The 72,089-nt window shown below is 32.8% G+C and overlaps 4 protein-coding genes, 1 long non-coding RNA gene, 1 other non-coding gene and 1 pseudogene across 17 annotated transcripts; 3 read left to right on the top strand and 4 right to left on the bottom strand.

Annotated features, from left to right (window-relative positions):
• The first annotated feature begins 17,150 nt into the window (after positions 1-17,150).
• Positions 17,151-21,679, top strand: LOC139873356 (hexokinase-2-like). The gene is made up of 9 exons (XM_071861285.1): positions 17,151-17,653; positions 18,641-18,785; positions 18,903-19,085; positions 19,659-19,733; positions 20,014-20,169; positions 20,286-20,384; positions 20,479-20,609; positions 20,827-20,908; positions 21,003-21,679. The coding sequence occupies exons 1-9, from the start codon at positions 17,382-17,384 to the stop codon at positions 21,336-21,338; spliced, it is 1,479 nt and encodes a 492-aa protein (XP_071717386.1). The 5' UTR covers positions 17,151-17,381; the 3' UTR covers positions 21,339-21,679.
• Positions 21,680-22,554: 875 nt separating this feature from the next.
• LOC139871489 (peroxisomal fatty acid beta-oxidation multifunctional protein AIM1-like) lies at positions 22,555-27,528 on the bottom strand (annotated as a pseudogene).
• Positions 27,529-27,810: 282 nt separating this feature from the next.
• On the top strand, positions 27,811-31,680 carry LOC139871865 (uncharacterized). Of its 12 annotated transcripts, none has more exons than XR_011766795.1 (9): positions 27,811-27,852; positions 28,685-29,231; positions 29,364-29,463; positions 29,991-30,220; positions 30,335-30,452; positions 30,570-30,609; positions 30,731-31,357; positions 31,470-31,521; positions 31,637-31,680. It is a non-coding gene; the product is annotated as an uncharacterized lncRNA (long non-coding RNA). The 12 variants fall into 12 exon arrangements; XR_011766789.1 differs by having other exon boundaries at positions 28,685-28,830; positions 28,941-28,980; positions 29,159-29,231; positions 30,731-31,674; XR_011766791.1 differs by having other exon boundaries at positions 28,685-28,834; positions 28,941-28,980; positions 29,159-29,231; positions 30,731-31,674.
• Positions 31,681-41,764: 10,084 nt separating this feature from the next.
• Positions 41,765-42,268, bottom strand: LOC139871488 (uncharacterized). The gene has a single exon (XM_071859194.1). It carries the CDS (start codon positions 42,266-42,268, stop codon positions 41,765-41,767), a length of 504 nt encoding a protein of 167 aa, XP_071715295.1.
• A 78-nt stretch (positions 42,269-42,346) lies between these two features.
• LOC139871487 (uncharacterized) lies at positions 42,347-43,035 on the bottom strand. The gene is made up of 2 exons (XM_071859193.1): positions 42,864-43,035; positions 42,347-42,732 (listed from the first exon to the last, which is right to left on the bottom strand). The coding sequence occupies exons 1-2, from the start codon at positions 43,033-43,035 to the stop codon at positions 42,347-42,349; spliced, it is 558 nt and encodes a 185-aa protein (XP_071715294.1).
• Positions 43,036-43,885: 850 nt separating this feature from the next.
• LOC139871486 (hexokinase-1-like) lies at positions 43,886-44,756 on the top strand. Its single transcript, XM_071859192.1, has 3 exons — positions 43,886-43,998; positions 44,255-44,336; positions 44,421-44,756. Exons 1-3 carry the CDS (start codon positions 43,886-43,888, stop codon positions 44,754-44,756), a joined length of 531 nt encoding a protein of 176 aa, XP_071715293.1.
• Positions 44,757-46,670: 1,914 nt separating this feature from the next.
• On the bottom strand, positions 46,671-46,742 carry TRNAD-GUC (transfer RNA aspartic acid (anticodon GUC)). Its single transcript has one exon. It is a non-coding gene; the product is annotated as a tRNA-Asp (tRNA).
• Between the last annotated feature and the right edge of the window lie 25,347 nt (positions 46,743-72,089).

Below are 72,089 nucleotides of genomic sequence, written 5' to 3'. Positions count from 1 at the left end.
AAGAGAGTGTTTTAGCTCTGAATGGTTCATCATTGAATTATGAACCATTCAACATCATATGTAATTCAGATGCCGGAAATAAATACACCGAATGCTGAATACTTTAGCATTCAGCACTGAATCATTCCATTAAAAGGCAAACAAACGTACCCTTAGATACTTTGATTTATCTTAATTTGTTTTCTGTCTGTTTTAAAAAATTATTATTCTTTGTACTAAAAGTTAATATTATTATGAAAAATATGTGACATTGTAACTTGAAATTTCAATCTACCGACGTACTTACACTTTTAACAATATAAAAACTAAAATGATTAAGCTAAATATATAATTTCAATTGTATTAAATAAATCATTTGAGAAAACTTAGTTATATATTTACGTAGGTATATTGACTATATAAATCATCACAAGATATCTGAGTGGTTGGGGCTCTGAGTTCGTTGTAAGATGTTTGAGGTTCGAATCCCACTTAAGAAGAATATTTTGTGGCCCCAAGGGAATAGTTGAAAATAGCTAGAAAGTAATCATGTTAGGCTGCATACATAAAAGTATGTGGTCGGATTACTCGCACTCCCCGATAGTCCGAACAGAAAAAAAAGTCATTGAGTACTTTTTTTTTAAAAGCAAATGTTTTCATATAAACGAAAAAAGAACAGTGAAGTACAATATGAGACCTTGGAGAATAAGGCTATGACAACCAAAAACCGAACCGAAACAAATGAAAAGTTACATTAGGGACGGAAAAAAAACGACTTCCAACATCGAAACTAACATCTCCTGATTAACCGATACCCCTTGCAGAAGCTGGAGACGAGATCCATTGAAGCCATTTGATCGAAAGTTGTTTTATACGATTTGAGACCCATTCAAAGGTACGAGTTTGTACCTCTTGAAATGCAAACGAGCTTGACCAATCGACGTTGCAAAAAAGTTTATTATTCCTATTTGGCCATATTTTGTATGCGCATACCCATATACATGCAGTCCATACATCGACGTTTGTAATGTTACCTGAATGTGCTGGAATTCCAGAAGCTAGCTCATTGATTGTTTGAAATTGGATTGGGCCAACATTCCACCATCTGAAGAGACGTTGCCACATGTCTTTTGCGAAGGGGCAATGAATGAGTGTGTGATCAAGAGTTTCAACGTCGGTATTGCACACCGGACATCTGGTTGACTCAAGGTATGTACCTCTTTTATCTAACTCTGTTCTGACTGGAAGACGGTTTCTTTGAGCTCTCCAAATAAAAACCTCAATTTTTTGTGGTAAGAGACGATTTCTAATAGTTGATAAGTTCTAGAATGAAGTTTCAAGTAGTTTTTGGTTGATGATTGATGTTTGTATACTTGTGTGATAAACTCCACTGCCATGCTTTATCCATTTCCATGAGTCTATCTCTTGATTGCCAAACTCGAAAGTATTGATTTCAGTAACCAACGAGAGAAGTTCTGATGATGCTCTTCCTGACGGTTCCCGATCCCAATTCCAAATAAAATCCATATTTGATTCGTTTCTTGAGATTCTGTCACTAATTGAGGCATCCACATTTGATTCTAACCTGAAAATTCTGTTATATCGGACACAAAGTGGTTGGTCGACCAACCATTTGTCTTTCCAAAATAATGTTGATTCGCCACTATTTATTATTTTGCAAAAGGAGTTAGCGAATTCAAGATTAAGTTTGTATAATTCAGTGTTAACCGACTTGACACAGTTCCAAATAGCACCCGCATGACATGATGTGAAGATTGCATTATTACCCAACCCTCCATCCCTTCCATGTATGCTTTTAATTACCGAAGCCCAAAATGCATTTTTCAAAATACGAAATCGCCATCACCATTTCTCCAGTAAGGCCAAGTTTTTCGCCTTTAAGGCCCCGATATTTAACCCTCCCGGCCTCCCCGTTCGTAAGGATAAAGAATTGTATCCCATTTGACCCAAGACATTTTAGAAAAATCACCCGATCCGCTCCAGAAAAACTTACGTCTAATACCTTCGAACAGATTGATGATGTTTGAAGGAGCGCGGAATAAGGAGAATGTGTACAATGGAAGCCTACTGCGAACCGACTTAATGAGAGTGATTCTTATATTACAAATTTTATGAATAAGCTTAATTTCATTTTTATAAATTGTGTTGCGTATGTTTATGCCATATAAATTACATAATTATAAAAAATAAAAATAAAAACTAGGGTGAAATGATTGTCAATGTGAATAAAAAAATAACAACTAGCAATTTGTGACTATATAATATGAATTTGTTATTATAATGTGGGTGATAAATGTAAACATTTGATATCGATATCGCCGTTAAAAAAAATTTAGAATTTATTATTGAAATGTCCCGTTCTTATTGATTAAAAACGTTCCATATTAATTGATTTCGTTGCGAGGTTTTGACCTCTATATGAGACGTTTTTCAAAGACTGCATTCATTTTAAAACAAACCATAACCTTTATTTCATCGATAAAGGTTTAAAAAGTTTTACGTAGATTATCAAATAATGATAATCTAAAATATCCTGTTTACACACGACCATTACATAATGGTTTACAATACAAATATGTTACAACAAAATAAGTTTCTTGAATGCAGTTTTTACACAATATCATACAAGCATGGACTCCAAATCTCGTCCTTATTTAAGTATGCGACAGCGGAAGCTCTTAATAATCACCTGAGAATAAACATGCTTAAAACGTCAACAAAAATGTTGGTGAGTTATAGGTTTAACCTATATATATCAAATCATAATAATAGACCACAAGATTTCATATTTCGATATACATCCCATACATAGAGATAAAAATCATTCATATGGTAAACACCTGGTAACAGACATTAACAAGATGCATATATAAGAATATCCCCATCATTCCGGGACACCCTTCGGATATGATATAAATTTCGAAGTACTAAAGCATCCGGTACTTTGGATGGGGTTTGTTAGGCCCAATAGATCTATCTTTAGGATTCGCGTCAATTAGGGTGTCTGTTCCCTAATTCTTAGATTACCAGACTTAATAAAAAGGGGCATATTCGATTTCGATAATTCAACCAAAGAATGTAGTTTCACGTACTTGTGTCTATTTTGTAAATCATTTATAAAACCTGCATGTATTCTCATCCTAAAAATATTAGATTTTAAAAGTGGGACTATAACTCACTTTCACAGATTTTTTTACTTCGTCGGGAAGTAAGACTTGGCCACTGGTTGATTCACGAACCTATAACAATATATACATATATATCAAAGTATGTTCAAAATATATTTACAACACTTTTAATATATTTTGATGTTTTAAGTTTATTAAGTCAGCTGTCCTCGTTAGTAACCTACAACTAGTTGTCCACAGTTAGATGTACAGAAAATAAATTGATAAATATTATCTTGAATCAATCCACGACCCAGTGTATACGTATCTCAGTATTGATCACAACTCAAACTATATATATTTTGGAATCAACCTCAACCCTGTATAGCTAACTCCAACATTCACATATAGAGTGTCTATGGTTGTTCTGAAATATATATAGATGTGTCGACATGATAGGTCGAAACATTGTATACGTGTCTATGGTATCTCAAGATTACATAATATACAATACAAGTTGATTAAGTTATGGTTGGAATAGATTTGTTACCAATTTTCACGTAGCTAAAATGAGAAAAATTATCCAATCTTGTTTTACCCATAACTTCTTCATTTTAAAACCGTTTTGAGTGAATCAAATTGCTATGGTTTCATATTGAACTCTATTTTATGAATCTAAACAGAAAAAGTATAGGTTTATAGTGGAAAAAATAAGTTACAAGTCGTTTTTGTAAAGGTAGTCATTTCAGTCGAAAGAACGACGTCTAGATGACCATTTTAGAAAACATACTTCCACTTTGAGTTTAACCATAATTTTTGGATATAGTTTCATGTTCATAATAAAAATCATTTTCTTAGAATAACAACTTTTAAATCAAAGTTTATCATAGTTTTTAATTAACTAACCCAAAACAGCCCGCGGTGTTACTACGACGGCGTAAATCCGGTTTTACGGTGTTTTTCGTGTTTCCAGGTTTTAAATCATTAAGTTAGCATATCATACAGATATAGAACATGTGTTTAGTTGATTTTAAAAGTCAAGTTAGAAGGATTAACTTTTGTTTGCGAACAAGTTTAGAATTAACTAAACTATGTTCTAGTGATTACAAGTTTAAACCTTCGAATAAGATAGCTTTATATGTATGAATCGAATGATGTTATGAACATCATTACTACCTTAAGTTCCTTGGACAAACCTACTGGAAAAGAGAAAAATGGATCTAGCTTCAATGGATCCTTGGATGGCTCGAAGTTCTTGAAGCAGAATCATGACACGAAAACAAGTTCAAGTAAGATCATCACTTGAAATAAGATTGTTATAGTTATAGAAATTGAACCAAAGTTTGAATATGATTATTACCTTGTATTAGAATGATAACCTACTGTAAGAAACAAAGATTTCTTGAGGTTGAATGATCACCTTACAAGATTGGAAGTGAGCTAGCAAACTTGAAAGTATTCTTGATTTTATGTAACTAGAACTTGTAGAATATATGAAGAACACTTAGAACTTGAAGATAGAACTTGAGAGAGATCAATTAGATGAAGAAAATTGAAGAATGAAAGTGTTTGTAGGTGTTTTTGGTCGTTGGTGTATGGATTAGATATAAAGGATATGTAATTTTGTTTTCATGTAAATAAGTCATGAATGATTACTCATATTTTTGTAATTTTATGAGATATTTCATGCTAGTTGCCAAATGATGGTTCCCACATGTGTTAGGTGACTCACATGGGCTGCTAAGAGCTGATCATTGGAGTGTATATACCAATAGTACATACATCTAAAAGCTGTGTATTGTACGAGTACGAATACGGGTGCATACGAGTAGAATTGTTGATGAAACTGAACGAGGATGTAATTGTAAGAATTTTTGTTAAGTAGAAGTATTTTGATAAGTGTATTGAAGTCTTTCAAAAGTGTATAAATACATATTAAAACACTACATGTATATATATTTTAACTGAGTCGTTAAGTCATCGTTAGTCGTTACATGTAAGTGTTGTTTTGAAACCTTTAGGTTAACGATCTTGTTAAATGTTGTTAACCCAATGTTTATAATATCAAATGAGATTTTAAATTAATATATTATCATGATATTATCATGTATGAATATCTCTTAATATGATATATATACATTAAATGTCTTTACAACGATAATCCTTACATATATGTCTCGTTTAAAAATCATTAAGTTAGTAGTCTTGTTTTTACATATGTAGTTCATTGTTAATATACTTAATGATATGTTTACTTATCATAGTATCATGTTAACTATATATATATCCATATATATGTCATCATATAGTTTTTACAAGTTTTAACGTTCGTGAATCACCGGTCAACTTGGGTGGTCAATTGTCTATATGAAACATATTTCAATTAATCAAGTCTTAACAAGTTTGATTGCTTAACATGTTGGAAACATTTAATCATGTAAATATCAATCTAAATTAATATATATAAACATGGAAAAGTTCGGGTCACTACAGTACCTACCCGTTAAATAAATTTCGTCCCGAAATTTTAAGCTGTTGAAGGTGTTGACGAATCTTCTGGAAATAGATGCGGGTATTTCTTCTTCATCTGATCTTCACGCTCCCACGTGAACTCGGGTCCTCTACGAGCATTCCATCGAACCTTAACAATTGGTATCTTGTTTTGCTTAAGTCTTTTAACCTCACGATCCATTATTTCGACGGGTTCTTCGATGAATTGAAGTTTTTCGTTGATTTGGATTTCATCTAACGGAATAGTGAGATCTTCTTTAGCAAAACATTTCTTCAAATTCGAGACGTGGAAAGTGTTATGTACAGCCGCGAGTTGTTGAGGTAACTCAAGTCGGTAAGCTACTGGTCCGACACGATCAATAATCTTGAATGGTCCAATATACCTTGGATTTAATTTCCCTAATTTACCAAATCGAACAACGCCTTTCCAAGGTGCAACTTTAAGCATGACCATCTCTCCAATTTCAAATTCTGTATCTTTTCTTTTAATGTCAGCGTAGCTCTTTTGTCGACTTTGGGCGGTTTTCAACCGTTGTTGAATTTGGATGATCTTCTCGGTAGTTTCTTGTATAATCTCCGGACCCGTAATCTGTCTATCCCCCACATCACTCCAACAAATCGGAGACCGGCACTTTCTACCATAAAGTGCTTCAAACGGCGCCATCTCAATGCTTGAATGGTAGCTGTTGTTGTAGGAAAATTCTGCTAACGGTAGATATCGATCCCAACTGTTTCCGAAATCAATGACACATGCTCGTAGCATGTCTTCAAGCGTTTGTATCGTCCTTTCGCTCTGCCCATCAGTTTGTGGATGATAGGCAGTACTCATGTCTAGACGAGTTCCTAATGCTTGCTGTAATGTCTGCCAGAATCTTGAAATAAATCTGCCATCCCTATCAGAGATAATAGAGATTGGTATTCCATGTCTGGAGACGACTTCCTTCAAATACAGTCTTGCTAACTTCTCCATCTTGTCATCTTCTCTTATTGGCAGGAAGTGTGCTGATTTGGTGAGACGATCAACTATTACCCAAATAGTATCAAAACCACTTGCAGTCCTTGGCAATTTAGTGATGAAATCCATGGTAATGTTTTCCCATTTCCATTCCGGGATTTCGGGTTGTTGAAGTAGACCTGATGGTTTCTGATGCTCAGCTTTGACCTTAGAACACGTCAAACATTCTCCTACGTATTTAGCAACATCGGCTTTCATACCCGGCCACCAAAAATCTTTCTTGAGATCCTTGTACATCTTCCCCGTTCCAGGATGTATTGAGTATCTGGTTTTATGAGCTTCTCTAAGTACCATTTCTCTCATATCTCCAAATTTTGGTACCCAAATCTTTTCAGCCCTATACCGGGTTCCGTCTTCCCGAATATTAAGATGCTGCTCCGATCCTTTGGGTATTTCATCCTTTAAATTTCCTTCTTTTAAAACTCCTTGTTGCGCCTCCTTTATTTGAGTAGTAAGGTTATTATGAATCATTATATTCATAGATTTTACTCGAATGGGTTCTCTGTCCTTCCTGCTCAAGGCATCGGCTACCACATTTGCCTTCCCCGGGTGGTAACGAATCTCAAAGTCGTAATCATTCAACAATTCAATCCACCTACGCTGCCTCATATTCAGTTGTTTCTGATTAAATATGTGTTGAAGACTTTTGTGGTCGGTATATATAATACTTTTGACCCCATATAAGTAGTGCCTCCAAGTCTTTAATGCAAAAACAACCGCGCCTAATTCCAAATCATGCGTCGTATAATTTTGCTCGTGAATCTTCAATTGTCTAGAGGCATAAGCAATCACCTTCGTTCGTTGCATTAATACACAACCGAGACCTTGCTTTGATGCGTCACAATAAATCACAAAATCATCATTCCCTTCAGGCAATGACAATATAGGTGCCGTAGTTAGCTTTTTCTTCAATAACTGAAACGCTTTCTCTTGTTCATCCTTCCATTCAAATTTCTTCCCTTTATGCGTTAATGCAGTCAAGGGTTTTGCTATTCTGGAAAAGTCTTGGATGAACCTTCTGTAGCAACCAGCTAGTCCTAAAAACTGGCGTATGTGTTTCGGAGTTTTCGGGGTTTCTCACTTTTCAACAGTTTCTATCTTTGCCGGATCCACCTTAATACCTTCTTTGTTCACTATGTGACCGAGGAATTGAACTTCTTCCAACCAAAATGCACACTTTGAAAACTTAGCGTACAATTCTTCCTTCCTCAATACTTCTAACACTTTTCTCAAATGTTCACCGTGTTCTTGGTCATTCTTTGAGTAAATAAGTATGTCATCAATGAAAACAATGACAAACTTGTCAAGGTATGGTCCACACACTCGGTTCATAAGGTCCATGAACACAGCTGGTGCATTAGTTAAACCAAACGGCATGACCATAAACTCGTAATGACCGTAACGTGTTCTGAAAGCAGTCTTTGGAATATCATCTTCTTTCACCCGCATTTGATGATACCCGGAACGTAAGTCAATCTTTGAATAAACAGACGAGCCTTGTAGTTGATCAAATAAGTCGTCGATTCTCGGTAGTGGGTAGCGGTTCTTGATGGTAAGTTTGTTCAACTCTCGGTAGTCGATACACAACCTGAATGTACCATCTTTCTTCTTGACAAACAAAACAGGAGCTCCCCACGGTGATGTGCTTGGTCGAATGAAACCACGCTCTAAAAGTTCTTGTAATTGGCTTTGCAGTTCTTTCATCTCACTGGGTGCGAGTCTGTAAGGAGCACGAGCTATTGGTGCAGCTCCTGGTACAAGATCTATTTGAAATTCAACGGATCGATGTGGGGGTAATCCCGGTAATTCTTTCGGAAATACATCAGGAAATTCTTTTGCGACGGGAACATCATTGATGCTCTTTTCTTCAGTTTGTACTTTCTCGACGTGTGCTAGAACAGCATAGCAACCTTTTCTTATTAGTTTTTGTGCCTTCAAATTACTAATAAGATGTAGCTTCGTGTTGCCCTTTTCTCCGTACACCATTAAGGGTTTTCCTTTTTCTCGTATAATGCGAATTGCATTTTTGTAACAAACGATCTCTGCTTTCACTTCTTTCAACCAGTCCATACCGATTATCACATCAAAACTCCCTAACTCTACTGGTATCAAATCAATCTTAAATGTTTCGCTAACCAGTTTAATTTCTCGATTCCGACATATATTATCTGCTGAAATTAATTTACCATTTGCTAATTCGAGTAAAAATTTACTATCCAAAGGCGTCAATGGACAACTTAATTTAGCACAAAAATCTCTACTCATATAGCTTCTATCCGCACCTGAATCAAATAAAACGTAAGCAGATTTATTGTCAATAAGAAACGTACCCGTAACAAGCTCCGGGTCTTCCTGTGCCTCTGCCGCATTAATATTGAAAACTCTTCCACGGCCTTGTCCATTCGTGTTCTCCTGGTTCGGGCAATTTCTAATAATGTGGCCCGGTTTTCCACATTTATAACAAACTACATTGGCATAACTTGCTCCGACACTACTTGCTCCGCCATTACTCGTTCCGACACCATTTGTTCCTTTCGTTCTATTAACCCCTGGTCCGTAGACCTCACACTTCGCCGCGCTATGACCATTTCTTTTACACTTGTTGCAAAATTTGGTGCAGAACCCCGAGTGATACTTTTCACACCTTTGGCATAGCTGCTTCTGATTGTTGTTGTTGTTGTTGTTGTTGTTGGGCCGTTTGTTGTAGTTGCGATTGATGTTGCGATTGTTGGGATAATTGTTGCGATTATTATTGTAATTGCTGTTGTTGTTGTATTGGTGATTCTTATCACCGTTTTCCTCCCACTTTCTTTTGACTTGCTTCACATTGGCCTCTTCAGCAGTCTGTTCTTTAATTCTTTCTTCAATCTGGTTCACTAGTTTGTGAGCCATTCTACATGCCTGTTGTATGGAGGCGGGCTCGTGTGAACTTATATCTTCTTGGATTCTTTCCGGTAATCCTTTCACAAACGCGTCGATCTTCTCTTCCTCATCTTCGAATGCTCCCGGACACAATAGGCACAATTCTGTGAATCGTCTTTCGTACGTGGTAATATCAAATCCTTGGGTTCGTAACCCTCTAAGTTCTGTCTTGAGCTTATTGACCTCGGTTCTGGGACGGTACTTCTCGTTCATCAAGTGCTTGAATGCTGACCACGGTAGTGCGTACGCATCGTCTTGTCCCACTTGCTCTAGATAGGTATTCCACCATGTTAACGCAGAACCTGTGAAGGTATGCGTAGCGTACTTTACTTTGTCCTCTTCAGTACACTTACTTATGGCAAACACCGATTCGACCTTCTCGGTCCACCGTTTCAATCCGATCGGTCCTTCGGTTCCATCAAATTCCAAAGGTTTGCAGGCAGTGAATTCTTTGTAGGTGCATCCTACACGATTTCCTGTACTGCTAGATCCAAGGTTATTGTTGGTATGTAGCGCAGCCTGTACTGCGGCTATGTTTGAAGCTAGAAAAGTACGGAATTCCTCTTCATTCATATTCACGGTGTGTCGAGTAGTCGGTGCCATTTCCTTCAAAATAGTTAAATGGAACAAGTTAATCATACAGAATATTAAGAGTAGTTAATAGTATTTCGTAGCATAATATGAACTCATTTATAAAAGATTTTTCTTCATATTAGCGTTTTATAAGTTTAAATTCGGGTAGTACCCACCCGTTAAGTTCATACTTAGTAGCTAATATACAATTCAACTACTACAATTCTATATGAAAAACTGATTATAATAATATTTCGCGTTCAAACTTTTACACAATATTTTACAAACTTACAATACCGCTTATTTTACATATAGCATGAAATATAGCACACAATAAATTTGATACAAGATGGTTGTGAAGATAATTCTAGCTAGTACACAAGTCGTTCAGCAAAGGCAATAAAGACACGTAATTCATACGTCCAGAAACAAGTCATGCATTCTGGTTTTACTAGGATTACTTCCCATCCTTGGTCTTGTGGAACATAACCGTTATGGCCGTTGATAAGACAGCGTGTTGTAACGTCGTCAAAGGGACGAGGGTTACGTAATGTCTAACAGTCCCGTAACAATCTAAAAACCACATTTCTTACCCCAATTACCGACTCCGTCACTTGTGGGAACGTTTTGTTTAATAGTTGTAGCCCGATGTTCTTGTTCTCACTTTGGTGAGAAGCGAACATTACTAATCCGTAAGCATAACATGCTTCTTTATGTTGCATGTTAGCCGCTTTTTCTAAATCACGAAGTCCAATATTCGGATATATTGAGTCAAAATAATTTCTTAACCCATTGCGTAAAATAGCATTTGGGTTCCCCGCAATATATGCGTCAAAGTAAACACATCGTAACTTATGGATTTCCCAATGTGATATCCCCCATCTTTCGAACTAAAGCCTTTTACAAACCAAGGCATTCTTGGAACGTTCTTCGAATGTCTTACAAACTGATCTCGCCTTAAATAGTTGTGCCGAAGAATTCTGACCGACTCTAGACAAGATTTCATCAATCATGTCTCCGGGTAGGTCTCTTAAAATATTGGGTTGTCTATCCATTTTGTGTTTTTATACTGTAAAATAGACAAGAGTTAGATTCATAAAAAAAAAAAATACTTATTAATACAAGCAATTTTTACATATAACATAAAGCATAAGCACACTATATTACATATATTACACCACACGAATACAACTATCTTATTCCGACTCGCTTGTTTCTTCTTCTTCGGTTTTGGTTCGTTTTTCCAAGTTTCTAGGGATATATGATGTTCCCCTAATACGAGCCGTCGTTTTCCACATTGGTTTAGAAAAACCTGGTGGTTTAGAGGTTCTCGGGTCATTGTTACAACTTAAGGACTTCGGGGGTTGACGATACATATAAAGTTCATCGGGGTTGGAATTAGATTTCTCTATTTTTATGCCCTTTCCCTTATTATTTTCTTTTACCTTTTTAAATTCAGTTGGGGTAATTTCTATAACATCATCGGAATTCTCGTCGGAATCCGATTCATCGGAGAATTGGTAATCCTCCCAATATTTTGCTTCCTTGGCGGAAACACCATTGACCATAATTAACCTTGGTCGGTTGGTTGAGGATTTTCTCTTACTTAACCGTTTTATTATTTCCCCCACCGGTTCTATTTCTTCATCCGGTTCCGATTCTTCTTCCGGTTCCGATTCTTCTTCCGGTTCCGACTCTTCTTCCGGTTCCTCTTCGGGAACTTGTGAATCAGTCCACGAATCATTCCAATTTACATTTGACTCTTCATTATTATTAGGTGAGTCAATGGGACTTGTTCTAGAGGTAGACATCTATCACATAATATCAAACACGTTAAGAGATTAATATATCACATAATATTCACATGTTAAAAATATATAGTTTCCAACAAAATTTGTTAAGCAATCATTTTTCAAGTAAACACGGTCGAAGTCCAGACTCACTAATGCATCCTAACAAACTCGATAAGACACACTAATGCAAAATTCTGGTTCTCTAAGACCAACGCTCGGATACCAACTGAAATATCCCGTTCTTATTGATTAAAAACGTTCCATATTAATTGATTTCGTTGCGAGGTTTTGACCTCTATATGAGACGTTTTTCAAAGACTGCATTCATTTTAAAACAAACCATAACCTTTATTTCATCAATAAAGGTTTAAAAAGCTTTACGTAGATTATCAAATAATGATAATCTAAAATATCCTGTTTACACACGACCATTACATAATGGTTTACAATACAAATATGTTACAACAAAATAAGTTTCTTGAATGCAGTTTTTACACAATATCATACAAGCATGGACTCCAAATCTCGTCCTTATTTAAGTATGCGACAGCGGAAGCTCTTAATAATCACCTGAGAATAAACATGCTTAAAACGTCAACAAAAATGTTGGTGAGTTATAGGTTTAACCTATATATATCAAATCATAATAATAGACCACAAGATTTCATATTTCGATATACATCCCATACATAGAGATAAAAATCATTCATATGGTAAACACCTGGTAACCGACATTAACAAGATGCATATATAAGAATATCCCCATCATTCCGGGACACCCTTCGGATATGATATAAATTTCGAAGTACTAAAGCATCCGGTACTTTGGATGGGGTTTGTTAGGCCCAATAGATCTATCTTTAGGATTTGCGTCAATTAGGGTGTCTGTTCCCTAATTCTTAGATTACCAGACTTAATAAAAAGGGGCATATTCGATTTCGATAATTCAACCAAAGAATGTAGTTTCACGTACTTGTGTCTATTTTGTAAATCATTTATAAAACCTGCATGTATTCTCATCCTAAAAATATTAGATTTTAAAAGTGGGACTATAACTCACTTTCACAGATTTTTTTACTTCGTCGGGAAGTAAGACTTGGCCACTGGTTGATTCACGAACCTATAACAATATATACATATATATCAAAGTATGTTCAAAATATATTTACAACACTTTTAATATATTTTGATGTTTTAAGTTTATTAAGTCAGCTGTCCTCGTTAGTAACCTACAACTAGTTGTCCACAGTTAGATGTACAGAAAATAAATTGATAAATATTATCTTGAATCAATCCACGACCCAGTGTATACGTATCTCAGTATTGATCACAACTCAAACTATATATATTTTGGAATCAACCTCAACCCTGTATAGCTAACTCCAACATTCACATATAGAGTGTCTATGGTTGTTCCGAAATATATATAGATATGTCGACATGATAGGTCGAAACATTGTATACGTGTCTATGGTATCTCAAGATTACATAATATACAATACAAGTTGATTAAGTTATGGTTGGAATAGATTTGTTACCAATTTTCACGTAGCTAAAATGAGAAAAATTATCCAATCTTGTTTTACCCATAACTTCTTCATTTTAAATCCGTTTTGAGTGAATCAAATTGCTATGGTTTCATATTGAACTCTATTTTATGAATCTAAACAGAAAAAGTATAGGTTTATAGTCGGAAAAATAAGTTACAAGTCGTTTTTGTAAAGGTAGTCATTTCAGTCGAAAGAACGACGTCTAGATGACCATTTTAGAAAACATACTTCCACTTTGAGTTTAACCATAATTTTTGGATATAGTTTCATGTTCATAATAAAAATCATTTTCTCAGAATAACAACTTTTAAATCAAAGTTTATCATAGTTTTTAATTAACTAACCCAAAACAGCCCGCGGTGTTACTACGACGGCGTAAATCCGGTTTTACGGTGTTTTTCGTGTTTCCAGGTTTTAAATCATTAAGTTAGCATATCATACAGATATAGAACATGTGTTTAGTTGATTTTAAAAGTCAAGTTAGAAGGATTAACTTTTGTTTGCGAACAAGTTTAGAATTAACTAAACTATGTTCTAGTGATTACAAGTTTAAACCTTCGAATAAGATAGCTTTATATGTATGAATCGAATGATGTTATGAACATCATTACTACCTTAAGTTCCTTGGACAAACCTACTGGAAAAGAGAAAAATGGATCTAGCTTCAATGGATCCTTGGATGGCTCGAAGTTCTTGAAGCAGAATCATGACACGAAAACAAGTTCAAGTAAGATCATCACTTGAAATAAGATTGTTATAGTTATAGAAATTGAACCAAAGTTTGAATATGATTATTACCTTGTATTAGAATGATAACTTACTGTAAGAAACAAAGATTTCTTGAGGTTGAATGATCACCTTACAAGATTAGAAGTGAGCTAGCAAACTTGAAAGTATTCTTGATTTTATGTAACTAGAACTTGTAGAATATATGAAGAACACTTAGAACTTGAAGATAGAACTTGAGAGAGATCAATTAGATGAATAAAATTGAAGAATGAAAGTGTTTGTAGGTGTTTTTGGTCGTTGGTGTATGGATTAGATATAAAGGATATGTAATTTTGTTTTCATGTAAATAAGTCATGAATGATTACTCATATTTTTGTAATTTTATGAGATATTTCATGCTAGTTGCCAAATGATGGTTCCCACATGTGTTAGGTGACTCACATGGGCTGCTAAGAGCTGATCATTGGAGTGTATATACCAATAGTACATACATCTAAAAGCTGTGTATTGTACGAGTACGAATACGGGTGCATACGAGTAGAATTGTTGATGAAACTGAACGAGGATGTAATTGTAAGAATTTTTGTTAAGTAGAAGTATTTTGATAAGTGTATTGAAGTCTTTCAAAAGTGTATAAATACATATTAAAACACTACATGTATATATATTTTAACTGAGTCGTTAAGTCATCGTTAGTCGTTACATGTAAGTGTTGTTTTGAAACCTTTAGGTTAACGATCTTGTTAAATGTTGTTAACCCAATGTTTATAATATCAAATGAGATTTTAAATTATTATATTATCATGATATTATCATGTATGAATATCTCTTAATATGATATATATACATTAAATGTCTTTACAACGATAATCCTTACATATATGTCTCGTTTAAAAATCATTAAGTTAGTAGTCTTGTTTTTACATATGTAGTTCATTGTTAATATACTTAATGATATGTTTACTTATCATAGTATCATGTTAACTATATATATATCCATATATATGTCATCATATAGTTTTTACAAGTTTTAACGTTCGTGAATCACCGGTCAACTTGGGTGGTCAATTGTCTATATGAAACATATTTCAATTAATCAAGTCTTAACAAGTTTGATTGCTTAACATGTTGGAAACATTTAATCATGTAAATATCAATCTCAATTAATATATATAAACATGGAAAAGTTCGGGTCACTACAATTATCACTATCACGTAATAAATATTAAAAATGAATTAAACAAAAAAGAAATTTTCATTAAACAAATGAAGATAGTAGACTTTAAAATATAATGAAATGACTTGCATAAGGATTAAGATCATTTGATGATGTTTATGTAGCCAAGATAGCTACACTGACATGTTATTAAGCTTTTAAATTATTTGTATCTATTTAATTAAATTGACTAGTTTTTAATTATACATCATTATTATTTATTGATTTGATTTAAAATTAATTAATATAATTAATGATTTAGAACTATATTTATTACTCCTTTAACTTCATTAGATATATTGACTTATCATCTTTCAAGGGAACAAATTACCCCTATATACTAAATTACATGAAGATTTTGGTCCTTTCAGTTCAAACGCGTATACTAAATTACATGAAGATTTTGGTCCTTTCAGTTCAAACGCGACGTCGTTTTCATTTTGCGTTCACACTACAAATATCCCCCAACTTTCGCACAATTTACACAACGCCCCCTCAACTTCAAACTTTTGCATGGATAAAAAATGTAAATGTATAATTTTATTAAAATAAAAAAAACTTACTCCACCCAAATTTATAACGGGCCCCATCTTCTCACTCGGTGCGAGTTAAATTTTTCCAAGGCCACCGTTCAACTCGAAAAAATCTTACGAACTCAACGGGACTAACTATATGCGAAACGGACATCGTTAAAAAAACACTAAATAACGGGCCCTATATTCACGCTCAGTGCGAGTTAAATTTTTCCGAGATCACCTTTCAACTCGAATTAATTTTACGAACACAACGTGACTAACTATACGCGAAACGGATATCGTTAAAAAAATTAAATATTTCGGGCTAAATTACATACATATACGTACACGTCCAACAAACAACCCAACTTATTAGATATATTAGGTACCAAACAAGATATATCCAAATTCGACCGCGCGCCGAATACAACCGCTGCAACGCGCGGTCAAATTTTTTCTAGTTACATTACATAATTACATAATTCTAATTTAAAAAAACAGATAAAAGTCAACGTCGGATTAAATTGTTGCGAACGTAGAAGTTGCTACTTTCTTAATTTTATTTTATTTTTTTTATTTATTTATTTATTTTTTTTGAAAGACTACTTTCTTAAAAAGATAGATGTGTACGGAGTAGTATATTCTCTAAATATAACATTAATCATCATCATCATCATCATCATACGTTATATATATGTCAAAGATATACGGAGTATATGATATGACGAGACAACATATCAATAACAAGATATGGATAACCAACCTAATGATACATTTAATTTTAATGAACAGTACTTATAACTCACTTTTTTAATCCTTGATTTTTTTTTTTTTATTCACTCCATTTTGTTCCTTTGTTTCTTTTTTTTTTTCATCCATTTTACATATCAAATTAGTAAACGTACCCTCACTGTAACATGAAGATACCCTAACTCGTTATAGTTTATACGATCAACAAACAATTTTCTTTTCAAAAATTTAAAAAATTAAAGTCTACAAATCAAAAAAGAAAAAGAAAAAGAAAAAAAAAAGAAGATATACGTTTTATAATAGTCATTGAATTGATGATTGATTGATTGTCGAAATAAAATAAGAGATCCTCGAATTTTGGGAAGATAAGATTACGTATTACTCCGTTTGTATTTAGTAAAATTTATTGGCATATATAAACAAATCTTGTCTCTTTCCATCTGTTGCTTCACCGATGTTATTCTTTTTTAACCCTCATATCATTTAACAAACACAGTACTTCATTCATGCCCCCAAAATCCTATGTCCTTTTTAAGATTTCCCATTTTCTTATTACACCAGCAAATCAAATTCAATAAAGTTCAAATCTTTTCTATTTAAACGTTAATTTAATCAAAAGGGTATCTTAAATCTTCTATTTTTGCATCTGGGTTTCTCATATTTTTTCGATCTGTGCGTGTAAATTGTTCAATTTGATAATATGGGTAAAGTAACGGTGGCAGCGGCAGTGGTGTGCGCCGCTGCTATTTCTGCGGCGGCTATATTGGTGGTCCGTCACCGGATGAAGAATTCCGGCAAGTGGGCAAAGACTATGGAGATTTTGAAAGATTTTGAAGATAAGTGTGGAACTCCGATTGCAAAACTCCGGCAGGTGGCTGATGCCATGACGGTGGAGATGCATGCCGGACTTGCTTCCGACGGCGGTAGCAAACTCAAGATGTTAATCAGCTATGTTGACAATCTTCCCACTGGGTATATACCTCTTTTTAACTATATCTATATATCTGTACATTAATTACTGTTGGGGAATATTCATCACAACCTGAATTATTAAGATTTGATTTGAAATGGTGGTAGTGGTTTAAGTTGACCGTTTTTTATTATGACTATTTGGATATGGATTTAATCATTTCTTCAATAAAGTTTCAAAATTGGTGTGTGATTTAAGTTACTATTATTCAGGTAGTGCTTTTAGCCTTTTACCTTCAGATGGACAGATTTGTTCACATAAAGTTTATAACTTTAAAGTTGTCCCTAAAGTTCAGGTTAAACTTTGATTAAATTTCACACTTTTGGTGTAAGGTATCTGTGCTAATTGCTTAGGTTTTATGATGTATCAGTAAGTGGATAATGACATGTTTCTAATAATGTAATTAGTCAATTATAAATACTGATTGTTATGATTTAAAGCCATAGTTATCAGTTATATTTAGTGTCAAAATTATCAGATTTAGACAATTAGATAAGGCGTGGTTTGGAAAACTGACTATTCATTATACTCCATGTTAAAGTACCAAACTTTCATGCTTTAAGCAACTATCATCTGATTTTGATGTTTCATAGTCTAATAGTCATTTTGAAATTGAGTAAACGACATCCAAACACAAAGGTTTATATAAAGAAAATCTTTATTGGTGAAAATATAAAGTAATCTTTAAGCATTAATGAAGTACTTTAGGATCAAATCAACGACTTTGCGGTTACACTTTAAGCAATTTGAACCAAATCATGATTAAAATCTTACAAGTTAGTACGTTGGTATTTGTTAAATACCTTTGGAGTTGTATATGCATCTTGAAAGTGTCAGTAGTCCCTGTTTGAAGAGTTAGAATTAGAAAACCAAGTAGTTAGATTATTAGTAGTTGATTAAAGCTAATGAAAGGCATGTAATCTTACAATTTTAACTAATAAATTTCGTGTATCTAAGATATTTCGTGGCTCCATTTGTTCTATTTCTAGGGATGAAACGGGGATCTTTTATGCTCTGGATCTCGGTGGCACAAACTTCCGCGTGCTTCGTGTGAAGTTAGGTGGAGTACATAATGTGAAGAAAGAATTTGAAGAAGTTCAAATTCCTCCAAACCTCATGATCGGGAAATGTGAAGTGAGTTTTTTTTAACCTCCTTTTGCTATTTGCTATTGAATTCAAAGGAAAAGGAAATTTAATTACTCTTGTTTAAAAGATTTCATGTGATTATAGGGTAGTTTTTTCGTGCTTTAGGATTTATTTGATTTTATTGCTGGAGAACTTGCGAAATTTGTGGCAACGGAGGGCGAAGATATGCATATTCCACCTGGCACACAACGGGAACTAGGGTTTACTTTTTCATTTCCCGTCAAACAATCGTCCATTGCAGGAGGAACTCTTGTTAGATGGACAAAAGGCTTCAATATTGAAGATGCTGTGAGTATTATATACATATTCTTTTTACTCCTTAGTCTTTTGTATATTTGTAGTAGTAGATATCCACAAACGAATGATATACAAATAAAAGAATATTAAGATGATAAGTTGATAACCGAGGAAGATGAGTCTTTTTATTTCGGCTAGTTTCAAGTCGAATTGCAATTTTACCTGTTGTAATTGTTCGAGACATGTTATAGAATTTGTTACTCGGTAGTTCGTAAGCGTATATTATACATTTTACCATAGTCGAATATTGTTTTCTTCATCATTTTTAAGAAGGATGTCAAAGCCATTAATCCCGGACTAGTCTGGCGGGACATTTTAGGGACTAATCAGTCAAGTCGGATAATAGTTGGACATTACCAACTTTGATTGTAGATGACCTACATTGACCAGTTTTGGTTGAATAACTCGTCTTTGTACTAATTATACCGACTTTAACCGAGTAAATTGGACTTTTGACAACTTTGACCAAAAAATTGACCAAGTCGGAGACTAGTCAACTACTTTAAAATCCGACTAGTCAGGGACTTTTACAACCGTGGTCTTTAATTGTTAACTTTCTAACAGGTTGGGCAAGACATCGTTGAAGAGTTAACAAAAGCCATGGAAAGGGTTGGGCTTGATATGCGCGTTTCTGCATTGGTAATTTGATTTTTCACTTATTATCTATATTGTGGCTCTTTTCTTTTATAATTTATAGCACCTTGCACTATTTCAACTAGTCCCGTACAATGAAGAATGTTAAAGGATCAAATAGTAGACTTAGGCCCCGTTTAGCTCACGGATTCCAATGGAATTCCGGCGAAATTGGAATTGAATATAGACACGCGTCTAAATTCAATTTCGATTTTGACGGAATCCCATTAGATTCCGTGAGCCAAACGGGGCCTTAATGTTTATAATTTAATATTTGGAAATGCAGGTCAATGATACAGTTGGAACCTTAGCCGGAGGCAGATATAGTAGCAATGATGTAATTGCAGCTGTGATATTAGGTACCGGAACAAATGCAGCGTATGTCGAGCGTGCAAATGCAATCCCCAAATGGCAAGGTCTGCTTCCTCGATCTGGAGAGATGGTTAGTAACTTGTGTATGTTTCTTTGATAGCAGTGGCAAATTTTTGTTCGTTTACTTACAATTATTGTTGTGTTATAACATGGATTGGTTACGGTTATGGTTGTTTATGTGTGAAGGTTATAAACATGGAATGGGGCAACTTTCGGTCATCGCATCTCCCTTTGACAGAGTTCGATGAAAGTCTTGACACCGAAAGCTTAAATCCCGGAGAGCAGGTATACATTTTCATATAAAAAAGGCCTACGAACCATATGATTTTTTAAGTGGTTTTATTGATATCCAGCTTATATTTTAATTATTTTGAATCAGATATTTGAAAAGATAATATCTGGAATGTATTTGGGAGAAATTGTGAGACGAGTCTTGTTGAAGATGGCTGTAGAATCAGAGTTTTTTGGTGAAACTGTGCCATCCAAACTTGAAAAGCCCTTCATATTGAGGTACTTATTATCTTCAACATGTCAAATCAATTTGTTTAAACGGGTCAAAAACTACCCAAAAAGCCTTTAATGTGTTCGTCATTATAAATTATAATTTGGGTCAAAACTACCCAAATAGCCTTCACAATTATACTTAATATGATCAGATTGGTCATCAATATAGTATGTTTACAATGTTAAATGTTACATTTACATAACACTTTTGATATAAATGTAGGACCCCCGATATGTCTGCAATGCATCATGACTGTACTGCTGACCTCAGAGTGGTTGCAGTCAAGTTAAAAGACATACTTGAGGTGCTTATTTGTGCCTATCAGTTACTGATTGTGGTGGGCCTTATTTATATTTTAAAATGTAATAATTATTAATATTAATGTGGTTTGAGTGTAGATATCAAACACTTCTCTAAAGATGAGGAAAGTAATCGTGACACTTTGTGAAATTGTTGCGACACGTGGCGCTCGTCTCTCAGCTGCAGGAATTTTAGGAATCCTCAAAAAAATCGGAAGAGATACGATTAAAGGCGAAGAAAACCAAAAATCCATCATAGCGATGGATGGTGGTTTGTTCGAACACTACACTAAATTCAGGGAAGCAATGCAATGCGGTCTAAACGAGTTGTTAGGAGAAGCTTCTAGTAACATCGTTATCGAGCTATCAAATGATGGTTCGGGCCTTGGGGCTGCTCTTCTTGCAGCCTCTCATTCTCAGTATCGCGAATACTGAGCCCGCATAGACTTGTATCGTTTTTGTACAATGGTTTTTGGATTATGGATTTCGAGGACTTTTTGGTTTTTGATATTTTTGTTTGCAAGAGTCCCTTTAAGTTATGGGGTATGCAACATGCAATTGTGTCACATGGAATTGTATGTTGTTTTAAGATATATTAGCGAATAAAGTCGAGTATTAGAACTCTATATATACTGAAATGTTGAGAGTCCTAGAAACAGTCTGCGTTGCGTTTATGGGGAACTGAGGGAAATTTAACTACTTTGTAGGTGAACTGTATTCTGATGGTTGTTATATGTATTTATCCGTTACGCTCAAATATAACAGCTGATCAATTTGTACGATACATAAAATAGTTCAAATTGACCTTTTCCTGAGCCGCCCATAAAGATCTCATAATATCCTGTGAACATGATTTTGGAATTCCTCGTTTCTATTTGTTTCAAGAACCTGAAAAGAAGAAACAACCTTATCTTAATTAATCAAGTATTACAATAAAATAAACAAGACCAAGTATTAAAAGTTGGGTGTATGTAACAATAAAAGTTGTGTAGAGACATACCTCATTCAATTTGTAGTCCTCTTAGAGAATAATGGAGAGGTGTCAGAGTTTAGTGCGTCTCCAGGCACAAAATTAGTTTGGAGTGATGCTAATGTAATGTAAAATAAGTTGGAGTTGGCCTCTTTAGATAGCCAAGAAATCTCTTTCCAGTTTAAGTCATCAAGTTGTTTGAATTTAAGAGTAAACGAAAAATTTTAAAAAAGCAAGAAGATAGTCTCGTACCCGACGGTTTGTCCTTGGAATTTTTCAAGAAAAGATGGAGTGTCTTAAAGAAGATATGATGTCTATAATGCTACAATTTTATGCAAATACGTCTTGAAAAGATCTATTCTCGAATTCTCACATGATTGGTGTAATGGGTTGGGATTAAATGAGTCAAAGTTTTGGAGCAAATTTGGGCCGGCTTCCATATGGGCAATTTGGACCTCTCGGAATGAGTTGATTTTTATAGGTTTTTACATCTGTTGGGCTGCAAGCGTAGAGCGTATAAAGTTAAAGATGTTTCAATGGTTAGTTAATCTAGTGTGATATGTACTCCAAGGCTTTTGTTTCCTTTAGCAAGTGGGTAGTAATAATGTAAAGTGTAAACCCAGCTTGTATCGTCATGTACTCTACAGCTTTCACTATTTCGTGAAAAAGTTTATATTAATTTCATTCTCTGTTTTTTTGCCAAAAATAAAAATAAAAAATTAATGACTCCAAAAAAGGAACAGATCGATCTAATTGCAAGCCACGTCGAGCAGGCATTAGGCCAGGCAATTCATCCCCACCAATAAATTTAACACGAGCAACACTAAGTACGAGACCAAAAAGCATGAGCAGACTTAAGAGCATGAAACCAAATACCCATGGTCCAGCAAATGTGTAAATCAACTCCTCAAATGTTGTATAACAGTGTGACATGTGGTATCTTTTCTTTTTTCCACTCTCACACTTTAAACTCCCCAAACACAAATATATGTAAAAATTGTACCATTGGGTCCTCTCCAAACGTGTTTGGCTCCTTTTAATTTTAGTCTAAACCCGTTTGGATCCAACTTCTTTTAAAAAGCCCAATAACTCTATCTGCTAATGAAATCATCGTAAGTTTTTCAATATTCACTATTTTTTTTTATTTTTTTATTTTACATTTTTGCGATTTATGTTAGGTTTGAAGTACCAGAAGTTGGTGATTCATCTGTTACGCATGTTGGTCTCTATTACTTAAGAAATTAAAGTAGCTCGTCCAAGATTATTCGTTGCTAAATCTGAAACAAAAACTTTTTATCTTAGTAGACCAATTAACTATTTGGTGTATTATTTAAACAAAACCGATATCACTTGATGGTTTATTGAAGTGCTGATGGCATATATATAGATATAGGTGAATCCTGTTCAAATTCATAAATGTAGAGTTTTTTTATTTATGTTTGATGAAATGGTCAGTGTAGTAGTTGATGAATGATGATGTTGCTTGTTATATATCATGAGTGTAAAAGTATTTACTGTTTGCCTAGCCCATGTATCTTTATACAACTGTTACTATATGATTTTGTGTACATTTACTAGTTTTATCTAATTGCATTTACAAATTTTATTGACCTCTCCGTTTGAAATTCTCAGGACTAACCTTCCGCAGCAGATCGGTCAGCAGACCCAACAGCAGATCCCTCAGCATAATGTGATTAATGGGTCAGTGAATTTGAATTAGTTAAATAATTTTATTTAATGATAACCATAGCTTGATGTTTTTAGATCTCCCTCCCATGTTTAATGGGTCAGTGAACTTGAATTAGTTAAATAAAAAAGAAAGGGTCCGTACCCATTTGTTTTACTCTAGCTTTATCATTCTCTTTCAAAAAACTCTAACCCTCCCTTTTTTCTTTTATCGGTTGAATCTGTCTATTCTAATTGATAAGGTATGTTCTCGATTTAATGATTCTCGTAAATTTTATACTTACAGTTATTGTAAGATATTTGTGTATAAAAATACATGTGGCGTTGACATGGACAATAGTTTTAAATCTCTGCATACAGTAGGCTTTTTAATTTATTTTGATGAAAGTGTTAGTAATCTAAAACTAAAGATGGAAGCACTTACAATACTATATATATGTTGTAATTTTTTCACCTTAAAATATATATTCGTAGTCGCTTACATCTGTCAATTTCATTTTATGTGTGGTTTAATAGTTTAATAATGGAAATATTACTGATATGCTTTGTTTGCGCTAAAAATTTTACTTATTAAAGCTTAATTAATGTATTTTGAATTATATAATCCTACATAATACGAACATTGTATGCTAAATAATTGTTTGGTCAGAGGTCAAATCTTTTATAATGATTTTCGGCTTTAAACTAAACCGAACCGAATTTGAATTCGGTTTTCGGTTTTGCCTTAAAAAATTTCAAAACCGAATAAACCGAAAACCGAACCGATGAAGACCCCTACATTTATTGATCTTGTTAATCTGACCGTTCAAATTTTTATATAGGGTTCTTAGGTGTCAGGCCGCGATCGCTGTTGCCGTTGTTTTTCAGCAGAGCGCGGCGTTTACGCAGAAGCTCGAGAAGAACATAATGATGCATATTGCGATGGTTGTTTTCTTCATGTGTGTGTGTATTGGATTCTTGTTTTATTGGTTTGGGATTGTGGGCGTGGCACAACCCAGGCGCTTGATCCGCTGGCTCTTTATTGGAGCATATTATGTCGCCTCCTTCGCCACGCTCGCGGCTTTGATCAGTCAGTGGATCTTCTAGGGTGTTCTTTCGAAATAGTTTCCTTTAATGTGTTCTATGGATGGAATTTCTTAATAGTATAGATTACGAAAATGAAGTGGTAAATTAAAGCGTAGGTGGTCATAACTGGCAGAAACAGCAATATACACGTTTGATATTTCAATCTTGGATAGTTCAATCATGAACAGGCGAAAAACTCGATAGGTTTATAAAAACTTATTCTGATAACAAGAAAACGACTAGTCTTTTTTATTCGCATTGCTCAACACGATAGGTTTTTTATTCACGGTGTCATATCCATATTGTAATTTGATTGATTCCCCACCGTTTCTTACAGACGCGCCCTTGAACTTGCAGACGTCGAAATTGGGGCACTCTACAGAAACCATAAACATATTATAAATTGACTTAATTACACGAATGGTCACTGTGGTTTGTCAAATTTTGCAACTTTAGTCATTATGGTATTTTTTTTTTCAAGTTTAGTCACTGGGGTTTCAAAAAGTTACAATTTTAGTCACTGAAGCTCACAGACGTTCATTTGATCCGTTAAGTAGCAGTCACGTGCCAAGCATGTGAGGGTATATTTGTCATTTTACTTCTTATATCAGGTTTTCCCCCTTTTCCATCTGAAACCCTAATTTCATGAAAAGCCTAATATATACCACCTACCATCTAAAATTCAAAACTAAAAGAAAATTACTCCTATTTTCATTCTTCGTTATCTTTAATCTTCTCAAATCAGAATATAACCATTTGGTTGCTCGTTCAGAATATAACCATTTGGTGGCTTAGGTAGCTTTATATCTTCTTCCAATTTACTACCAATTTTTGTAAAACAAAGATCTTTGAAACAAAAATGGCTTCTTACAAATTATTACCATAATGGCTTCTTGTTGTTTGTAAACGAATCTGAGCAAAATCCGAAACAAGATCTTTGAATTTGATACCCATCGTTACATCGTTGGAACCTACAAACAAGTTTAGATCTGAATCAAAATAGGAGCAAGAGACCGGTGATGGTTGGTTGCGTCGTTGCCGCCATCTCTTCCTCACCATTTTCATTCAAATTGAAGCAAGATCGGAGTACGAACAAAGTATCGCCGCCACTTCGTTAAGATTTGGTTCGCGAACCACCGAAAGTACAACTGCCGTCTTCAGGTATACGAACTCCGGGACGGCCACCGGAAAAACGATTTGACTCCGGAACTGTGCTGTTGTTATGAAACGAATTGGTTCTTAGTAATTGTTATAGACTTGTTAATAATAATATGTATATTTCTTAATATGTATATTTAACACACGAATTGATTGATCAAAAACATTTAATTAATTTTTTTTTTTATTGCTGTGATTGTTGGTATATTGAAATTGAATGTGATTATAGGTGGTGTATATTAGGGTTGAGATGAAATTAGGGTTTCAGATGGAAAGGGAGAAAAAATCTGATATAAGGTTTAAGTAAAATGACAAATATACCCTCACATGCTCGGCACGTGACTGCTACTTAACGGATCAAATGAACGTCTGTGAGCTTTAGTGACTAAATTTGTAACTTTTTGAAACCCCAGTGACTAAACTTGCAAAAAAAATACTATAGTGACTAAAGTTGCAATATTTGACAAATCACAGTGACTATTCGTGTAATTAAGTCTTATAAATTTATAATCATGTGTCAACAAAACATGCCAAGAAACTCAATAGAGAATTGTAAGGTTTGTACTCACCAACGGGACACTGTTTTTGGCTCTTTCTTCAAGAAATTTTAATGGCTTATAGAAGTTGCCGTACTTTTCAGACCATTTTTTTGAGACTTGAGTTTATGTGTTTAGCCCCAATTAAGTCTCTCCAGAACACAATACCATCACTAGAATTAAACATAAAAACAAGTAAGACCTATTTCGTTTGTGGCATACATTAATTAGAAAAAAAATGTAAATTGTAACAATGAACTAACCGGTGAGAAGGAAAACTCATCCCAAGAACAGATGCAACATCAAGATCGGATGCCCGAACCACTACTCCTTCCTCCAGAACCCGACAAGCCTCATTCACCACGGGAAACAGTACCATTTCTACTATTTCTTGATCTGTAACAGTTATAGGCTGCCCAATATATTTCAAGAAGCAATTATTTACAGGTTTCCGCTTCCCACTTGACAGTCAATATGGGTAGGGCGAGTAACGGGTCAAACTGGGTCATCTTTAGTTTTCTACTTCACACTTGACAGTCAACATGGGTAGGATAAGTTACGGGTCAAATTGAGCTGTTTAAGATTGTGTTCACGTCTAAACGTATATTGGTCCATTTTTTTGAAGAGGATCAAACTTTGGGTGACGTTCAAACGCGCTTGGCCCTCTCAACTCAGTGCTATTTTAGGTATTTTTTACACATTTGAGATAACACATGACCCAAATCAGCCCACTTAAAACAATATTAACATTTATTGCCTCACGTTTTTTTTCTCTATCAAAACGCATGATGTATGTTTTTTTTTTTTTTAACAGAAACGAACAATGTGTGTACTGGTAGGAAATTAGAAGGTTAGTATTTTTTTTAATTTTTTTTTTATTTTTGTGGAACTAAAAAAAGGTTACCTTCCCATCGGGCATCATGTTGACTAGTTTTTTCGACTCTTCAATGATCGGCAACACATCGGGGTCGGGTTTTGGCTTGCTACCTTTTGTGTGGATATGATATCCTTTTCCGTTATTTTTACCTAACAGCAATCTGAGTGAGCAAATGAGTGTTGTTTACAACATCATAAAAGATAATATATAATCGTGAAAAGAAAATAAAAAAGAAATTACCATTTCGTCCACTTTGAATGAGGTCAACTATGGGATTCTTTAAACTTCAAAATCCATTGTACTACATCCTTTGATTTCATACAACAAAAACATCACTATATCACTATCACTATATATATTATATATTATTATTATTATTATTATATACATTAAAAGAGAGTCTCGATTAACTAATAAATGTTTTCAAAACCCTCTTAATTACCGTTAGATTAGAAAATTACGTTACAATACCCTTTAATCTAATGGTCCATGTTTATCCTCTTTCATTATTAAGTAATAAATAAATCAAAAACGTCTCATAATATACCTAAAATACCCTTAAAGAAATCTTTTAACAAAAGTAGGGGTTTCAACACATTAACCTAATCCCTTTTGGTTTTAGTCAGTATCCCGTTTCCACCTTTTCCTTCTTTGCTGGTATCTCGCATCCCTTTTAGTTTCTTTAGTCTCCTACCTGCAATTTGCTTCCTTCTTCTCTGCAATTAGCTTCATTCTTATCTGTAATTGACTTAATACATCTTCAAAATTGTTTAGCTACTTGTTTTCGAATTGCAAGGAAGACAAACCTCTTTTAATTAGATCTCTGGATAACGATTCAAAGAGATCTGATTCACTTCTTCCTTCTATTATCTTTATTTGTGTTTGATTAATTTCATTGCTTATGTCTAATAGATAAGTTGTTCGTTTTCATTAGTGCAAGTATTGTCTTAACCAATACTGTTCAAAATCCTACTTTTGAAGCTTGGTGTCAATGGGTGTGCAATGTGGCACATGTTATACGGTTAGGTTTGAAAGTGATTTATTTAGAGTTTGTGCTATAGACCTCAACTTTTTGATATAAATTAAATTAAATGGGTTGTAATTAACACATTATGTCTAAAATGGGTGACCATATTTTTTAGCATCTAAAAGAGTAATTGTTTTCTGTTAATTCGTCATTTGAGGCATGTTGGTAATCAATAGTGGGGTTTGTATGTAGATGTAGTATTTATGAACATATTAAGTTGTAAAAAGTGTCAAAAATTTAAAAAGTTTTAAAATTAGTCATCTATAAACATTACAGTTTGAAAACTAACGTGGAATTGATGTATTTTAACTTGAAGGAGCTGCAAATGGGTTAGATAGTCAAAATAACATATGTAAATATTTGGTTTGTTTTTGCACAGTGGATGAAAAATCGACTATTTTGAATAACATATTAGCTTATAATATGTTCAATCAAGTTAACGGGCCAAATTTACATATGTAGATTAGGTAACAGGACAAGATATTGCAAAGTAATTGTTGATAAGCTAATGGAATGCATCTTGACTGGAAAACGTGGCTGGCAAATCAAGGATTACGTTAAAATTCTCATTATAGGTGTCAATATGGGCGACTTTTATAATTAGTCAAGTGGGTAATATATTACGTTAAGATTCTTATTATATGTATCAATATGGGTCGTTTTTTATTTATATTTTAAACATTTGAAATGTTATATTATTGATGTATTATGAAAGCAGGTAATTTCGATTCCGATTCCTTTGAATAGGACGATTGCAGGTAATTTCGATCTTCGTTTAACTAATTTAGGGTTTTAATTGATGAAGGTTGATTCATCAATTGTTATATAATAATCAAGAACTCGAATTCCTAACCAAGAACAAGAAGCAATTACACGATCCTGATTAAACCCTACTTGAATCACTAGATTTTTAACATGAGTTTAACATGCTTTTAGAGAGGGATTGAACAATGAAGAATGAAGGTCTTTGCTTGGTCTTTCTCATTTCAGAAAATCATTGGATTCACAGGTAACGTTTATAACCTTTTTATGAATTTATAACTATTTTATGATTATAAACTGGTAGTATGGACCATTTGAAAGGGCCAAGGGCCATAACACAAGTAATTAACTATATGAGAAAATTCAACTATGGTTGCAGTTTGGATGTTGTCCAAAGGGAATGTTCCTTTGAGAAGATGTGTAGAAAAAATGTTTTAAGAGCGAGTTCGTTACGACAATGTGAGGCATGACACCATGAGGTTAGTTTAGCAGTTTACAATAATTTATTTGTGTTATGCAGCAGCAACAACAACAAAACCCAATACCACATAAGTGGTGTATGGAGGAGGTGAGATTTAGACAATCCTTCCCCCATCCGAGAATAAAGACAAGTCATTTCTCCACCCAGAGTGAAAACACCCTCAAAAGTAGAGAAAGTCATCTCTCTCTCTATTCGACGGATAGAGAGATTGCTTCCGAGTGGACCTCCGGCCAATAAGTAGGAAAAAGTTTTTAAAAATAAAATTAAAAATAAAATTGAGACACCATGAAAATGGTAAAATCAAATTTCCATGGGTTTTAAATCCTGCCTGAAATTTAATTTAGGCTCTAAGAGTCAGTCAAGTCGCCAATAAATCGACGCTTGCTGTCGACTCAATAACTAGACCCACTTGTGTTATGCAAGTGATTACTTATTAACCAACACTCCACTTTGTTACATAAAATGTGTTTTAGAATTTTTAGTTCTATTTGATTTTAAGGCTAAATGAATTATAATGGTTTTTAGGCTATGATGATATATTGTTTCTCAAAGGGTGCACTCAATGGGGTGTGTGTGTGAATATGTTGCATGCCTGCAAACCACAGTTTGCAAAGTACACAAAATATGTTTGATATAAGAAGGAATTCCCAACAAGCTTTCACATTGTTTACGAATTTGTTCGTGGAGATATGTTTAATGTTCTTTTAATCCAGCGGAAGTTTAGCATGAATGATTATGATTAAATGATCACTGAGGTACTACTATTTCGTTCAACTTTGTTGATGTGTGATCACTGAGGTAGCCAAATTTAAAAGAGAAACCTAGAAAGTTTAAAAACGCTAAAAACGGGTTTTAACCCCCAAATGCAGATTGAAGCCTCATTTCACTCAAGAACATTTTTAGATATGCTCTCATCTAGAGAGACACGGTTTGTGAGAAAAAAATGGAAGGAAATTGTGTTAAAGGAGCAATTTCAACCCAAAAGGAGTGAGTTCTTGTTCTTGCAAGCTAAGACTTCCATTCTATTTCATCCTATTTTCTTGATAATCCCGTTTACTGATACATTATAGTATAAAGCATAATCCCGCAACTTTTTTTTTTCAGGTAATGAAATCGAGGTTTAGTCAGGTTAAAAATCCTTTAGGTACTACTTTGATTCATTCAACAAATAATATATGCGTTTTAGAGTATCACTTAATTAGTCACTTATATGTTCATGTTGAACTTATATTTCATTAATATTGACTTCTATTCGTTTTATGCAGATGTATAGATGAAAGATGCTTGACGTTCCGAATCAATGTGTTACTTCAAATTCATGTTCCAAAAATAAGTTTGAATGTCAAGTGTTTTAGGATTGATATATGCCTTCCAAACATTCATAATGTACATTGGTAATTTGGGTTTCGTTGGTGAATTTTGACAATTATTTTTTGTAGGCTTTGTTCATTGTTGGTAGATATTTCTGGAATCTACTAATTTGGATCTATAAAGTAAAATTGATCTGCTTAATCAAATTCATAATGGCTTATGGACAAATGGTGTGTGTTGGAGTGGCCAATATCCAGCAGGTATTTTACTTAAACAAATTGTGTCATGGACTACATTGCAAAGATGGGTAAATTTGTGTCAAGGTGTTCCTAAAACTATATAGAAGATTTAAGGATTACTTGGTTGTATGATATAGTCGGGATATAACGCTACAAGTTATGTTCCAGTTTTATCTATTCTAATCACACTATCAAAGTGAAGGAAAAACATAGGTATGTTACTTATTTTAAACGTTAACTAAATTTAATGTACTGTTGTTAATCATGACATAAATTCAGTTGGCCTGCGAGATGAAAATTGCATATGATGCAACAAGAGGTCTAGAATACTTCCATGAAAAGGTTCAACCTTTAATGGTTCATCATGATGTTCGATCCATCAACGTTATTGTTCAATGATCTTCAAACTAAGATTGCTGATTTCAATTGAGCAATCATCCTTCTGACACTGCAGCTCAACTGCATTCTACTATGGTGTTGGGAACTTTTGGCTACCATGCTACTGAGTAAGTAAATGGGCGAAAGTTGTCATCAATAGTAGTAAACGGGTATTTATTTTTAATTTTCTTTTTAAAGCACTGTATCGAACACTATTTTACATCCTTATATTGATTGATCCAGATATGGAATGACGGGGCAGATCACACAGAAGAGTGATGTTTATAAAAGGTCAACAATGTCTTGTTACATGGGTATGTTTTACTACTCTTAAATTTTATTGCAAGCACTATCCCATATTGCGAAAAGTTCTTGACTTTAATAAAATACCTAATAATGATTTGGACAGTTCTTTTTCTATTCTATTTTCTTAATTCATATTAGATATTAGATTAGTCTTAGTTAGTGATCCCGGCTTAGTGAGTCCTTTCTTTCGTGATGAACTGTTGGCGCCAGTCCTACATTTTGTCTCTGTGGACCGAGGAGAAAGGGGGCTCGTCGGGAAGGGGATTGTACCGTGAGAGAAGCAAGGAGGTCAACTTAGATTGCACATTCTTGAAAGGTATTAGATTGCACGTTCTTAAGAAAGCACAAAGATGAATAGTATATTACATGTACTTTGTCAAAGTATGTATAACAATCAATAACATGTATTTACATGTATTTTACCTCTGTTCTTTTGGAATTAGTGAGAAGATTGTATATATATTTACTCTCAATAGCATCTGATATTACCACTAACGAATGGTTTCATGGATGTACCCATGTCAAACTGTCTGACCTCCATCCAGATAAGGTAATTAGAGATTTCTTGGTTTTATTATTGCAGTTTCGTTTCATATTTATAGTTAATAGTTAATAGTTAATAGTCAAAGACCCACGGTTTCGCTGAATTTTTGAAGGGTCTAATCATTTAAGCTATAAAATTTAATATATAAATTAAAAAACTATTATTGTGTTTGACAAAATGGGCAGGTCAAGCGGGCCAAAATTGGTTTGACCCAAATCAGTCTTATCTCAATATTATTCTTAAACCTCTCTATACAGAATTAGTTTGTCAATACTATTTTGATTATAACTATTATGTATTTCAATATGTGTTTGCATGAGTTAATAATAATATAAAGAGACCCTAATTTTTCATGTTTCTCTTCATACTCAGATGGCGGCCGTTGCAGCATTATGTGGTCAATACGAACCAGATTTTAGGCCAAACATGAAGATTGTTGCCAAGGCTTTGCATCCGATCTACCATCAAAAACCAGTAGGTAGAGTCTCATGCTTCTTCGTAAGCAAATTTCTAGAAATGGTGTTGAGTTTTATCTAGAATTCTAAATTCTAGAAAAGTTTAGTTTGAAATATAGTAAAATAAATAATGGAGCTGCGTTGTTGATATCCTAATCCCAGAATTAGGTGGTAATTAGTGCCCATTTACCAAAGAGCCAATGGCTTGGCGGTATCGAGGTCACTCTTACAACCTTGAGGTTGAGGGTTCGAGTCCTGCTTAGGACATTTCGTGGTGTATATATTCGTGTTAGTATTAGGTGGGTGTGTGAGTTTGCTTTTCAAAAAAAAAAAAAAAAAAAAAAAAAAAAAAAAAAAAAATTAGTGCCCATTTGTTTATTTTCCAAAGTTTTGTATGTGTTTAGTTATTACAATGATTGATTCGTGAGTGTTTATAGCACTTGTTCCTATATGAATGAAACCTTTTGATGTAATTGATTTTATAGTTATTTTAAGGGAAATTCATCAAATTACACTTATTTTGAAGTTTGATAAAAAAAACAATTGAAAAAATATGCTAAAACACATCATAGGCTCGAACAAGGTTTGCACAAGCTGCTGTTCAAACTGGCCATGGATGCATTTTCAGCTACAATGACCAATAAACTGACATGACGACCCCGTGAACTAAGTTCGAACGCGAACATGTTCTAACTCGAGTTCGAATAGTATACCTTTTGATAAATATCTTTTAGATTTGTCCTAAGTTCCACCTTAGTCTTTAGGCATCAGATTTCAATATGGTTTATGTATCAGAAAAATATGTTTGAGTGGATGAATATATGAGAATAAGAAAAATACACTCGAAGATATTATATAGACCCCAAATGTTTTTTAAATTATCTTTTTATAAATAGAAAGAGACGAAAGAAACGGATGTTGTTTAATGTAATCATAAAGGTCTTTAATTTCAAAGATGACTTTGTTTAATATGTTCTTTACCTATATTTTATTTTCGTTACATTTCTTTTATCTAACTGTTATATCATTTTAAATTTAGTAATACCAACTTTTGATATTTTGAACAAGATTATTTGATTTTAGGTGTTTACACATCTAAACTTTTGAAATGCTTTAATGTATTTTTTTTTTTTTTTTTTTTTTTTTTTATCATGGTTAAAGATTATCTTAAGTTAATGTATTTATCTTAGGGTTTAGTTTTTATAATTTATGGTATAGAGTTTATGGTTTATGTTTAGGATTTTATGGTTTATGGTCTATAGTTTAGTGTTTAGGGTTTAGATATAAGGCTTAGGGTTTAGTGTATAGGGTTTAGGTTTTAGAGCTTAGGGTTTAGGGTTTATATTTTAGAATTTATGGTATAGGATTTAGGGTTTGGGGTTTAGGGTTTAGAGTTTAGTGTGGAAGGTTAAGGGTTGGTGGTCTGTGGTTTAAGGTTTAGGGTTTACGGTTTACGGTTTAGATATAGGGTTTAAGGTTTAGTGTATAGGGTTTATGGTTTAGACTTTAAGGTTTAAGATTTAGATTTTAGAATTTATGGTTTAGGGTATAGGGCTTAAGGCTTAGGGTTTAACTTTTACAATTTATGATTTAGAGTATAGATATAGGGTTTAGGGTTTAGGATTTACTGTATAGGATTTAGGGTTTAGTGTATAGAGTTTAGGGTATATGGTTTAGGATTTAGATTTTAGAATTTAAGGTTTAGGGTTTAGGGTTTAGGGTTTATAGTTTAGAGTTTAATGTGTAAGGTAAAGGGTTGGTGGTTTAGGGTTTAAGGTTGATTTTGAAATGTCCGTTCTTATTGATTAAAAACGTTTCATATTAATTGATTTCGTTGCGAGGTTTTGACCTCTATATGAGACGTTTTTCAAAGACTGCATTCATTTTAAAACAAACCATAACCTTTATTTCATCAATAAAGGTTTAAAAAGCTTTACGTAGATTATCAAATAATGATAATCTAAAATATCCTGTTTACACGCGACCATTACATAATGGTTTACAATACAAATATGTTACAACGAAATAAGTTTCTTGAATGCAGTTTTTACACAATATCATACAAGCATGGACTCCAAATCTCGTCCTTATTTAAGTATGCGACAGTGGAAGCTCTTAATATTCACCTGAGAATAAACATGCTTTAAACGTCAACAAAAATGTTGGTGAGTTATAGGTTTAACCTATATATATCAAATCGTAACAATAGACCACAAGATTTCATATTTCAATATACATCCGATACATAGAGATAAAAATCATTCATATGGTGAACACCTGATAACCGACATTAACAAGATGCATATATAAGAATATCCCCATCATTCCGGGACACCCTTCGGATATGATATAAATTTCGAAGTACTAAAGCATCCGGTACTTTGGATGGGGTTTGTTAGGCCCAATAGATCTATCTTTAGGATTCGCGTCAATTAGGGTGTCTGTTCCCTAATTCTTAGATTACCAGACTTAATAAAAAGGGGCATATTCGATTTCGATAATTCAACCATAGAATGTAGTTTCACGTACTTGTGTCTATTTTGTAAATCATTTATAAAACCTGCATGTATTCTCATCTCAAAAATATTAGATTTTAAAAGTGGGACTATAACTCACTTTCACAGATTTTTACTTCGTCGGGAAGTAAGACTTGGCCACTGGTTGATTCACGAACCTATAACAATATATACATATATATCAAAGTATGTTCAAAATATATTTACAACACTTTTAATATATTTTGATGTTTTAAGTTTATTAAGTCAGCTGTCCTCGTTAGTAACCTACAACTAGTTGTCCACAGTTAGATGTACAGAAATAAATCGATAAATATTATCTTGAATCAATCCACGACCCAGTGTATACGTATCTCAGTATTGATCACAACTCAAACTATATATATTTTGGAATCAACCTCAACCCTGTATAGCTAACTCCAACATTCACATATAGAGTGTCTATGGTTGTTCCGAAATATATATAGATGTGTAGACATGATAGGTCGAAACATTGTATACGTGTCTATGGTATCTCAAGATTACATAATATACAATACAAGTTGATTAAGTTATGGTTGGAATAGATTTGTTACCAATTTTCACGTAGCTAAAATGGAAAAAATTATCCAATCTTGTTTTACCCATAACTTCTTCATTTTAAATCCGTTTTGAGTGAATCAAATTGCTATGGTTTCATATTGAACTCTATTTTATGAATCTAAACAGAAAAAGTATAGGTTTATAGTCGAAAAAATAAGTTACAAGTCGTTTTTGTAAAGGTAGTCATTTCAGTCGAAAGAACGACGTCTAGATGACCATTTTAGAAAACATACTTCCACTTTGAGTTTAACCATAATTTTTGGATATAGTTTCATGTTCATAATAAAAATCATTTTCTCAGAATAACAACTTTTAAATCAAAGTTTATCATAGTTTTTAATTAACTAACCCAAAACAGCCCGCGGTGTTACTACGACGGCGTAAATCCGGTTTTACGGTGTTTTTCGTGTTTCCAGGTTTTAAATCATTAAGTTAGCATATCATATAGATATAGAACATGTGTTTAGTTGATTTTAAAAGTCAAGTTAGAAGGATTAACTTTTATTTGCGAACAAGTTTAGAATTAACTAAACTATGTTCTAGTGATTACAAGTTTAAACCTTCGAATAAGATAGCTTTATATGTATGAATCGAATGATGTTATGAACATCATTACTACCTCAAGTTCCTTAGATAAACCTACTGGAAATGAGAAAAATAGATCTAGCTTCAAAGGATCCTTGGATGGCTTGAAAGTTCTTGAAGCAGAATCATGACACGAAAACAATTTCAAGTAAGATTTCCACTCGAAATAAGATTGTTATAGTTATAGAAATTGAATTAAAGTTTGAATATGATTATTACCTTGTATTAGAAAGATAACCTACTGTAAGTAACAAAGGTTTCTTGATTTTGGATGATTACTTGGAATGGATTTAGAAAACTTGAAAGTAAACTTGCAATCTTGGAAGTATTCTTGATTTTATGAAACTAGAACTTTTGGAATTTATGAAGAACACTTAGAACTTGAAGATAGAACTTGAGAGAGATCAATTAGATGAAGAAAATTGAAGAATGAAAGTGTTTGTAGGTGTTTTTGGTCGTTGGTGTATGGATTAGATATAAAGGATATGTAATTTTGTTTTCATGTAAATAAGTCATGAATGATTACTCATATTTTTGTAATTTTATGAGATATTTCATGCTAGTTGCCAAATGATGGTTCCCACATGTGTTAGGTGACTCACATGGGCTGCTAAGAGCTGATCATTGGAGTGTATATACCAATAGTACATACATCTAAAAGTTGTGTATTGTACGAGTACGAATACGGGTGCATACGAGTAGAATTGTTGATGAAACTGAACGAGGATGTAATTGTAAGCATTTTTGTTAAGTAGAAGTATTTTGATAAGTGTCTTGAAGTCTTTCAAAAGTGTATGAATACATATTAAAACACTACATGTATATACATTTTAACTGAGTCGTTAAGTCATCGTTAGTCGTTACATGTAAATGTTGTTTTGAAACCTTTAGGTTAACGATCTTGTTGAATGTTGTTAACCCATTGTTTATTATATCAAATGAGATGTTAAATTGTTATATTATCATGATATTATGATATATAATATATCTTAGTATGATGTATATACAGTTAAATGTCGTTACAACGATAATCGTTACATACATGTCTCGTTTCGAAATCATTAAGTTAGTAGTCTTATTTTTACATATGTATTTCATTGTTAATACACTTAATAATATATTTACTTATCATTTAACATAATTAACCAAGTGTATCAATATCTTAATATGATTCATATGTACCTAGTAAGACGTTGTTATAACGATAATCGTTATATATATCGTTTTCGAGTTTCTTAAATTAATAGTCTCATTTTTATGTATATAACTCATTGTTAAAATACCTAATGAGATACATACTTATAATAAAATCATGTTAACTATATATATAACCATATATATGTCATCGTATTGTTTTTACAAGTTTTAACGTTCGTGAATCACCGGTCAACTTGGGTGGTCAATTGTCTATATGAAACCTATTTCAATTAATCAAGTCTTAACAAGTTTGATTGCTTAACATGTTGGAAACACTTAATCATGTAAATAACAATTTCATTTAATATATATATAAACATGGAAAAGTTCGGGTCACTACAGGTTTAGGGTTCAGGGTTTAGATATAGGGTTTAGATTTAAGGGTTTAGTGTATAGGGTTTAGGGTTTAGTGTTTGGGGTTTATGGTTTACAGGTTAGGGTTTAGATTTTAGAATTTATGGTTTAAGGTATAGGGTTTAGGTTTTAGGGTTTATTGTTTTGGGTTTAGGGATTAGAGTTTTGAGTTTAGTATGTTTAAGGTTTAGATTTAGGGTTTAGGTTTAGGGTTTAGGGTATAGGGCTTAGGGTTTAGTTTTTACAATTTATGGTTTAGAGTATAGATTCAGGGTTTAGGGTTTAGTGTATAGGGGTTTAGGGTTTAGGGTTTAGAGTTTAGGGTATATGGTTTAGGGTTTACAGTTTAGGGTTTACAGTTTAGGGTTTAGGGTTTAGATTTTAGAATTTAAGGTTTAGGATTTATGGTATAGGGTTTAGTGTGTAAGGTAAAAGGTTAGTAGTTTAGGGTTTGGGGTTGGCTTAGGGTTAGGGTTCAGGGTTTAGATATAGGGTTTAAAGTTTAGTGTATAGGGTTTAGGGTTTAGTGTTTAGGGTTTATGTTTTACAGGTTGGGGTTTAGGGTTTAGATTTTAGAATTTATGGTTTAAGTTTTAGGGTATAGGGTTTAGGTTTTAGGATTTGGGGTTTATTGTTTAGGGTTTAGTGTTTAGAGTTTAGGGTTTAGTATGTTTAAGGTTTAGATTTAGGATTTTATTTAGGGTTTAGTGTTTAGGGAGCGAGATATGTTAATTGAACTGCCGATAGAAAATTAAGATCGGTAGGAGTATTAGTACATAATATGTAGGAGGCCACCGATATAAGCATTAATAATATGTTTTATTAACTTACTAGTGAAATGACCCGTGGAACTACGAGTTTGTTTAAACGAAACAGTTTAATGATATGTTTAGGTATTAAGTGAACGTAAATGTTAAAGTCATTTAGTTTAATGACCCGTGGAACTATAGAGTCCGACTAAGAAACTCGTCAGCTGAACATTTTATCAAGCACCTAAAATGCATATTGAACAATCCACATCCAATCATAAGAAATAATATTGGTTGTCATTTTATTTTAAAAGTGTAAATTAAAATATAAATTTAGAATTAGTTTTCTTCTACCTAGCTTTTATACCTTCTCGTACTCAATTCAAAATAATTAATTTTAATAATTCAAAATTATTTAATTTTAATAATTAAAATAATTATTAATAAGATTTAATAATAATAATTAATTAATAAGATTTATTTTTAATTCAAAATTATTTAGATTAATGACATCACCCACCATACTTAGATTTTTTTCTTTTGTTTTCTGATTTTTTTAACAAATTAATTAGCCTAATAATGATATCATCATTATAGAATTTTAATAGAAATTATAGATAAAGTATGAGGTTACAAAAATTGAAATTATTTATTCTAACTACATTTACATGAGTAAAATATAAGTAATATATTTTTTTTTTTAAATTTACAGAAAGAAAAGAAAAAAGCAAAGAATAGAGAAGCAGTTATGAAACACGGAAAAAAAAATAATAAAAAAAAGAGTTCCAATTGTTAGAATGACAATAGTAATTGTTAATTTCAAACTGTTATAATTAACGTACAATTATATTTTTATATTGTAGACATATTTCACTAAGATGGAAGAAAACGTTATACAACTGAACAAGGAAATACAACTAAATACAAAAGGTCATTTTTTTAATACAGTTTCACCAAAAAATAGAAAATATACGAATTTATGACTTTCAATTCTCAATCCATTTACAATTTACATTGCTAAAGTATTATATCACATTTACAGATTGCCAGGAGCCAAGACCTCAATCGTGGTACATCTTAATTTAATATAATTTATATACTTCGACCTTTTATAAAACAATACTATGTATACCTTATAAGTTTCTGTTTAAATACTTCCTAAATATCTGATTAACTTTAGCAAAAAATATAGTGATTGGTTTGCTGAACATCACAAACGTATATTACAACTACGTAGAAGATTAATTGGAGAATTCATTGAAGACGACATTATACCGATTATCGAAAACATATTATCACATTTCTATAGCTTATTTAATATGAAAAATGTTGCTACTAAATTTGATTTCTTTAGTGTTACATATGGTACTTGGATGTGTCCTACTCCGCGGTGTATAATGTGGATTGGTGGATTACGTCCAAATGATATGCTATAGGAAAGTACACGAAACTATTTCTTTACCTTATTTATTATTATTGGTTTTATATTAACTACTTTTTCATATTTCAATTTCGAGATTAACATACATTAACTTGATCTCGATTGTGACAGTAAATCAACAATCATATTGAAGTTTTTTGGACCTAAACTTGAAAAAAAAATGAAATCTTTAACATCTAAAATTACGAACGAAGAAATTGCACTTACTACAAGATTTAGAAATTTAGAAGCCACAATATCAAATACTTTAACAGGGAAAGATTTTGTGAATAAAAGAGATGAAGCGGCAATGTCAAGTTATCACAATTCTATGTCATTTTTAGTTGAAAAACTTACTATTATGCACAACTTGATGGATGAGGTATACTAAATCATAAACTTCATGCCAACGAAGCATTGATTCAATGGCATCCCCTTCACCTCGTGTGTTGGGGTTGAGATTAGGTCATGGGTTCGAGCCTCGCTCTGCCCATCCTATTAATTAATCTGCCTGAAATATGGATATCCAGATTGACCCAGGGGGTTTTCTTCTGGATTCATTCAGGATTCAAACCCGGTCCGCCTGCCCCTCGGGATGGTTAAAGGATCGGGTTCCTGTAGTGCGATTCGGGTTTCCTCCCGAACGCGTGTGTGTGTGCAAATGATGAGTGTCATTGAAATAAATGATACACTGATGCAAAGCTTGTCGTTAAAAAAAATCATAAACTTCATACATCTTCTAAATAATTAACAAAATATTACAATATTATGCATTTTATTACAAATATAATGTTTCAACTCATTATAGGCTGAAGGATTACGACAGAGACTTTCTCAAAGATGCACAAAGTACTAACAACAAGACAAAGAGTTATAGCACTATTCACAATTCATGATCATCTAAGAAGAACAACTATATTGTCGAATATGTGGAAAAATACAACGAAGATCTGAGATAACCATCCACAATTCTTAATTCAATCGCCTAAAACTACATCACGATATCGAAGATGATTTATTTAATTTTAATCAAAATTTTGTTTTCTTATTTATTCATTGGTACATTCTGAAACTTTAAAAATTTGAATCCCTTATAAACATTTGGTTTAATGTTTATCATAAACTTAATAATAGTTCGTTAGTATATTTTGAAACTTTAAAAATTTCAAGCCCCTAAAAAACATTTGGTTTAATGTTTATCTAGATATAATAATAGTTTTTTTTTTTTTTAATTTAATAGCTTAAATAATTAGACATTTCAAAATCCCGCGAAACCGCGGGTCTTTAACTAGTTGCCAAATTATTTGTCAGTTTTAGTACTGTCATTGATTGCTTTCAGTTCGCTAGACATTTTTGTTTGTCTTCAAATTTGTGTGTAATTGGTATTCACTGCTGCATCATGTAAGAGCACTAGGAGTCGTTCAGTGTTAAATTTAACACTGGATTTAACACCGATGTCGAAACAGGGGAAATCATTCAGTGTTAAATCTCAGTGTTAAATCATTATTTAATTATTTTTAACACTTTTAATAATATTTTTTAGTTTAATTATATATTAAAAATATAAAAACAAATGCAATACTAAATTTCATTAATAAAAAATTACATTAATTAAAAAAACAATACTTAAAAAAAATACATTACTTAATAAAAAATACAATACTTAATCCGTCCCCGACGTCTCACGATTAGCCCATACATGTTCAACCAAATCCGATTGTAGGCCCTCATGCACTTTCCTATCTTGCAATTCTTTAGTCCTCCTCCTGTAAGTTTCGCACCTCTCGATCCAAGTTGTTTGCATATTACGAACGGGTTCGTAAACCCAATCATTTTCGGTTGGAGCAAAACCAATATCTTCAACAATTATATTGTGTAAGATAACGCACGTATACATCATTTGTTTCATAACATTGATGCTATATACCCTTGCTGGTTGTTGTAGTATATGATAATGCCCTTGTAAAATACCAAAAGTCCTCTCAACATCCTTGCGTGTCGCTGCTTGTTTCTTCGAAAAGTACTTACGTTTTTCATCATTTGCACTTGAAAACGCCTTAACAAATGATGCCCACCCGGGATATATACCGTTGGCTAGATAATATCCTCTTTTGTACTCAACCCCATTTACATTAAAAGGAATGTATTCTATTTCTTCATTAAGCATTGAGTTGAAGAGATTACTAGCGTTCAAGACGTTTAAGTCGTTGTTTGAACCCGCAACCCCAAAGAAAGCATGCCAAATTCAGTTATCATATGAGGCTACGGCTTCTAGCATAATAGTTGAAACTTTGTGATCACCTCGAGTAAATTTACATTTCCATGCAACGGGACATTTTCCCCATGCCCAATGCATACAATCTATGCTTCCCATCATTCGAGGTAAACCGTGAATATCTTCGTGAGCTTCATACAATCGTTTGATATCATCTGTGGCAGGCGCTCGCATATATTCATCTTTATATAAATCAATAATACATTTACAAAAGTTCATTAGCGATTCATGACATGTTCGTTCCGACATTTGCAAGTACTTGTCAAAAAGATCGGGTGTATCACCATAAGCTAATTGTCGTAGAGCGGCATTTATTTTTAAGTATGTACTAATACTCAACTTGCCGCGTGCATCAACTTGTAAATGAAAATACTTAAAATATTCAGGTAGCATTTACGGTAGTTGAGAATATCTTCCACAATTCGGAGAAATAAGCGACGCCGCATCCGAAACCTTCTTTTAAAATTTTCGTCGGAGTATTTGCAACCTTCAACAAAATAGTCGGTAATAAGACGTACATGTGCGGCTTCATGTTCACGGTCTATGTAACGATGTGTGTTTGAACTTTCCTCCTCATTTTCACTTTCTAACGCCTCACTGTTTATTATATCGAACAATTGCATCAAATACTCTTCGTTAGACGATGATGTTGAAGACATCTTATGAATAAATAAGTTAATCTAGAGAAGGGAAGTTAATTTGGAGAATATGAAATAATATTATTGTTGTTGTAAAAATGACTATAAAATGTAGATGTATATATAGAAGGAAAAAAAAATTAGTATTTAATGAATATATCCATTGAATAACGGATATATTTTCAAACAAACACATCGTTACCAGAGCGACGGTGGTGCCCGACGGTAGGCTTTAACGCCGATTTAACGGTGGGAGGGAGTGAGATTTCCCACCGTCCCCACCTTTATGTGAAATTGGTGTTCGACTTCTGGTGGTGCTCTAAGCTTGGATATTTGTTGGTATCTTTCATCATTTACTCTTAATGTAGTAGTTAAATGTTTCTTATGACAGCCTTTTAATAAGTAGCTGATGATTCAAGTTTCATTACTTCATAATCACACTACCTTTATCATCTACAGTATTTCTAAGGTTACATTATTATTGTAAAGTTCGAATTAAACAAGGTTTGCTGAATCTGTGCAACTTGTGACCGCGAGTTTAGAGTTATGGTCGCAAGAATCACATCTGTGCTGAGAAAACAAAACTCGCGACCACCAGAATATCATTGCGGTCGCAAAAATGGTCGTTAAGTAGTTTCTCTTCAATTGGACCCACTTGTGATTCTATGGCAATGCAAGATGATTATGGGTCGCATATCTTGTTTTTTCGTACAAATGTACATCACATATGTATATAGATAAATATAATATTAGGGCTTCTTGCATATAAACAAGGACTACAAACCATATAATTTATGAAGTGATTCAATTGATATCAGAGCTTATTAATTTAATCCTTCTCAAACAGATATTTAAGAAGATAATAGCTGGAATGTATTTGGAAGAAATTCTGAAGCGAGTCTTGTTGAAGATGGTGGTAGAATCCGAGTTTTTTGGTGACACTGTGCCATCCAAACTTGAAAAGCCTTTCAATATCGAGGTACAGTACTCATCTTCAGCGTGTCAAATAAGTTCTGTACCTTAGCCGGGAACAAACCCATTTGACTAAACGAGTCAAAAACTACCAAAAAAGCCAAAAAAAAAAAAACTTGTAATGTGTCTGACCTTATGAAAAATATAACTTGGGTCAAAAACTACCCAAAAAGCCTTTTGAATTGTACTTGATATGGTCAGATTGTTCACAAATATAGTAGTATGTTTACAATTTTGCATTTACATAACATGTTTGATGTGGATGTAGGACCCCAGATATGTCTGCAGTGCATCACGACTCGACTGTTGACCTCAGAGTGGTGGCAACCAAGTTAAAAGACATACTTGAGGTACATATTTGTGCCTATCAGTTATGCTAATTGTGGGCCATATATAGATTTTTAAATGTAATCATTAATGTGGTTGGAGTGCAGATATTAAACACTTGTCTAAAGATGAGGAAAGTAATCGTGACGCTTTGTGAAATCGTCGCAACTCGTGGCGCTCGTATCTCAGCTGCAGGAATTTTAGGAATCCTCAAAAAAATCGGAAGAGATACAATTAAGGAAGGCGAAAAGAATCAGAAATTAATCATAGCGACGGATGGTGGATTGTTTGAACACTATACTAAATTCAGGGAAGCAATGCAATGTGGTTTGAACGAGTTGTTAGAAGCTTCTAGAAACATCATTATCGAGCTATCAAATGATGGTTCGGGCCTTGGGGCTGCTCTTCTTGCAGCCTCTCATTCCCAGTATCGCGAGTACTGAGTCCACATAGACTTGTATCGTTTTTTGTACCATTGTTTTTGGACTATGGTTTTCGAGGACTTGTTGGTTTTTGATATTTTTGTTTGCAAGAGTCCCCATAAGTTATGGGGAATGCAACATGCAAGGGTTTTGATGAGCTTTTATAGTTTCACATGGAATTGTATGTTGTTTTAAGATATATTAGTGAATTAAGTGAAGTGTTGGAACTTGATATTGCTCAATAACATCATATATATCTATCGCAATATCATGTAAAATGCTCTAGAATCGAGGATAATGAAGGCGTTTCTACAAGTGATAATCCAAGATGCGCAAATTTGTATCGGAAGAGTGATTTACAAAGAGTTTTGATGATTTATGACATTGGTTGATCCCGATACGACTTAAGGTCTATTTAGTGCTCTAAAATGGTAAAACAAAGCTTCCAAGGTGTTAGGCTTCGTCCAAATAAAAGAGGATTGAAAAGAAAGCGAAACAGTGGATTTCAGCATATCTGGACGCCGTCCGGGGTTATAGGACGCCGTCCAGCATCTTGAAACAGGACGCCGTCCTGGATTTGAAGACGCCGTCTAGCTCTTAAGGACGGGACGCCGTCCAGCCTTTTTGGACGCCGTCCCGTAGTAGGTTTCAGCCGACTTTTGTGCTTTTTACCTACTTTCTCCACTTTAAAACTACTGTTTTGAGGGACTGTTTCATAACTTACGAACCAGAGAGTACAGAGACGATTTTTAGGAGCAAAATTGGAGAACTCCAAGCTCTTGGAAGAGGCTCAACATCAAGACATCAAAGATCAAAACCTTCATCATCCAAGAACTCCTTGTTCTTGTAGGTTATTCCTTGTTCTAAAACAATGATTTCAGTTGTTAATCTGATTGTTATGTTGTCTGTTACCATGATTGTTGGCTAGTTTCTATAATGTTTGTCTAGATTAATAACCAAGGTATTGGATGTAATCTTATTGATTGAATGTATTATGTGTGATAGATTAAAGCTTGAATTAAGGACCATGCTTATTGCTGTTAAAATCATTTGTATCTAGTTAATTGATATGTTGTTGATAAAGAGAACTCTTGTTGATGTATCATATTGATTTACAATCAACTTGTCTTAGATTGATTGTTTACTAAACCGGACCAAGGGGGTAAACTAGATTAAAATGGTTAAACAAAATAGGAATGAATTGTGTAGAGCGAACGCAAAGACAATTGTTATTCAAGTCTTTGATCTAGCTAATCAACTAGTCACAAACGAAAAGGTCTAAGTAATAGGGAACCCTCACTTAGTAATTCTAGTTTGAGTACTCGCTAAAGAGAACTCTTGGCGGGTCGATTTAGGTGATTAGCATGCTTATAATAGTTATTTGATTACAAATACAAGAACCATAGTGAAAAGGGAACCCTTGATCTTGTGATTGTGTTTGCGTGTTTATTCAAGAGAACTCTTAGTGAACCTATTAGATAACTTACACACATAATTATTCAATCAGGCCTTAATATCAGAACTTACATCCAATACCGAGGGTAAAATATCTAGATGAACATTTCATCTCTTTGATTTAAATCAAAACTATCTTACTTGCTTTCTTTGCATTTATTTTCATCTTATAAATTTAAAAGACCAAAAATATTGTTTTTACATTTAACCTTCTCTGATTTGGCTAAATCGTTAAATGGCCACCAAAACATAAAACTTGTACCTTTAAGTTTTATTTACTTAGTTAATCATAATATAGTTTCTAATTCTAGTTTGGCTAATACAACTGTCCTTGGAACGATACACGGAACTAAACCAGTTACTATACTACTACACGATCGGGTACACTGCCCGTCAGTGTGTAGAAATCTTTAATTGGTATTTTTCCATATTATTTTATACGACAATTTATACGACACTTCTCGCACATCAAGTTTTTGGCGCCGCTGCCGGGGATCGAACCCGGGTCACCCGCGTGACAGGCGGGAATACTTACCACTATACTACAACGACGATTAAAGATTTCTACACACTAACGGGCAGTGTACCCGATCGTGTAGTAGTATAGTAACTGGTTTAGTTCCGTGTATCGTTCCAAGGACAGTTGTATTAGCCAAACTAGAATTAGAAACTATATTATGATTAACTAAGTAAATGAAACTTAAGAGTACACGTTTTATGTTTTGGTGGCCATTTAACGATTTAGCCAAATCAGAGAAGGTTAAATGTAAAAACAATATTTTTGGTCTTTTAAATTTATAAGATGAAAATAAATGCAAAGAAAGCAAGTAAGATAGTTTTGATTTAAATCAAAGAGATGACATGTTCATCTAGATATTTTACCCTCGGTATTGGATGTAAGTTTTGATATTAAGGCCTGATTGAATAATTATGTGTGTAAGTTATCTAATAGGTTCACTAAGAGTTCTCTTGAATAAACACGCAAACACAATCACAAGATCAAGGGTTCCCTTTTCACTATGGTTCTTGTATTTGTAATCAAATAACTATTATAAGCATGCTAATCACCTAAATCGACCCGCCAAGAGTTCTCTTTAGCGAGTACTCAAACTAGAATTACTAAGTGAGGGTTCCCTATTACTTAGACCTTTTCGTTTGTGACTAGTTGATTAGCTAGATCAAAGACTTGAATAACAATTGTCTTTGCGTTCGCTCTACACAATTCATTCCTATTTTGTTTAACCATTTTAATCTAGTTTACCCCCTTGGTCCGGTTTAGTAAACAATCAATCTAAGACAAGTTGATTGTAAATCAATATGATACATCAACAAGAGTTCTCTTTATCAACAACATATCAATTAACTAGATACAAATGATTTTAACAGCAATAAGCATGGTCCTTAATTCAAGCTTTAATCTATCACACATAATACATTCAATCAATAAGATTACATCCAATACCTTGGTAATTAATCTAGACAAACATTATAGAAACTAGCCAACAATCATGGTAACAGACAACATAACAATCAGATTAACAACTGAAATCATTGTTTTAGAACAAGGAATAACCTACAAGAACAAGGAGTTCTTGGATAATGAAGGTTTTGATCTTTGATGTCTTGATGTTGAGCCTCTTCCAAGAGCTTGGAGTTCTCCAATTTTGCTCCTAAAAATCGTCTCTGTACTCTCTGGTTCGTAAGTTATGAAACAGTCCCTCAAAACAGTAGTTTTAAAGTGGAGAAAGTAGGTAAAAAGCACAAAAGTCGGCTGAAACCTACTACGGGACGGCGTCCAAAAAGGCTGGACGGCGTCCCGTCCTTAAGAGCTAGACGGCGTCTTCAAATCCAGGATGGCGTCCTGTTTCAAGATGCTGGACGGCGTCCTATAACCCCGGACGGCGTCCAGATATGCTGAAATCCACTGTTTCGCTTTCTTTTCAATCCTCTTTTATTTGGACGAAGCCTAACACCTTGGAAGCTTTGTTTTACCATTTTAGAGCACTAAATAGACCTTAAGTCGTATCGGGATCAACCAATGTCATAAATCATCAAAACTCTTTGTAAATCACTCTTCCGATACAAATTTGCGCATCTTGGATTATCACTTGTAGAAACGCCTTCATTATCCTCGATTCTAGAGCATTTTACACGATATTGCGATAGATATATATGATGTTATTGAGCAATATCAAAACACCCCACACTTAAACCTTGCTTGTCCTCAAGCAATTCTTTCTTTACAAAGTAGAACAATATCAAACATAATCACACAATATAGATTACAAACATTACATGAATCACTCGAAGCACACGGAACACACACGTTGATATGAAACACAACTCACGCTATATACACAATGGAAACACACGCTTTAAGTATAGCACACTTTTATTGAAATCACACGCACGCTATATACACAATGGAAACACACACACACATTTTTGGGAGATTAAAGCCAAGTATCCGAAAAATTTGACCCTAGGGAAATCAGGATCTTATGAAAACGTTTTATGATTTTGAAAATATCATGCTAGTTTTTAATACCAAGCAAGTTTTCCGATTTTGATCGGATTTTCTGAATTTTTAAAAATGAGTGCGGGTTTCCCGCTATTGGTCAAGCCAATCCCTCCCACGGTACCTAACATTACGAGATGTCGGTAGAAAATAATGTGCTTTAAGAGGATACACATTACGTCCGGACATCATTGACAATTATTAGGTAATCATCTAATCCGTTAAATCAATCATGAAGATTGAGGTTTATCAGTCTTAAAAGCTGATATTTTACCTTTCTGGAGGTTATCCTTCCGGGGATCTGATAAATCACTAACATTTTGTGTATACATGGTGCCCCCCGTTTTACTAGTTAATCTCCCTCATTGAGATAAACTTTGACTACCAGTTTCCCTGTTTGACGTTGAGGCCTGGTAGATTTCCAGTCGATGTCAGTAATGACTTTTCAAGAGTTTTTGTCACCCTACACCTGGTCTGGACTACATCTTCTGAATTGAATCAGTAAGTGTGTCATTCGGAAGACTTTACTTCCTTGAGGATGGAAAAGATACATCCTATTGGTCATATCAAGTGGTCGGACGCAACATTGTCCTTGTTAGGAGAAACAATGAGGACCGTCCTTAGGGTTTTCGATCTGGCGCGAGATCCGGTTTCCGACCACGCTATACAATTGTGACAACCCGGAAATTTCCAACCAAATTTAAACTTTAATCTTTATATGTTTCCGACACGATAAGCAATATTTGTTAAGTTAAATTTCAAGAATTTTAAACTATGTTCATACATTCATTCAACCTCGACCAAGTTCCAACGATTCACGAACCATTAAACGAATATGATTATATATGAATATGTGTATATATATTATAACTTGAAACGTAAATAAAATATTAGATTAAATACTTTATATGATTGTATCTGTTTCAAAATGTTTATCAATGGAATTAGAAGATAAGATCAAATGATTGAATTAGCATATATATTGAATTATGATTACAAGTCTCTGTTGAAAGGTCCACGTTGATTTGAGAAATCTTTCTATTTTAACAATATTCGGAAAATGGTAAAGTGATTTATAAATAAGAACAAATTGTTAATCATTGAGAACTAGACAAAGGATAGTGGAAGATTGAATCTCATAAAGACTCGATTGATCTATTTAGTTTCAAACGTACAAAAACGTTTTCAGTTTAAAAAGAACTTTATTATTAAAACGTATATAACTTTTATAAATATCTAGAACCACTTTTGACAACTCATTACTTAACTAGTATGATAAAGATAACGATATTTATATTTTATTTTATTAAATATATATAATGATTTAAATTAATATTATATATATTTATACGCGTATTATACGTATTATGTAGTTTTATACTTTTACTATACTTAAACTTTACCTTTACTTTATTTTTACTTTACTTTAACTTTAATAATTCACTTTAATAATTCATACTTTAATAATTCACTTTAATAATTCACTTTAATAATTCATACTTTAATAATTCACTTTAATAATTCAAAAATCTATTATAAATAGAATTCAATAGGTTTCATTATTTGATAGAAACTTGAAAATATTTTTCTCTAAACTCTCTCAATCGATTTACATATATATATTTACTCCGTATTATTTCAAGATATTATTAGTATACATAAAATATTACGACGGAGTGCTGTCCGAGTGATTTCGAAATTGTTTTTCGAGTGGGATAGGATTAAGGAAATTATGGGTTATAGCTGTGGAGGTGGTTGAGTATGGTTCATGGGTATGCTCGTGATGTCAATATAGTGTTTATCATTTCCGTTGCGTCTACGTACCTTTCCTGCAATATTGAATCTCAATATTGATACGTGAGTACTCATAATTTAACTTTTACATACTAATAGTGTATCCCTGACTAGTGCTCGAGTATTTAGGATTATGCATGCTTGTACTTTTGATATTGCCCTTAGACAGGTTAGGTTGAATCTTGAATTAGTTACACTTGCGGTTGAGATAAGGTATAAGATATGCATGTCCTTAGAAAGCTAGCGAAAAATTAATAACTTTTCCTTTAGATATCGAATGGTTTCGATGAACGGATTAGAAGTTATAATCAATTGAATTTTCGATATTTTTATTAAAAATGATTATTATTATCGTCGTTTTTATCGTCGTTCTAGTTTTATCCTATTATTATCATTATTATTATCTTTATCAATAAAAGGGATTTATCATTAAAAATTATTTTTTTTTATTACTATCGTTAAAGTTATAATTAGTATTATTATTATTATTATCCAATTATTATTATTATTATTATTATTATTGGTATTATTATTATTATCATTATTAATATATATATCATTATTTAAAAATAGTTATTGTTATTGTTATTATTATTATTACTATATTATCATTAAGATAATTATTAGTATTATCGTTAATAATGTTATAGTAACTATTATTATTAATATTAGTGTAATTAAAACAAATATTTGTAACACCTAATTATTATTTTGATTACTATTATTATCATTATTATGAACACGATATAAAAGACGATTAAAAGCTATTAAACGAAACGATTAGGAAATAATTGGTAAGAGTTTCATGATGAAATTAAAATATTATAAGATATTGATTTAGATAAAATTATCGTTCTTATTATTTTTATCATTACTATTATTATTAAAAGTATCGTTAGTATTAAAACTATCATTTTAACAAAAATTATCATTTTAATAGAAATGTCATTGTTACTATAAAATATCATTATTATTATTATTTTAAATAGAATTATTATTTTAAAGATAATATTAAAAATTATCGTAAATCGTAAATATTAAAGTTATCATAATTAGAATTATCGTTTTAAAATAATATCATCCTAGTAATTATAAATATTGATATTTTTATAATAATAATTATTATTACAAAATAATACAACTTTTACTTACTATCATTATAGATATTATTTTATCTAATAAATATGTGATACAAACATATTTTACTACGTGTAATAACTTACTTTAATAATACCTATCATATTATCTTTATGATATTAAATGAACCCTATAAATTTTATTACTTAAATATATATAAAAAGTATATTTTATTATATAAATTTAATATAAAATTTTATTTATTAATAAATAAATTATATTATTTACTCTAATAAATCTTTTAAAAATATTTAAAAATATAAAATGACGATATTTAAACTATATATTAATCATGTATAGATTTTTGGAAATTATTTTGAGTCAAATTTACTTTTGTTGACTTTTGCATATTAGTCTCGAGCATTAGGATTGTGGTACACTATGACTTGACCTAATTTGTTAGACAAATATTGACCAACACATAAATATATATAATTAATTTAGGTTCGTGAATCCGAGGCCAACCTTGCACTTGTTCAATGACGTTATATGTATTTTTACTACGAAATACAGTATGGTGAGTTTCATTTGCCTTTTTACCCTTTATATTTTTGGGACTGAGAATACATGCGCTTTTATAAATGTTTAACGAAATAGACACAAGTAATTGAAACTACATTCTATGGTTGAATTATCGAAATCGAATATGCCCCTTTTTATTAAAGTCTGGTAATCTAAGAATTAGGGAACAGACACCCTAATTGACGCGAATCCTAAAGATAGATCTATTGGGCCTAACAAACCCCATCCAAAGTACCGGATGCTTTAGTACTTCGAAATTTATATCATGTCCGAAGGAGGATCCCGGAATGATAGGGGATATTCTTAAATGTATCTAGTTAATGTCGGTTACCAGGTGTTCACCATATGAATGATTATTTTTGTCTCTATGCATGGGACGTATATTTATGAGAACTGGAAATGAAATTCTTGTGGTCTATTAAAATGATGGAAATAAATGATTATGATAAACTAATGAACTCACCAACCTTTTGGTTGACACTTTAAAGCATGTTTATTCTCAGGTGTTAAAGAAATCTTCCGCTGTGCATTTGCTCATTTTAAAGATATTACTTGGAGTCTTTCATAGCATATTTCGAAGAACGTTGCATTCGAGTCATTGAGTTCATCAAAGATTATTATTAAATCAATTTATAGTTGTATAGTGGATATTATGAAATGGTATGCATGCCTGTCAATTTTCGATGTAAAGAAAGATTGTCTTTTAAAAACGAATGCAATGTTTGTAAAATGTATCATATAGAGGTCAAATACCTCGCAATGTAATCAACTATTGTGAATCGTTTATAATGTATATGAACGGGTCCTTTCAGTTGGTATCAGAGCGGTGGTCTTAGCGAACCAGGTCTGCATTAGTGTGTCTAACTGATAAGTCGATAGGATGCATTAGTGAGTCTGGACTTCGACCGTGTCTGCATGTCAAATGTTTTGCTTATCGTTTTGTGTCGAAAATTAACTACTTATCATCCTCAGGAAATTACCTGCTTATCATTTTTAGTCTAAGACACGTCTTGCTGCATTGATTGCATGAATAGTGTATAGACAAAAATTCATATCTTAGCATATCTGCTAAATCATATCTTATCGTATCTGTTACTTTAAACTTTGCCTGACATATCCCGCAAAGTCCTCCGTAATCTACGAAATCTTTTGATCTATATATATATATATATATATATATATATATATATATATATATATATATATATATATATATATATATATATATATATATATATATATATATATATATTCTATGTAATTAGAATACCATTCGATAGCCGGAAAATCATTTCATATCGAAAAACCCTTTATTCAATCGTACGAAATGGAATTCGTCATTAGTTCAAGTTCCTCAGATTATGAAATGGAATCCCACTCAAGCTCCGAAAGCAGTGTGACCGGAATGGATCAATCAATCAGTCATCACCTATTCTGGATGAATTGGGGATGGGTTCGTAGCCTCCTCAATCATTGAAGACAAGAAGAAGGTGATCCCTTCCATTCACCACATTGTCCTCTTGACGAAGAACCTGAAGCACTTACCGACGAACCTGTCCGAAACACTATTTTCTCTCTTATTTCCAGAGTATCTCGTCACGATTATATACTACATCAAATTCTAGATTTTATTTATCCGCTTGTCCGAACCGACAATCATCCCGGTGTAATAGAAGAAGTCAACGAGCTTCGCGCTCGGGTAGTGGCTTTGGAGAATATGGTGCAAAGGTTACAAACACCAGCAGCAGCACCAGCAGCATAATCAGTACCACCAACATCAACGTCAACAGTACCATTACTACCCCCAACCACAACCGTGTCGTAAACCTCAACTCCACAATCTGTCCCACGAGTATCAAGGTCATACGTCCTATAAATAACATGGAAGACCAACAACAACAAACGATGAAGTATTAATTCATGACTTCATCGGAGAAATATTTTACGGTGATTATGTAATCTCTAAAATTTTAGAGATTACTTATTCTAGATCTAACCATAAATCAGATGAGTGGACCGAAATGATAAAAGAAATCCTGACCAGAATGGTGCACGATTTACAAACTAGACTTGTTTTACCAACAGTATCAACAGTACCGCCAGCATCACCAGCATCGTCAGTGTTGTCAGCATCAGCATTAGCAGCGCCTATAACCTCACAAGCTCCGTCAGTTCAAGAATCACCGCGGACATCATTATGAATCAACAACGAGTATATTGTATCAACGAGTTATGAAGAATTAACTCATTTCCACTGAAGGATTTATATGTATATCTTATATATAAATCTTTAAACCATAATAAATTTTTCCGTACTAAGCTATTATGTGTGAATCTTAACTACTCGGTTAATTCATATTACTAATATGCAATAATGCACGTCCTTCGTCCGCAACTTAACTATCGTTAACTACAACCTCTGTCTCAATTTAATAAATTCCAATTCATAATAAATCAAGTGTATTATTCAAATATATGTTGATTTTACACTTTCGTCATCAATGTACTCGAAACTTTTCAGATAACATCATTCGTACTTTGCGAAGTTCACAAGAATTTAATGAAAACCAACATCATGCCCCAACAAATAACGAAGTATTGATTCATAATTTCAATATTATTGAAGTAATACTTATGTAATCTCTAAAGCCTTTAAGGGATTATTCAATTCTAGTTTCAACCGTAAATTAAATGAGTTTAATTTAATATTAACTCATTAAATCGATATTACATCTGAAGAAAATATGCATATATATATATATATATATATATATGCATATATATATATATATATATATATATATATATATATATATATATATATATATATATATTTTCAAAAAGACTGTAATAAAAATTCTTTTGTACAAAATATTAATTGTGAAATATTTTTTTAACGGGTAGGTAATACCCGAGAGATATATAAATTCACAATTAATATGTTACATTCTTCGAATCTGATTCAACAATCATCAACTATACTCACTATTTTCTCAAACAATATATATTCTTTTATAGAAATCAAAACAACCATACTCATTCAAAATTTAATTGCATATTCTGATTTTGAAATCTCATAATTCAACTCGAGATATGACCGAAATCATCACTCTTAGATCCTTACATCTTTCACAAGCTATACTTTGACTTCAAAACTGTGTTAGAACATCATATGTATATTAACGATTACAATCTGTGTTCAAAACCCTTCAAAATTTCTGAAGACACTTCAAATAATAAACAATCGAGATGATGATCCAACCACATATTAACTACAGTCTTGCATCTGAAAAGCTCTCGAAACCAGAGTCATAATTTAACACGTATCCGTGTCAGACCCTTTGGAATTTATTAGCAAAAATAACTTTGCGATTCCTTTTCAAATTAGTCAGTTTTGTCACAGCTTTAGCAAGTCAACTTCGACTTTTCAGTTGAAACAGTCTTATTATAACCTTGATATAGACGTTGCCCTTTCGTCATCGTTACCGGAGAACCTTTTATGTCTCACCACATTAAAAATAAACTTACCAAAAACTTCACTGATCTTTGACTTTCCGAAAAGTCATTATATTTATCGAAACCCCATCATTTACTCATCCGCATCTTGTAGCAAGAATTGTCATGCCAATTACTGGGAATCAGCAATTAGTATTTTGAAATCTTGCAGCATGTCTCTGCCAACAGTTATAGGTGTATATATAACGTCTATCTCCTAGACTTATATACTTTGAATGTGAAGTTTCTGAAAAACACCCTAAACTGCGAACTAGTTCTCCGAAGTTTGGAAAATGCTGATGAAGCAGCAAAAAAACTGTAAACGACCTTAACAGTCAAAAGTTTGATAATAAAGGATAGTGTGTTGGAAAAGCTTAGAAAAAGAGAAGGTTTGGAACTGGAAAACGGATTAAGCAAACCATGAAGGAGGCTATGGACAAATCACAAAGACTAAACCTGCCTTCAAAGAATCCAAATGATTCAGTGTCTGCTGAAATTATTATCAAATACCTTACTCCTGACTCTAAACCCTTGTGAATAATATTCTTCATCATCCTTTGATCTTAGATATTCTAAAATATCATCATATCTTTCATTATAAATATCCTCCATATTTCTGAAGATATTTTCTTAATTTTTCTTATTTGAAATCATTTACCTCTTCGCGCTATCTGTATTACATCATAAAAGAAACTATTTTAGTTTCTAAATTCTGAAACATTCAAGTTTAAAATAGAAATATTTTGAAGTAGTGTTGGGAACTGAAGCATGAATTAGTATAATATAATGACACTTGATCAACGTGATTATATTACAGTAAGTCATGCTGAGTTTCTAAATGGAACGTGATGATTCACAGATCATAACATCATCATGTGCCATGTTATACGACTCTTGTATTCTATTGAACCTCTAAAATATCAAGAAAATATTTCTTGATGATTCGGCCTTTTCCAAGGTATTCTAGTAATTTGACAAGTCAAGATCGTGCCATCACAATTTCCTTCCTAGAACATTAAAAATGTTCATTTCGAAATTCATATCTGTGAATTCTGGACCATTACAAGCGGTGCTTAATCGCAAGAAGAAGAAACGAAAGGACAAAACTCCGAAATAGAAATTGGGGTATAAATTGCAGCAAATAAAAGAGAGCATTAATTGTGAATGATAATGATTATAGAAGACAGAAGCAGAGACTTTGAAATATAAGGGAACATATAAAGCCCAACGATAAAACATAAATTATAAACCATATATATCGATGCATATAGCAATATAAAGACACGGGAGAACTAGAAACACTATAAACCCAAGAGTATAGTAGAAGTAAATAGATTCTTCCGGCGGTAGATGAAAAAGAAGAATGACCGATATGAAAGTTAGAAGTATATCGAGAATCAGAACTGGATGGAGCATATTGATGAATACTTTAAAATATGAGTTGAGGGGAAAAGAATAGAAGGTGATGAAACATGACTAGGAACTTAGAAATCAACAGATTTAACTCACACAATGGCGGAATAAGTGAATCAAATCCTCTAGTGAATAGGTTAAGTTTTTTTTGATTAATTTAGTCAAATCACAGCTAAATCAAGTGTGATTAGATCAACACCTAGAGCTATTATTCACCACCTGGGTGATTTGGACTGAGAGAGAATCGGAGGAGCTCACTAGATCTGAGTGTGTGTAACAAATGAGAGGCTTAACCTAAAATGAAGAACATAAGACTTTATATACCCCTGCTGTTGACTCACCCATACGATTCATTCATCACACGTACGAGTTGGCTTCATCAGTCGTACGGGTGATCACTCACTCGTGTCTTCTTATTTAGGTCGTAATTGTGACTTAGCTCAGCATCAACCATGCGTATGAGCCTGTCAGCTGTACTAGTGAGGCTTCACTCGTATGTCTGACTAAGTCTAACATAGTCAAACATCTAAATCTCGTTCCTGCAGTTCCTGTAACCACATACAAACACGGATAGTATAATAACGAACAATCATGGTGGCCTGTAAACTGTTGTACCTGCAATGGACGTGGGTAGATGTCTAGGGACTTGCATAAAATGCATCAACAGAAGGTGTGAGTTGTAAGGAAACGAAGGAGGTGAATTTATAAGAAAATCTCAGACAGAACAATTAAAATAGACGATCGCATTTAAAGCGGATCCTAATTCCCTTGATTACCGGAGAGTCAAATCTTATTAAGAAGATTTTCTTCAAATCCCTTGAAATCTGGGAATCAATCATATCTACGTCAAATGATAAGATGAATCTACACTTACTCATTTCACTCTTCTATGTTAGCTTCATTCGTACTCTTCATATAAATGGATTGTTTATCCAAATTATTCGCTGATAATAAAACTCTAATTTTCAGCCCGTATGCATCATGAAAACATACTTATTATCATTCACGACCTTTCCACTCAAATTTCGGGACGAAATTTCTTTAACGGGTAGGTACTGTGACAACCCGGAAATTTCCAACCAAATTTAAACTTTAATCTTTATATGTTTCCGACACGATAAGCAATATTTGTTAAGTTAAATTTCAAGAATTTTAAACTATGTTCATACATTCATTCAACCTCGACCAAGTTCCAACGATTCACGAACCATTAAACGAATATGATTATATATGAATATGTGTATATATATTATAACTTGAAACGTAAATAAAATATTAGATTAAATACTTTATATGATTGTATCCGTTTCAAAATGTTTATCAATGGAATTAGAAGATAAGATCAAATGATTGAATTATCATATATATTGAATTATGATTACAAGTCTCTGTTGAAAGGCCCACGTTGATTTGAGAAATCTTTCTATTTTAACAATATTCGGAAAATGGTAAAGTGATTTATAAATAAGAACAAATTGTTAATCATTGAGAACTAGACAAAGGATAGTGGAAGATTGAATCTCATAAAGACTCGATTGATCTATTTAGTTTCAAACGTACAAAAACGTTTTCAGTTTAAAAAGAACTTTATTATTAAAACGTATATAACTTTTATAAATATCTAGAACCACTTTTGACAACTCATTACTTAACTAGTATGATAAAGATAACGATATTTATATTTTATTTTATTAAATATATATAATGATTTAAATTAATATTATATATATTTATACGCGTATTATACGTATTATGTAGTTTTATACTTTTACTATACTTAAACTTTACCTTTACTTTATTTTTACTTTACTTTAACTTTAATAATTCACTTTAATAATTCATACTTTAATAATTCACTTTAATAATTCACTTTAATAATTCATACTTTAATAATTCACTTTAATAATTCAAAAATCTATTATAAATAGAATTCAATAGGTTTCATTATTTGATAGAAACTTGAAAATATTTTTCTCTAAACTCTCTCAATCGATTTACATATATGTATTTACTCCGTATTATTTCAAGATATTATTAGTATACATAAAATATTACGACGGAGTGCTGTCCGAGTGATTTCGAAATTGTTTTTCGAGTGAGATAGGATTAAGGAAATTATGGGTTATAGCTGTGGAGGTGGTTGAGTATGGTTCATGGGTATGCTCGTGAGGTCAATATAGTGTTTATCATTTCCGTTGCGTCTACGTACCTTTCCTGCAATATTGAATCTCAATATTGATACGTGAGTACTCATAATTTAACTTTTACATACTAATAGTGTATCCCTGACTAGTGCTCGAGTATTTAGGATTATGCATGCTTGTACTTTTGATATTGCCCTTAGACAGGTTAGGTTGAATCTTGAATTAGTTACACTTGCGGTTGAGATAAGGTATAAGATATGCATGTCCTTAGAAAGCTAGCGAAAAATTAATAACTTTTCCTTTAGATATCGAATGGTTTCGATGAACGGATTAGAAGTTATAATCAATTGAATTTTCGATATTTTTATTAAAAATGATTATTATTATCGTCGTTTTTATCGTCGTTCTAGTTTTATCTTATTATTATCATTATTATTATCTTTATCAATAAAAGGGATTTATCATTAAAAATTATTTTTTTTTATTACTATCGTTATTATCGTTAAAGTTATAATTAGTATTATTATTATTATTATCCAATTATTATTATTATTATTGGTATTATTATTATTATCATTATTAATATATATATCATTATTTAAAAATAGTTATTGTTATTGTTATTATTATTATTACTATATTATCATTAAGATAATTATTAGTATTATCGTTAATAATGTTATAGTAACTATTATTATTAATATTAGTGTAATTAAAACAAATATTTGTAACACCTAATTATTATTTTGATTACTATTATTATCATTATTATGAACACGATATAAAAGACGATTAAAAGCTATTAAACGAAACGATTAGGAAATAATTGGTAAGAGTTTCATGATGAAATTAAAATATTATAAGATATTGATTTAGATAAAATTATCGTTCTTATTATTTTTATCATTACTATTATTATTAAAAGTATCGTTAGTATTAAAACTATCATTTTAACAAAAATTATCATTTTAATAGAAATGTCATTGTTACTATAAAATATCATTATTATTATTATTTTAAATAGAATTATTATTTTAAAGATAATATTAAAAATTATCGTAAATATTAAAGTTATCATAATTAGAATTATCGTTTTAAAATAATATCATCCTAGTAATTATAAATATTGATATTTTTATAATAATAATTATTATTACAAAATAATACAACTTTTACTTACTATCATTATAGATATTATTTTATCTAATAAATATGTGATACAAACATATTTTACTACGTGTAATAACTTACTTTAATAATACCTATCATATTATCTTTATGATATTAAATGAACCCTATAAATTTTATTACTTAAATATATATAAAAAGTATATTTTATTATATAAATTTAATATAAAATTTTATTTATTAATAAATAAATTATATTATTTACTCTAATAAATCTTTTAAAAATATTTAAAAATATAAAATGACGATATTTAAACTATATATTAATCATGTATAGATTTTTGGAAATTATTTTGAGTCAAATTTACTTTTGTTGACTTTTGCATATTAGTCTCGAGCATTAGGATTGTGGTACACTGTGACTTGACCTAATTTGTTAGACAAATATTGACCAACACATAAATATATATAATTAATTTAGGTTCGTGAATCCGAGGCCAACCTTGCACTTGTTCAATGACGTTATATGTATTTTTACTACGAAATACAGTATGGTGAGTTTCATTTGCCTTTTTACCCTTTATATTTTTGGGACTGAGAATACATGCGCTTTTATAAATGTTTAACGAAATAGACACAAGTAATTGAAACTACATTCTATGGTTGAATTATCGAAATCGAATATGCCCCTTTTTATTAAAGTCTGGTAATCTAAGAATTAGGGAACAGACACCCTAATTGACGCGAATCCTAAAGATAGATCTATTGGGCCTAACAAACCCCATCCAAAGTACCGGATGCTTTAGTACTTCGAAATTTATATCATGTCCGAAGGAGGATCCCGGAATGATAGGGGATATTCTTAAATGTATCTAGTTAATGTCGGTTACCAGGTGTTCACCATATGAATGATTATTTTTGTCTCTATGCATGGGACGTATATTTATGAGAACTGGAAATGAAATTCTTGTGGTCTATTAAAATGATGGAAATAAATGATTATGATAAACTAATGAACTCACCAACCTTTTGGTTGACACTTTAAAGCATGTTTATTCTCAGGTGTTAAAGAAATCTTCCGCTGTGCATTTGCTCATTTTAAAGATATTACTTGGAGTCTTTCATAGCATATTTCGAAGAACGTTGCATTCGAGTCATTGAGTTCATCAAAGATTATTATTAAATCAATTTATAGTTGTATAGTGGATATTATGAAATGGTATGCATGCCTGTCAATTTTCGATGTAAAGAAAGATTGTCTTTTAAAAACGAATGCAATGTTTGTAAAATGTATCATATAGAGGTCAAATACCTCGCAATGTAATCAACTATTGTGAATCGTTTATAATGTATATGAACGGGTCCTTTCAACAATCACCGCTCTCTCACGGTTTACACTCGTTTTGGTACAAGTGACCTACAAGTTAGCTTACTAAACTAGTAGGATTTTCATTCAAATAATTGAATGATAGTGCAACTTCAAAGACTATTAATAATTTAAAATGTAAACCAACATTTATTTTCTAGATTTTAAGATCATAATGCGTATAACATGGTTTTTGGACTTTTAATCGTTTAAGGCTACTTGAAAATTTTAAAATTTTTATAATAAACGCCTTAATTTTAGTGAAACGAGTTCCCGATAAATTTCTATTCCCCACCCCACACTTGAGATCATGCAAGGCCCTCATTGAATGAAATCAGAAAAAGGATTAAATTTAGAGGGTAAAGCGATAGGGTGATTGTAGAAATTTTCAATTTTTAACCTGCAAATCGTGGAACATGTAGACGGATGCCGCTGAACTTACTGCCAGCATAAGAGCATCGTCCATTCCGCGATTATCATCATACACACATCATAATATCAAATGTCGCTGAACTTAATGCCAGTCTTTGAAGTTCAATCACGCTGCACAAATTAACAAACCACACAATTTATAATAAAAAGAACGGTGTTTTTACAACCACAACCGTTCATAAATCCACATAATTAGCCAGTTATTACAAACCAAATATTATCTAAAATCACACCACACAAATTAAATTGTCTCAAAACAAAGTACAAAATGATCAAAGGCACGCAGGCCTAGTTATCATACGGCCAAAAATAATTACCCGAACCATCTCTGTACGGGCGTCCCTGTGGATATTCCCGCTCAAATCTGTTCCGAGCATCCTGCAACGCAGCGGTAGAGTTATAAATCGGATGAGGGGGAGGTGGATGTTCAGGATCCGTGTAGTATTGGGGTGTCAGACGTGTCGTTCCATAGTACTGCTCGGGGTTGGAATAAAACAACTCTGAGTTATGGTTATTCCAATCAATACCATAACTGTTCCATCCCGTATTGTGTACTTGAGCAATCTGGCGTTGCTCCATTCGTTGCTGACTATCCCACATTTGGTTGTTGTGCGTCCTTTGTTCGTTCGGGCTCAACCTCATGTTATTAACACTACCAACCAAACTGTCCCAACTTGATTGGGACGGATGCCACGGAACCTGATCACCAACGTTAGTCTGTGCCTCCATTTCCGCCTCTTCTTCCTGCTGCTGTTCTTGCTGCACGCCACTGCCACTTGCGCCACCTGCCTCAAAAGGTACCAAATGCCCATTTCTATCTTTCATAAGAATTTCAGCATTAATATAAGAAACCTTTTTTAATTTTTAATGGTTTCATGACGTTCGTACACTCCTGTAATCTGCTGAAATCTATGTTAAAATGTCGAGCAATTCGGGTGATGTAGTGGCCTCCCAGAAGTGGCTTCTGTTGCCGTGTCTCGGTAGCAATGGCCAGGAAATAATTACCGATCAACCCAGGAATGTCGGTATAGCAACCCCACTTTATTTGGTCCATAATCCATAAATCCAACGTTTTCACTTTCTCGTTACCCTCAACCCTCGCATTAAAAGTGCATGCGATAAGTCTATGAAGCAGTTTATCATCCCGGGCTGCGATTTCGTTGTACATGTGCCTGCTTGATCTAAATTGTGCAGCCGCATTCGGCCTACAAATCCTTCGCCAATAAGAAACATCACTAAATTCATGCCGGCCAACATAATCGGAGGCCCGCAAGTATTCACCTAACTGGGTATCGGTGAGTTCCTCAAAAATACCCAAAACTCGGCATAGCTCAAAACTACTTATACCCCTGTACTCACCCCCTAAACGAAATCGAAGAAAGTCATTTGACAAATAATCGCTGACATTGTTAAACCGCACAGTTGAGTAGAATTCTTTAAGCAGCACCGGATAAATTGGTTCGTTGATGCTGAAAACTTGCTCCCAAGCGTGGGTGGCTACTCTACCGTAGGGGATGGCGAGTAAGTTAGAAACATGGCGGCGCATACCCGCCTCTTCCAATGGGCCCCAGATAAAATACCAAGTGGCATTAATAGGCCTACGGTTTATCGTCTCAAATGTTTCTGTGTAGTCTTCGTCGTTTTGAACCTGTGTCAACCAAACTCGAGGATCATTTCGATCCTCCTCTTCTTCTTCTCCTGACGATGATGATGAATGATGTTGCTGTTGTGGTGGTGGTTGTCGTGGTGGAGCCAAACCTGCTGTCCTTCCTCTCTTTGCCGGTCCTCCTCGGCTTGAATGTCCCTGCAAAACATTAACACCAAACCAAAAGAACATAGAAACCGTTGTGTTAATGTTAGCTAAAACATAACCGAGTAGCAAGAGAACTTAATCATTTCATTTCAAGTTCATAAGTATTATGACTCATTTAAGCAAAAGCGTATGTTCACAATTTTAAACCAAAGTCAACTATAGTCAACATAAACCCGTTAATAATTTTTCAAAAATGAAAATCACAACTTCACAACGTAGCATCAACTTATGACTCAAGGATTCAAGCATGTTGTGTTATAGGTCATAACATTTAAATTTGCATTCTAATGATATTCCTCACAAATCATAACACATTTTTCGCAATTTTAGTTCAAATGACCTATTATAACATCATACATTATGGCATTCCATTCCATCAATTTACTTCAACAGGCCCATACAAATGAAAATCAAGCATACATACTTCATAAGTTCATTACAATTCAACAATATGCTAAAAAATTCAAGAACATTCAAAAATGACCCGGCCAATTTGACATCAATATCACCAACACAATTAAATACTTCACAAGATTCATTAACATCATACACAAACTCGACATCATGAACTAATCACCCTAAATTCGGATTCAAATTCCACAAACCCTAAAATCATGAACAAACCTTTAAAAGCATGTAATCTTTGCAAAATAAACACATTATGGGCAATTAAACTACTAAGTGTTATAATATATAGAATATAAATATAATAGAGTGGATAGTCAATTTTGATACACAAAATTAATGTTATTGTATTACCTAAAGTACTTGAATTCTTGCTATAAATAGACCTTCAAGCAAGCATAATACTTGCTCATTTCTTATAAGAAAATTTCTCTCTTTACTCATATACTCTTGTTCTTAAGATTTTCAAAGTCTATATTCAAGAACCAATCCACTAAAGGTAGTTATAAGCCTACTGAATTATAACACGTTATCAGCACGAAGTGCTCCGTATAAACAAGGTTTATCTAAGCAAGTACAAGTCACTAATCAAGATAAATATTTAAGTCCGGCAGTACGCTGCTTCGGACCGGTGTACCCTGGGAACAGACGTCGAATCTGTTTAAGGGAATTGTGTCAAACACAAGTCCGGTTCAACCTAATATCGGTTAGATCGTTTTAACTTTACGCTCTTAATCTGATTATTTATTATACATATTTACAATCTTGTTATTATGTTTGTGATAATATGTATACTTGTTTTCAGTTTCGTATAATATATTCCTACAATCTTAAACAGACTCGAGTTCTCATTTACGAAACTGAGTTCATGTTTACACATCACGTTTTAAACAGATTTTAGATATGTGCTTACTGTTTGTGTTTTGCTCATATCATGAACTGATTTGAAATTTATGGCTACAATATTTTTGTCATAAATATTTCAACTTGCTTTAGCAATATTTTAAATTATTGACGTTTGCTTTAATAGACTCTTTTTATATAATCTATTGATTGATGATTGATCATACATGAATATTGTTTGTAAATCGAGATTGATTGATTATATATGAATATTGTCTGTAAATTGATCGATGTCTCCGTTTTAAAACATATATTGTTTGTTGTTAAAGGAATTGCTCAATTAATAAGTTAGAGCCATTTTAATATATTATAGAGATCATGTAGTGGAGCATCGAAATCAAAATACTTTTATTACTCGTAGAATTTAACTTAATTGTGAATAAGCAACTAGTTATTATTAGCTGTTTAGTAATTGCCAAGTATATGATTGTGTATTATTACCGACTATAGTGTGCTTGAATAAATATAATCGGTTGATTTTTGAAGAGAACAATATATAAACGTTTATAACGGATCTTGTTGCATAAACATTTTGGTTGCTTCATACTTATAAATATGCTCATGGAGAATACATGATTTATTGAATCTGTTTATTTTAGTTTTATAGTTTACGCTCTTATTTGTTTGGATCATTAAAACTAAGTTGTTAAACATATATTTTATTATCTTTCATGCGTATGTACGGTAAGTTAATTAACCAAATTTCCTATTTATAAAAAGCAATCATTGATAAATGTATGATTGTTTTATATGGGTGATAATTAAATATTGATGATATCTTATTTAATTATTGGATAATGGCTTAATGGGAGTAGTTAGTATGCATTTTTTGGTACATATATGGTTGCTTTAATTTAATAATAGATTAGCATAAGTGCTCCAATATTATAAACTGTTAGATTTAATATATTGCATGTTTGTCTGGATATTTATGTTATTTATTTGCTTTACATGGACAAGAATAGTGGATCTTTAAAATAATATAACTATATCCATATCCATTACAATTATATAGATCAAAATAAGTGGACGTTGGCGCACCACTAAAATAGTTGGAGAAGAATAGTGGCTCTTGATTCTGGTTATCATATATATGTGATTATAATTATAATATATTATATATTTTAGTGGATCTTTACAATATTAGTGGATTTATTATGACATATAGATCAGAATTTTGGTGGAGCTTTCAAATATAATATCATGTGGTCATATTTTAATTGATATTATAATTATAATATATGATAATTAAGTTAACGAACTTTCTTGCCATAACAAGTGGATTCATTGATTGATAAATATTACTGTATATATTTATTCTTATTAAATCATTGCTGCCGAACATAATATTATAATGATATTATAATATGTGCAATGTGATGATTTATACATATATAGTGGACATTTCAAAGATTATAGCCGACACTCAGAAATAATGCATCTGTTATGATTAGAATATAGTTTAATTTAATAAACGGTTACGGATGCTGAAAAAGTGTACCATTCTTAATCCTCTTAATTAATAAGTAATTGATTTATGATTGGTTGATGACTTGTGATTGTGAAGTGTTACAACATTGATATGTTTATAACGTACATGATTCAGTATATATATATATATATATATATATATATATATATATATATATATATATATATATATATATATATATATATATATATATATATATATATATATATATGCAACATATATTTATTATTGACTTGTTGCTTGATGCTGGAATTTATAAAGTAGCTATTCTTGCACCGCCTCCTAGCGTGGTTGGTTATTTCTCATGTTGAGAAACCTGGAAAGTTCACTAGTGTGGTCTTTAAACGTTGGCATCAAAAGATGCTCTTTTGTCTGACCACGTTGAACCTTGCGAGGTTCTTGTGTAAAACTGCTCCCCAGTTGCTCAAGGGGAACATGATGCGGTTCATACTCAGGCTGAAAGACCTGAAAAGTTCACTTGTGTGAACTTTAAGCATTGGTAGAAAAAGATGTTCTTTTATCTAACCACGATGAACCTTGCGAGGTTCTTGGCTGAACCACTCCCCAAATTAATGAAAGGGAAGATGATGCTCAAATTGTGAGCGTGATTAAAGTTTTGAATCATTTGAATTCCTTGTGCGTAACTATTTCTTGAATACATGAACATCTTATTTAGCTCTACAAATAAGTCCCAAAAGAAAAGAAAACGATAGTGAATCTGTTGAAAAATCTTAATTAAATAAACCATGAGCTACCTTGAGACTTGAATGGTTTGAATTTTCTAAGATTCCTAGCTTGTTATGTATCACTCATAAATAAATGGTTTTAGACCATAACGCATATGATTAAAAGTGCATATGATAAAAAGCACATATGATGATTAATGAAAAGCACATATGGTGATTAATGAAAAAGCATTAATTAAAAGCACATATGGTGATTAATGAAAAGCACATATGGTGATTAATGAAAAGCACATATGGTGATTAATGAAAAACACATTGAGAAAGAATCACCAATGTTTCTTGAAAAAATTCAAGGTGATATATATGGGGACATGCAAATTTACATGCTGCGATATTATTTCACATTAGACAAAGTGCAACTCATATTCTCCCCTACAACTTGATTTTGGCCGAGAGCCAAATATTTCCCACCATTAGAACATTTGATTGTGCAGTGTATATTCTAGTTACACAACCACAACGCACTAAAATGGGTCCTCAAAGGAGGATGGGGATATATATATATTAAATATGAAACATCTTCAATTATAAGATATATTGAACCTATAACGGGTAATGTTTTTACAGCACGTTTTGCTGATTATCATTGTTCCCTAGATTAGGGAGAGAAATGAAAAATAAAGAAAAGGATGTTTCATGGTGTGAACATAAATTAATGTATCTTGATCATCGCACAAAAGAATGCGAAAAGAAAGTTAAAAAATAATGCATATGCAAGAACTTGCAAATAAATTACCTGATGCATTTACAGATACAAAAAGGAGTGACTAAATCATGTATATCAGCAGTAAATGCTTCAGCCAGAATTGAAATTCTAAAAGTTGGAAATGTCACTCATGAGTCTTTGCCACGCCTGAAACGTGGGAGACCAATTGGTTCCAAAGATAAAAATCCTCGAAAAGAAAAATCAGCTGATAATGAGGTAAAAGAAAGTGTTCAAGAAGAACCACAAATCATTATTCCTTCTGCAGAGGATATTGATAAATGTAAATACATAAATTGCAATAAATTATGCAATAATATGGAATCGAAATGGAATGAAAAATATTGATGAGAATTTTTCATATAATGACATCATGAATAAAGATGATGAGCTGAAACCAAAATCTGTCATTGAATGTCAAAATAGACATGACTATATACGAGCTGAATTAGAATTGCTCAATAACAGAAAAGTTTTCGAATAAATCATTTTCACTTTAAAGATGTGAAACGTATGGGACACAAATGAATTTTTTACCCGAAAAGGAAATGAGAAAAATGAAGTTACAAGGTAAAGTTATACTTGTAACTCAAGATTTTTCTCAAAGACCAGGAATTGATTATGAGGAAACTTATTCTCCTGTTATGGATGCAATTACTTTTAGATACTTAATCATCCTGGCAGTTTCTAAAAATTTAGAAATGCCAGTTTCTAAAAATTTAAAAATGCATCTCATGGATGTTGTGACTGCTTATCTATATGGATCACTTGATAGTGATATATATATGAAGATACCTGAAAGATTTAATGTATCAGAAGCAACCAATGCAAAACCCAAAGAAATGTACTCAATCAAGTTACAAAGGTCTTTATATGGGTTGAAACAATCGGGTCGCATGTGGTATAAACGATTAAGTGATTACTTGATAAGCAAAGGGTATACAAATAATTATAGTTGCCCATGTGTATTCATTAAGAAAACAACATCCGGATATGTGATCATAGCTGTTTATGTCGATGATCTTAACATCATAGGTACAAATAAAGAGATCCATGAAGCCATTCAACTTCTAAAGAAAGAATTTGAAATGAAAGATCTCGGAAAAACCAAGTATTACCTTGGTTTACAAATTGAGCATATGCCTAATGGTTTACTTGTACATCAAACAACATATACTGAAAAGATTTTGAAACATTTTAATATGGACAAGACAAAACCATTAAGTACTCCTATGGTTGTTTGATCACTCAATGTTGAAGCTGATCCATTTCGTCCATGTGAAGATCATGAAGATATTCTGGGACCAGAAGTACCATATCTTAGGGCAATTGGAGCTCTTATGTATCTTACAAATTATACAAGACCTGACATTTCTTTTGCAGTTAATTTGTTGGCAAGGTTCAGCTCTGCTCCTACCAAAAGACACTGGAATGGGATCAAACACATATTTCGATACATTCGAGGAACTGTTGATTTAGGATTATTTTATTCTAACAAATCTAAACAAGATTTGGTTGGTTATGCAGATGCAGGTTATTTATCTAATCCACATAAAGCTAAATCTCAAACTGGGTATGTATTCCTAAATGGAGGTACTGCAATATCATGACGTTCTCAAAAAACAAACACTTGTTGCAACATCATCAAATTATGCCGAAGTGATTGCATTACATCAGGAATGTTTTTGGTTGAGATAAATGACGCAACTCATTACTGATTCTTGTGAACTAGAACGCCATAAAAGCCCAACAACTATCTATGAAGATAATGCAGCTGGCATAGCACAGATGAAAGAAGGGTATATCAAAAGTGACCAAACAAAACACATACCTCCTAGATTCTTCTCATACACTCAAGATCTCATTAAGGACAACCAGATTGAAATGAGATATGTTCAATCCAGTAAACTCTGCTGATCTTTTCACCAAAGCACTTCCAACTGCTATTTTTAGAACGCATGCTCACAATATTGGCATGAGACATGTTCAAAAGATGTAACAGCTCAGCAATGTCTACTTGAGGGGGAGACAACTACATACTGCACTCTTTTTCCCTTAGCTAAAGTTTTTTCCCACTGGGTTTTCTTTAGCAAGGTTTTTAACGAGGCAGTACTAGTTTATTTCTAATGAACCAAAATTGCTATCCAAGGGGGAGTGTTATAATATATAGAATATAAATATAATAGAGTGGATAGTCAATTTTGATACACAAAATTAATGTTATTGTATTACCTAAAGTACTTGAATTCTTGCTATAAATAGACCTTCAAGCAAGCATAATACTTGCTCATTTCTTATAAGAAAATTTCTCTCTTTACTCATATACTCTTGTTCTTAAGATTTTCAAAGTCTATATTCAAGAACCAATCCACTAAAGGTAGTTATAAGCCTACTGAATTATAACACTAAGGCATGTTAATCTTAACAATAATCATGCAAATCAAACACCCCACACTTATCCTTCACCAATTTATAGATATAAACATACAATTCAAGTAATTGATAAAGAAAAGTGTAAAAATGGAGTATCCATACCCTAGAAAACATGATTTGAAGTTTGGATTTGAAGAAGAAATCGCGAAATTGAGGTTTTTGGAGAGTGTTTCGTGTTTGGCAGAGAAAAATGGATAAAAATGTGTTTTTGTGGTTAAGAAATGGGTTGGATAGGTATTTAAAACGTATTTTTTTCTGAGTCAGTCACTCTAGACGGCGTCCAGAAAGGAGGACGGCGTCCAAGGTTTCATTTTGGGACGGCGTCTAGCAAAAGAGGACGGCGTCCAGGTCTTTAAAAGGGGACGGCGTCCAGGTCTTTAAAAGGGGACGGCGTCCAGGAAAATGGGACGGCGTCCCATTGCACTAAAACTCACTGACCTGTTTTTCTGAGTCGCGCGTGTTTAAAGGCCAAACGTAAATCATTTTGTACCAAACTAAAATTTATCGTGCACACATTTCAAACCTATTTACAATTGTGAACCATTTGTTAACGAGTCGTTCACCAAACTCGTCCCCATTTTGATTTATGCTTTGTTCTTGAAGTTGAGGCTAACCTCATCCTCAATTTCTAGGGGACCATCAACATAGTGTTTGACCCGGTGGCCATTCACTTTAAAAGTATCACCCTTCCAGTTCACCATTTCAATTGTACCATAAGGGTACACCTTTCTAACCACAAATGGTCCCGTCCATCGGGACTTAAGCTTTCCTGGTGATAACTTGAAACGGGAATTGTAAACAAGGACACGATCTCCTTCCATGAATTCTTTTGGATGTTTCAATCTTTTGTCGTGCCATTGTTTGGTTTTTTCTTTGTAAATTAGAGAGTTGTCATAGGCTTCGAGCCTCAACTAGTCTAATTCGTTTAGTTGGGTCAAACGTAACCGACCCGCTTCTTGGTAATCCAAATTGCATGCCCTTAGCGCCCAATGCGCTTTGTGTTCAATCTCCAACGGGAGATGGCATGCTTTTCCGTATACCATACGGAAAGGAGTTGTTCCAATTGGTGTTTTGTAGGCCGTGCGAAAGGCCCACAATGCATCGTTTAACTTGATTGACCACTCTTTTGGATTTGCACCAACGGTCTTTTCAAGTATGCGTTTTAATGACCGGTTGGTGTTTTCTACTTGCCCACTTGTCTGGGATGATAGGATGTTGAAATTTTATGGATTACTCCATATCTCTTCAACACCTTTTCCAATTGCTTATTGCAAAAGTGGGTGCCCCGGTCACTTATAAGAGCTTTTGGCGTGCCAAACCTAGAGAAAAGTTCCATCAAAAAGTTTACCACAACTCTGCCATCATTTGTTGGTAGAGGTTTTGCCTCCGCCCATTTGGAAACATAATCTATGGCAACAAGTATGTATAGGTAAGAATGAGATTTTGGAAAGAGCC

The sequence above is a fragment of the Rutidosis leptorrhynchoides genome, chromosome 10 (genome assembly GCF_046630445.1).
Source record: "Rutidosis leptorrhynchoides isolate AG116_Rl617_1_P2 chromosome 10, CSIRO_AGI_Rlap_v1, whole genome shotgun sequence".
Lineage (NCBI taxonomy): Eukaryota > Viridiplantae > Streptophyta > Magnoliopsida > Asterales > Asteraceae > Rutidosis > Rutidosis leptorrhynchoides.
The sequence above is the reverse complement of the archived record's forward strand: the minus strand, read 5'-3'. Positions and strand labels throughout refer to the sequence as shown.

What these genes read in the sequence shown, in the direction of transcription:
- LOC139873356 (XM_071861285.1), top strand. Translation starts at nt 17,382, where the DNA reads ATGGGTAAAGTAACGGTGGCAGCGGCAGTGGTGTGCGCCGCTGCTATT. An exon ending in TTCCTCGATCTGGAGAGATG is followed by an intron (nt 20,170 to 20,285) that starts GTTAGTAACTTG and finishes TTATGTGTGAAG; the next exon opens with GTTATAAACATGGAATGGGG. An exon ending in GCTTAAATCCCGGAGAGCAG is followed by an intron (nt 20,385 to 20,478) that starts GTATACATTTTC and finishes ATTTTGAATCAG; the next exon opens with ATATTTGAAAAGATAATATC.
- LOC139871488 (XM_071859194.1), bottom strand. Translation starts at nt 42,268, where the DNA reads ATGCTTAATGAAGAAATAGAATACATTCCTTTTAATGTAAATGGGGTT.
- LOC139871487 (XM_071859193.1), bottom strand. Translation starts at nt 43,035, where the DNA reads ATGTCTTCAACATCATCGTCTAACGAAGAGTATTTGATGCAATTGTTC. An exon ending in TACCGACTATTTTGTTGAAG is followed by an intron (nt 42,733 to 42,863) that starts GTTGCAAATACT and finishes TTCATTTACAAG; the next exon opens with TTGATGCACGCGGCAAGTTG.
- LOC139871486 (XM_071859192.1), top strand. Translation starts at nt 43,886, where the DNA reads ATGTATTTGGAAGAAATTCTGAAGCGAGTCTTGTTGAAGATGGTGGTA. An exon ending in CCTTTCAATATCGAGGTACA is followed by an intron (nt 43,999 to 44,254) that starts GTACTCATCTTC and finishes ATGTGGATGTAG; the next exon opens with GACCCCAGATATGTCTGCAG. An exon ending in AGTTAAAAGACATACTTGAG is followed by an intron (nt 44,337 to 44,420) that starts GTACATATTTGT and finishes GTTGGAGTGCAG; the next exon opens with ATATTAAACACTTGTCTAAA.